The sequence below is a fragment of the Vulpes lagopus genome, chromosome 24 (assembly GCF_018345385.1).
Source record: "Vulpes lagopus strain Blue_001 chromosome 24, ASM1834538v1, whole genome shotgun sequence".
NCBI classification, from domain to species: Eukaryota; Metazoa; Chordata; class Mammalia; order Carnivora; family Canidae; genus Vulpes; species Vulpes lagopus.
Window position 1 is genome coordinate 53923724 of NC_054847.1, and position 72089 is coordinate 53995812.

The 72089-nt window shown below is 43.6% G+C and overlaps 2 protein-coding genes across 6 annotated transcripts; one reads left to right on the forward strand and one right to left on the reverse strand.

Moving 5' to 3' along the window:
• Nucleotides 1-1607: 1607 nt before the first annotated feature.
• On the reverse strand, nucleotides 1608-49356 carry FBXO15 (F-box protein 15). Of its 5 annotated transcripts, none has more exons than XM_041739870.1 (10): nucleotides 48747-49356; nucleotides 42053-42160; nucleotides 39569-39673; nucleotides 35632-35874; nucleotides 34870-35079; nucleotides 31337-31463; nucleotides 29832-29914; nucleotides 28740-28882; nucleotides 9053-9177; nucleotides 1608-1974 (listed from the first exon to the last, which is right to left on the reverse strand). In XM_041739870.1, the coding sequence occupies exons 1-10, from the start codon at nucleotides 48872-48874 to the stop codon at nucleotides 1708-1710; spliced, it is 1539 nt and encodes a 512-aa protein (XP_041595804.1). In that variant the 5' UTR covers nucleotides 48875-49356; the 3' UTR covers nucleotides 1608-1707. The 5 variants fall into 5 exon arrangements, with proteins under 5 accessions (XP_041595804.1, XP_041595803.1, XP_041595802.1 ...); XM_041739869.1 differs by having other exon boundaries at nucleotides 34870-35094; XM_041739868.1 differs by having other exon boundaries at nucleotides 34870-35112.
• Nucleotides 49357-49540: 184 nt separating this feature from the next.
• Nucleotides 49541-55378, forward strand: TIMM21 (translocase of inner mitochondrial membrane 21). Its single transcript, XM_041739873.1, has 6 exons — nucleotides 49541-50094; nucleotides 52612-52674; nucleotides 52774-52871; nucleotides 54486-54559; nucleotides 54644-54749; nucleotides 54894-55378. The coding sequence occupies exons 1-6, from the start codon at nucleotides 49797-49799 to the stop codon at nucleotides 54987-54989; spliced, it is 735 nt and encodes a 244-aa protein (XP_041595807.1). The 5' UTR covers nucleotides 49541-49796; the 3' UTR covers nucleotides 54990-55378.
• Nucleotides 55379-72089: the final 16711 nt, after the last annotated feature.

The window sequence follows — 72089 nt, forward strand, 5'->3', positions numbered from 1 at the left end:
GATGCTTCCTTCATGCTCCCAAAGCTCCTGGTATATTCCTTATAATAATTGGTTGATTCAACAAATACTATTATGAGACTGACATCCTGTTAGATGCTAGAGACAGAGGAAACAGGACAGCAGATACACACGTATTCAATTCAATGTGGACAAGAGTTATAACGAGATGCCCCGGCCTGAGTTTCCCCACTGTACTGTCATCACAGGACTACTTTGCTTCTCATTCCATCCAGGTATTGCTCACCTGGGAGTAAAGAGAAGAGTGCTCTGCTCTGTCTCAGGCTCTGCTGCACCTCCGACATTTCCAGAACACCTATACCCTCTACCGTTTAACTCAATGAGTTCCAGGTGTCACCACACACTTTCCAATTCTATCCTGCAAGTGACATGTGGCTTCTCCCGACACCTGGTCCTCTTCATGACTCAAGCCACTGCCTCCACATTCCCCCAGATGGGGCAGGTGCTGTACACCCTCCTGGTGGTGCCACAAAATAACATCGTCCTTGCTCTTCACTCTGACCCAGATTTCAGATTTCTCCCTTCCCAGGGCTCTGGCCCAAGGCCCCAGAGGTCAGGATGGCAGGGACAGCTTCAGGGCAGGAGTCCTTTGTATGGTCACATTTTTTTGGCTAAGAACCTAATATCTGTCCCAGATCTTTTATTGCTGTCTTCAAGCAGCTCACACAGACACTTCCCTCAAGAGAGACAGCTGACCAGATAGCTCAGGATGAGAACAGAAAAGAGAGAGGAGGGGACCACTCTCCATGCCCCACCCCCCATGGCAGGAGGAGCAACATGGCATTTCAGAAATCACTTCTGAGAGTAACCTTAAGTGGGAGATAAAAACATGATCAAAAAATAATCTATACAACATAAAACTAATTTAGAACCAAATCTCTAAAAGAACCACATATGCTTCGATACATGTTATCCCTATTTGAAGCCCAAGTATCTGTCAGTTCTCTTAAAACACTTGTGCAGAGGATGTGCTCACCACTAACTCATCCATCTTGGTCTCCACTTTTGTCAAGCTGGGAGTCTTCACTGCATTCGTATCACACTTTGCTCTTTTAAGCAGTAACAGTTGCTTCTGATGATTTCAGATACATCTTACCTTGTGAGGTAGGCACCTGTCTCCTTTAGTTTCATTAAATAATGCAGCTGCTGAATGCCATGAATACAGCACTTTCTCATTTTAACAGATACCATGAAGTTCATATTTAAATACACTTTTGCATTTTGGGTTCTAGCCAATAAAGAAAAAAAAACCCTCTACCCATACAACACACGCACACACACACACACACACACACACACAGTGATCGCACACATGTGCACCTACATACACACGTGGGCACACACATACACATGCATGGAGTGATCACATACACATACACACATACACACAGTGATCCCATGATCACATGCTTAAGCAGAATTCCTTGTCTTTTAAATTCTAAGGGCAGAAGTATCTTTTTTCTTATTTTATATGAATTTTCATTGGGATTTGCTATTTCATGTTTTTAAAATTTAACTTAAATTCTCTGAACATAAACTTTAAAATGGCCCAGGGATCATAATTTCTAATGTGAAAGAAGAAAGCATCAAACAGATAACTGCTTTATTTCAATTTCCAACACCAAGAACAAAACCAGTTAGTTCAAAATAAACAAACAGCAGCAATATTTTGCCACCCCCAGGCAATACTTAGTATGCTGTCCCAAACCAGTGGTTTATTTTTGCTATCTTCAGGTAAAGGACCAGGCTCACGATGAAGTATTCTTCTGTCTCTTTGATCCACACCAGCTCCACGTGCACTTTGCCTTCCGAGTCCACATAGTCAACACAGTAAGTCTGTCCCAAGAAGTTAGGGCCATCAGAGGGCACAGAAGATCTCATGCAAACAGGGGAACTGAGACACCAAAAGGGTTTCCCATATTCGTCCAAAAGAGTTATGTCCATTATAGAACAACTCTACAAAATAAACATAAATATTCATAAGTGAAAGGACAAAAGGGCCAACTGGACCTGATTTACAAGTTTAAGTAATAGATGTATAAATGTATAAATTAAGCCTCGTCATGAAGGTTGAAGTGAAAGAGGAGGGAGGAGAGAAGAAAGAGCAGAATTACACAAGAAGGCAGGGTCCACACCAAGACTGTGAGAGCAAGAAGTTCTGAAAGTCTCAGGAATTGGGTGCTGGGGGGCAACGGGGTCATGAGGGTGGCAGGTTGGCTGCCCCTCCTCACCTCCACCTGTGCCAATAAATGCACGTCCGATACACAAAAGAGCAATAAAACGGGGTGGGGGGGCAGCGAGAACAGCATGGGAATGATGGTGATTGTTACATGCCAGTGAAGAGGTGCTAAGAGCCCTCAACTGTCGGTTGTAGTAACTCATAGGGCAGAGAGGGAAGAAGTACTGACACTGAGCAGAATCTGGTATCTGGAGGTGAGGGTGAGGGAGAAGGGGGTGCTAACCTCCTATTCCCTCCCCCACTGCTGCAGAAGAGCAGGCTCTGGGGAGAAGTACCAGCTGCATCTCAAGTGCCACGGGGACCTGAATCAGAGGGAGATGCTGATAGTGATTATTGTTAATGAGCTATAGCTTTAAATTTATTTTCTAATTGTGGGAAGACACATGCAACAAAACTTTGCCATTGTAACCATCTTTAAGCGTTACAGCTTAGGGCATTACGCACATTTACACTGCTGTGTGGCCATCAGCATCACCTACCCCCAGAGCTCTTTTCATCTTTCAAGACCAACACTCTGGAACCTATGAAACGATAACTGCCCCTCCTTGCATCTCCCCAGCCCCTGAGAACAACCATTCTCCTCAATGCCTCTGTAAACTGGTACCTTGTATGGTACCTCATACAAGTGGAATCCTACAGTATTTGACCTTTTGTGTCTGGCTTATTTCACTTAACATAATGCCCTCAAGGTTCACCCATGCTGTAGCATGTGCTAGAATCTCCTTCCAGGAGACAACATTCCATGGTATTTGGACACCAAGTTGTGGCTACCCATGCACCTGCCGGGGACACCTGGGTTTCTTCCATCTTTGGGCTACTGTGAATGCTGCTGCTATGAAATGAACATGAGTGTATCACATTAGCTATATTTTTTTAACATGTTCTATTTGTCAGATGCTAATCCAAGCATTTACATCTCCTACTTTATTTAATACTCAAGAATTAACTATATATCTCAAGAAATTATGAAGTAGTATCAAGGCTAAAATCTTGGCTCATTTTTTGCCATGACTTGTGCCCTGTGTTAGTGTTTTATTAATTGGAATTTAAAGCTTACTCTTAGATATCAGCATAAAATGAACCTATCAATATCAACCTAATTATAGATACAGGTATTATAGATACCTACATAGAGAAATATATAAAATATTATAGGTGTCAGCATAAACATTGCTTTCAGAGATCTATACACAATCAAATATGGCCAAGAGCACTAACCATTTGGACTAAATGAGTCCTGACTCCAAAAAATGTTTCTCATAGTGAAATTTAAGAAATACAAACATTCCAAAAGTCAAAAACAAACAAATAACCTGAGATGGTCTAGTAAATGAGTGATGTGAAGTGGTTCCCACCTCTGGAGGAGACCTGAGTGAAGACACGGCGAACACGAAACATCCTCAGCCCTGACAGTGGAAAGAGCAGACCACATGAGGTGGGGGCCACCCAGCAGGGCAGCCTGAGGAGCCCAACACTAGACCTTGCTTCCAATGCCTCTCCAGGTCCTGGAACAGTACACATCAGCCCAATGAGAGCCCATTCCACCACACCCTCTGTTTCTAGCAGAGCAGGGACCACAGTTCACAGACCACGGAGGAGGGCTCATGGGGGCTGAGAACAGAGGGACCAAAGCCATTCCCGGGGGTTCAAATGTGTCTCTGTGCTCAGGCAGCAGGAGTCCTTTGGGAATAAATAGCTACCTTTATGGCCATTTGATGAAGGAAGCTCCGTGGCTTCCATGTCATGCCCAAGATAATACATCCAGTCAGCAGTCCTGTGGACCCACGCCTTTCTTTACCCCAGGGCTCTTCATTATCTTAACTACTGGTTTAGCAGTCTCTTGGTTTTGTTACTTTAAACCTCATCAAAATCCAGCAGCACAGACACAGTGGCTAGAACCATGAGCAAGGAGGAGACCATGGAGGAGAAGGTGACACCCTGGGCTGCCCCAACATTCCAGAGGGAGGTGGAGAAGGAAATTCAGGAGGAGCAGTCAAGAGGTTTAAGAACTCTTCCACAAGGATGCCACTCACAAGCCCTGCGCTCCTCAGCAAATGGCTTACTCTGGCTGCATTCAGCCCCTCAGCTGCCAGACAGAGTTGTGTCTGCACAAGGCAGCTCCTTCTCCATTTGGTCCCTTCTCCATAAGAAATCACTTCCATCCTGGGGGCCGGGGCAAGGAGAGAGGAGAGGTATTTTAGACACCCCCCAACCTTCCCCCACTCACCTTCTGCCTTTTTCCTCAAGAGAAATATGTTTCCAACTACCCTTCCCTAAATCAATCTCTTTCAGCACAAAGTTCTAGAAACATGCACACCTATGCAGTAGGCAGAACTCACCTTCCCTAAGGGAGTAAGTCTGTTCTTCTTACCTACCCCTCACTGACCAATGAACTCTGCAGAGTCCAAGGGCAAGGAGTGGGGCGTTGGGCTCCTCCCAAGGTGCTTACTCCTGGAATCACCCAGGTCACTGCAGCACCACCAGCAAACCTGCTAGGGCATCTTTCCTGGGGGGAGGGAGGGCACAGCCACCACTGCACACTGAACTGTGACACACCCATCAGCAGACTTCACTTGCATAAAGCACAACCACAGTTTTACTAAAATATCTAGCTTGGATTACAACCGATACCAAGCTCCACATAGATTTAGAAGTAATGTTAAAATAACACAAAAAAATGCCAAAGAAGGCATGAAAGGACCAAGCACTAGGAACAGGTATAAGAAAAGCCTTACCAAAGGAAACTCCACCAACCAGCACTTCTGATAGGAATGGAGAGAAGGCAGAGCAGGAGAGTGTTTCATTTTGAATTACACTGAATTCTACTGAAGACTGCAGCAGGGCGACTACCCTGGCTACTCAAAACGAGTTTATAAAACAGCATGGCAACCAGTTATAGAGCAGCTGGCCTGCGTGGACTCATAGCCAACAGCAGCCACTGCAGGCATCTCTAAAATGTATTCGAGATCATAATCTGACTTTTAAAAAGTAAAAAAAAATACTGATCAGTTTTTAACGTGATTTTTTAAAAATGCTTAAGGTTGAGTAATCCCCCGTATAAAACGATGAGTTGCTGACGCTGGACTCTAGGCATCAGGCTACAGATAGATACATATGATTTGAATGGCCTCAGTGGCAGCAAGCGTTAGCTTGACAGCCCTCACACTCCTCTGATGGAAAGAAATCCTCTGGCGACAATACACCAGGAGGACCTCAGCTCCCGACCGGTGAGACCACACACCACATCAAATACCACAGTGCAACAGCAGCTCCTCCATCTGTCATTATCATGATCATTCATAGCGCTTCTTTGCTTTCTGGCCTGGACCCAGAATCACTGATGTGGGTGACACTTTCAAACCGACCTGTCCCTGATGGTGTGAACAACAGTGTCAGGAGGCTCCATCCGGGACACTACTTATACAATCTCCACAACAAACAGGAGATTTAGCTTTTTGGCTTTTAATAGTTATGTATATATAAGAAACTTTTTCTTACCATTTACCCTCATTTATGAAATATTGTTAACTCTAGAGCAATTTCTTAACAAATGTTTTAGAGTTTCACTATAGTTACACTGATCAGATGCTTGAGGGAAATTCCTGATCTGTGCAGCAAACAGAAGGGACAGGACATCACTTACCTCCACTTTTTTTCTTGAAAAACTCTGAGGACATCTCAGTCTTAACTACCAAACCCCAAATCATGAACCGCAGGCCCACAGGGGAGGGTCAGCTGTGCAGCCCCGCTCCACCTCCTCCCAAAGCCCAGCTGGGAGAGGGAACTGCAGGGAAAAAGTGTGTGGGGACAGGCAGTTCATGCCTGACTTCAAGGACCCACAGCCCCATTTGCAGATCAAGCTACTCTGTAGGAAACCTGCACACGAGTCACGTTGGTCAAGCGACCTATAGAATCACTGCCTGGAGCTCATTCTGAAGCTGCACCTTCAGCTTCTGGTTGCTGTAAAAAATCTGTCCCTGTATTTGCAGCAAAAATGCTATTTAGGATGGTCTGTTACACAGCTTAGTCTATCTGACATAAAGTCCCACCAGAGGCTGTGTGTGAGAGCTGGGATAAAGCTTTGTTTCTTTGTAGAATTACTACACTTCCCTCCCCCTGCTCTCATCCTGCTCCAAATAACAAAAAAACACAGAACAAATGACATCATTTTTATAATCACATGGACACATTAAGTCTTTCATATCTGTATTCTACCTTTCTTGGACCTCAAGGTCTACTCTGGCTTTAACATTTTATTTTAGTGCATATTTTTATAAGACCCATTGAAAAACACAAGTCTGTGCTCTTAAAGATGTGAAACAATATTCTTATGTATATGATAAAAATAATCTGTACCAAAATTATTTGTTTACAAATAAATAGAATCAATAAAGCAGTTCATTGTATCAAATAGCAAATGGCTCAAGAGATAATACTTAATGATAATTAACTGATTTTAACAGTCAATGATAACACTGCTCTCAGTCTCAATCATCATTGGTAACTATTCTCACAAGGTGTCTATACTTGTATGGCGGAATAAAGTTACTCAAGATAGATCCCACGGGCTCACCAGGAATATGTAAATCCTGATGGAGAACAAAATAAAGATGGAGAACAAGAACCCCAGCATCCATGGGCACAAGATCCCAGAAGAAAACAGAACTGTTTCAAGGACTCTCACCCTCCTCCACCTCTTCTTCCCTCTGTCCATGCCAACTCCCAAACACTAAATAAACCCTCCCATCCATAATTTTTGGTGAGGTACAAACTGATATAACTGTTCAAGGAAGGGTTTCAAGGAAATATCTGTATCCTGGTATAAGAGCAATTAAGATGTTGAGTAACTGCTACTTGTTTGATCCAACCTAGAGCTCTACTTCTTCTCCACAACACAGACAGAGGGGCTTCATGGGAGGGCAGAGGCGCAGAAATGCTGCTGCATGCTACCCACTGCTCCTGCTCCCCCACACTCAACAAAAAACACGAGGTACTCAACAAGTACCTGTTGAATGAATCAATCAGCTGTCAACAGCTAAGAGAATATGCACATATCTTTAGACATGAGAACAGTAAAACTAGGACTCTAAAAGCAGTGTCAGAAATATACACTGACAACCCAGGGCAATTTACACATTTAATGCAATCCCTATCAAAATACCATGGACTTTCTTCAGAGAGTTAGAACAAACTATTTTAAGATTTGTGTGGAATCAGAAAAGACCCCGAATAGCCAGGGGAATTTTAAAAAAGAAAACCATAGCTGGGGGCATCACAATGCCAGATTTCAGGTTGTACTACACAGCTGTGGTCATCAACACAGTGTGGTACTGGCACAAAAACAGACACATAGATCAATGGAACAGAATAGAGAATCCAGAAGTGGACCCTCAACTTTATGGTCAACTAATATTCTATAAAGGAGGAAAGACTATCCACTGGAAGAAAGACAGTCTCTTCAATAAATGGTGTTGGGAAAATTGGACATCCACATGCAGAAGAATGAAACTGGACCACTCTCTTTCACCATACACAAAGATAAACTCAAAACGGATGAAAGATCTAAATGTGAGACAAGATTCCATCAAAATCCTAGAGGAGAACACAGGCAACACCCTTTTTGAACTCAGCCACAGTAACTTCTTGCAAGATACATCCACGAAGGCAAAAGAAACAAAAGCAAAAATGAACTATTGGGACTTCATCAAGATAAGAAGCTTTTGCACAGCAAAGAATACAGTCAACAAAACTAAAAGGCAACCTACAGAATGGGAGAAGATATTTGCAAATGACGTATCAGATAAAGGGCTAGTTTCCAAGATCTATAAAGAACTTATTAAACTCAACACCAAAGAAACAGACAATCAAATCATGAAATGGGCAAAAGAAAAGAACAGAAATTTCACAGAGGAAGACATAGACATGGCCAACACACACATGAGAAAATGCTCTGCATCACTTGCCATCAGGGAAATACAAATCAAAACCACAATGAGATCCCACCTCACACCAGTGAGAATGGGGAAAATTAACAAGGCAGGAAACCACAAATGTTGGAGAGGATGTGGAGAAAAGGGAACCCTCTTACACTGTTGGTGGGAATGTGAAATGGTGCAGCCACTCTGGAAAACTGTGTGGAGGTTCCCCAAAGAGTTAAAAATAGACCTGCCCTACGACCCAGCAATTGCACTGCTGGGGATTTACCCCAAAGATTCAGATGCAATGAAACACCGGGACACCTGCACCCCAATGTTTCTAGCAGCAATGTCCACAATAGCCAAACTGTGGAAGGAGCCTCGGTGTCCATCGAAAGATGAATGGATAAAGAGATGTGGCCTATGTATACAACGGAATATTACTCAGCCATTAGAAATGACAAATACCCACCATTTGCTTCAACATGGATGGAACTGGAGGGTATTATGCTGAATGAAATAAGTCAATCGGAGAAGGACAGACATTGTATGGTCTCATTCATTTGGGGAATATAGATAATAGTGAAAGGGAATAGAAGGGAAGGGAGAAGAAATGGGTAGGAAATATCAGAAAGGGAGACAGAACATGAAGACTCCTAACTCTGGGAAACGAACTAGGGGTGGTGAAGGGGAGGAGGGTAGGGGGTGGGGGTGAATGGGTGATGGGCACTGAGGGGGGCACTTGACAGGATGAGCACTGGGTGTTATTCTGTATGTTGGCAAATTGAACACCAATAAAAAATAAATTTATTATTAAAGAAAAAAGAAATATACATTGACATAAATCAGGTTCCATTAAGAAAATAAAACAACAAATTACCTTTATGCAGCCACTGAAAAGATCAGTTCTCCAAGAAAGGCCAACTTTTCCAATAAGAGGTAGGTGTTCTGTGTTATTTTTAAAACGTACAACAACAAGCTTCACATATCCATTTTCAATGGATCCTGAAAAGATTTAAGATTTTTAAAATTATGATCCTGAAAAGATTTTAAGATTTTTAAAATTACGATATGCGAATGCAGGACAAGTCAAGAGTCCTTAGGCTTGCTGCTTCCTAGAGAATGCCTCATATGGCCAAGTCCTGGATGCCGGCATCTGGCTTGAGGCTGGTAGCATAGCTGTTCTCCAGAGACAGAGAAACAAATGCATATGCTGGAAACATGATCTCAAAAGTGAGTGGGGGGAGATGCCTGGGGTGAACCTGGAGGTTACATGTCACTGATGGAGGCCAATGTTGCTAAGGAGGCTGAAGTTCTTCTGATTTGATTAAGCTAACAGCAATCATGGTACGGAGCCTCTAAGAGAGCAGATGCCAGAGTGGCCCAGACATTAAACAGAAGGGAACAAGGAGGGCAATGTTCATAGGAATGAGGAGTTTGAGAGCAGGGGAGTATGGAAGAGACAAGAAGCCCTGCACACACATCTTTCACATGCTTACTAGTAGGCAGAAATCCATGCCCAACAGCATGAGACCAGAGGCCTCGCCCCTCCTCTGATTAGCTAACCGTGGACTAAGGGCAACATAGCCATTGGCAAGGGCTCATCCCAACCCAGGCACACAAATCCACTTTCCAAGGCCCTTATGCATGGAGAGCCTATGCATGCACTGCCGAGCTTCCTGTGATGATGAGCTTCACACATTTACCCTGAAACATGACCACCATGCAGGACAACATAAGAGCTCCTCCATTTGGATGTAAGCTCTCTTCAGAGAGAGACACCTCAACAAAGGTAAGAGGTGAGTCACGCAGGGGAAAGAAGAAGGGGACAGAAAAAGGTTCCTTGACCTTAGGTGAGTTATTTCAAGGGACAAAGTAGAGCCAAAGCCCTACCCTAAGAATTCTACACAGTGTCATCTGAAGCACAGTCTCAGGCCACTTTGCCAGCAGCCTCTTCGGGGACACAGTAATGAGCCCCTTGGAGCTTTCCAGCCCCACAGGAGGGCACTGTGAGGCCTTCAGTACCAAGGACAGGGACAGCCCACAGGTCCCCTCCCGCTGAGTAATTAGCAACAACAGTGCAGCTTCTCTCCTCCTCTCCCCTGCTGCAGGAATGAATGCCAAAAGACACTGACCCTTCCCAGGCAACAGCTCCACTGTCACCTCTGCAGGGCTCAATGGAAGCACGGAGGAAATGTGTGAAAAGCCAAGCCTCAGAGGAGACACAGTAATGACATTCTGAATGGACCAGATGTGGCTCTGCTCTGCTCTATATTACTGCACAGCCATGTGCAAAATCAAGAGAGACCTCCAACCGGCTGGCATGTGTGCTGGCAGCCAGACGATGCCATACAAAAACCACGAGTTCATTTTCCATGTGGCTTGTCCTCAGGACACCGCAGAAAATGGACCCCAAAGTACAACAGCCAATAACATCTCAATGGCAATTGTCTAAGCTAATAAACATGAAATCTCTGTGGAAGCAAAAAGACTATTGTTATTTTATTACCAAATGTTCTCCCACTTTAAGAACAACTTTAACATTTGCAGTATCTTGAAAGGTCCGAACTCCTTCTGCTTGTATCTCTAAAAGAAAAAGGCTATTTAAGCTTACCCTACATTTAAACAATCTGCACATATGTTCTATGTTAAATATATTAAATAGGCAATATTCTTGATTACTTACTGTACACCAACCATTGTGTTAAGCACTTTATAGTAGCTTAAAAGACTAGAATATCTTAAAATCCTACTATAAATTAGGTATTATAGTTTTCTGAATTCACAGATGAGAGAAATATACAGAGAGATTAAGAGTGCCTCGCCCAAGGTCATGCCACTGGTAAGTGACAGAGACATGATTTAAACAGTATGTGTCTATTATAATAGATTAACATAATATAGAATTATATAATAAATTAAAACATACACAAAAGGAGGAAACATAATTACTTATTTGCTTAAATACTAAAAATTTATAATACTTAATAAACATATATTATATAGTATGTAATATTTTAAATTCTCATAAAGTTCTGCTTTCATTATTACTGCCAATAGAGAAAAATCTATAAATCAGCAGACAATATATGCTGGAGAATCATTTATGGTTCCCCCAAATTTGTGTCAATTCCTCCATTGTGAGTCTCATGCTTACTCACCTCCCCTCCTCAACCTTCCTAGAACTAAGTCATAAGTGGCCTGGGTTCCTTCACTTGAGCTAATATACCCCTACTGAGTTCCTCCATTGCTTCAACCAGTCAGAATAAATTCTGGTAACTCCAGCTCTAACCTACAAAGCATAAGGCCATCCCCAAAATGCAGAGAAATTAAATTCAAGGCTCACTGCCCTTGGCTTCCAGTGACATTCACTTACAAGCATGGCTTTTAGTCATGATAGGCTTCATTCCAAACCCTGCCCAGCCATTTACTAGCTGTGTAACCACATTCAAGCTCTAAGCTAAGTGAAATAAGGACACGAATAGAAAGTATTTTATAAGGCTTTGTGAAGATTAATGGAACTAATAATATATATTAACATTACAGTATAGATTAATATATCTCCCAGGCTAAATATGCTAAGCACCTTACATGCATTACGTCAACATTATTCCTCTATCTAAAGAGCCAAGCCTACTGCCAAGCAGAAGGTGGATATGTACCATGTACATGGATTACAAGACTCAATAATTATAAATGCATCTATTTACCCAAATGATCTACAGATTTAATGTAATCGTAATCATAAACCCAGCAGGAATTTAATAATTTATAAAGAATCAATATAGAAAAATAAGTAAATAATAAAATTTGACAATCTGATTCTAAAATTCAAATGGAAAAAAAAAATAAATAAAAAATAAAATAAAATTCAAATGGAAATAGGACCTAAAAGAGTCATACAATCCTAAGAAGAAGAAAAAAAGTTGACTTCAAGACTTACCGTAGAGGTACAGCAATCAAGACAGCGTGTTATCACTCTAAGACATACAGATAGATCAACAGAACAGAATAGATGGATCTAAATACCTACCAACACTTTTACAAACAATTGACTTTTGACAACGACATCAAAATAATTCAATGAGAAACAATGTCTTTTCACAAAAAAAAAACCTTACTATCCATATGGAAAAACAGAATGAACCTCAGCCCTTACCTTACACTTAACACAAAAATTAATTAGGGATGGATCATAGACCTAAATGTAAGGGTTAAAACCATAATACAATCAGAAGAAAGAACATCTCTATAACTTGGAATAGGAAAAGTTTTTAAACCCCCCAAAAAAAGTACGAAATAAAAAAAAACTAATAAATTAGATTTGATCAAAATGAGCAACTCCTAATCATGAAAAGATACTATTAAGCGGCAAGAATATACAATGGGGAAAGGATGATCTCTTCAATGAATAGTGTTGGGAACATGGGACAAGCCACACAGAAAGAAAAAAAAAAGAAATTGGCCCACTATCTTACACCATACACAAAAATTAACTCGAAATGGATTAAGACTTGAATGTAAGACCAGAAGCCATAAAAATCCTAAGGGAAAAAAAAAAAAAAACATAAACTCCTTGACTTAGGTCTTGGCGATACCTTTTTGGACCCGTCTCCAAAAGCAAAGTCAACAAAAGCAAAAGTAAATAAATGGGACTATGTCAAACTAAAAAGTTTCTGCACAGCAAAGGAAACCATCAACAAAGTGAAAAGATAACCTACTGAATGCGAGAAAATATCTGCAAATAATATAGTCAATAAGGGATTGATATATAAAATATATAAAGAATCCATAAAACTCAATATCAAAAGAAAATCCAATTAAAAAGGGACAGAGAATCTAAATAGACCTCTTCCCAAAGAAGGCATAGAGATGGCCAACAGACACATGAAAAGATGCTTAACATAAATCATCATAAGAGAATGTAAATCAAAACCAACTGAGATATCTCCTCACTCCTGTCAGAATGGCTATTATTGAAAAGCAAAATAGGAAATAACAAGTATTAGTGAGGATGTGGAGAAAAGGGAGCCCTCACTGTCGGTGGTAATTAACTGCACTAATTTATACTTTCCACTATGGAAAATAGTATAGATGTTCCTCAAAAATCCTTTTTAAAAACTACTACATGATCCAGCAATTCCACTTCTGGGTATTTGTCCAAAGGAAATATAATCACTATGTCAAAAAAAAAACCTCTGCATCTTCATGTTCACTGCCGTACTATTTACAATAGGGCATGGAAACAACCCAAGTGTCCATCAATGGATGAATGGAAAAATATGTAATACACATGTAAAAAATCATATCAAAAAATATGTAACACACATACAAACACACTAAAGGAATATTATTCAGCTACAAAAAAGGAAATCCTTCATTTGCAACAACATGGATAGACCTAAAGGACATTATGTTAAGTGAGCTAATCCAGACACAGAAAGTAATATAATGTTATACATCAATTATACTTCAATAAAAAAATGTTTTAAAAATACCATTAAGGAAATTAATAAGCCAGCCACAGATTGGGATGAGATATTTTGTAGAACATTTATCTATCAAAGGACTAGTATTCAGAATACATAAAGAATTCCTATAATTCAGGAACAGATAAGTCATTATTTTTAAAAGTTGAAAAGATTAGTAGACACTTCAAAAAGAAGATTTGAAAATGGCCAAGAGGCACATGAAAAGGCGCTCACCACTACTGGCCATTAGGGAGATGCAAATCAAAGCCTTGATGATCGATCCTACTCCCACACGACAGAACAACTAAAATTTAAAAGACTAATAACATCAAACGTCGACTGGGATATAAAGCAACCAGAACACTCATACAACACTGGTGGGAGTAGAAAATGTACAAACAATCTAAAAAAATATTTTGGCCATTTCTTATACATAGAATTTTCTTATACATAAAAAATGATAATTTTTAATACATAAACCTCCTACAAAACCAACAATTCCAGTACTAGGTATTTTGGCAAGAGAAATAAAAAAACTTATGTCCACAAAAAAAAGATTTTCACAAGAGTTCTGTAATAGCCTTATTCATAAGTGCCCCAAACAGGAAACAACACAAATTCCCTGTCCATCAATAGGAAAACAGGTAAGCAAATTGTGGCATATTCATTCAGTGAAATAGTACTCATCAATAAATAGGAATGACTAGCAATACTTGCAACAGTATAAATGAAACTCAAGGCATTTCGCTGAAAGAATCTGGACACAAAAGAGTACATCCTGTATGATCCCACTGATATAAAGTTGTAGAACAAGCAAAACTAATCTATGGTGAAAAAAATCAGAAAATTATATGTGGGAGTTCTTGTATTATTTTTGTAATTTCTCTACATTGGAAATTCCATCAAAATAAGATGTTACTAAAAAAGTAACATTCAATAGACGTTAGCTGTTAGCAGCTATATCAACCTTCCTCTGAAGACCCCCTTCTGCTTATTACAACTAGCTGCTCTTTTCCTATCCAACCCATAACCCTGGAAATGCGCAAATCTGTGTCCTCAGATCGTCTTCCTTTTCCCTGAGGGAATACAGTCCCTCAAATCTTCAACATTCACCTCTATGGCTAATAGCACCTTCCAGCCTACGCTAATCTCTTCCTTTTCTAACCCTTGCTAACATTCATGTTCTAACACCTGAACATTTAATTATACTGGATTGTTTCTGCATATTCAAGGTTTCCTAAAATAATCTACAGTCTTTAAGAAAAAAGGTCATGTCTTCTACGGCATGATTAATGGCACTACTAATAACATTCCTCATTTCTTAGCTATGATTAGAATTCATTTTTTTTTTGCCCCATAAATAGAACCCAGAAAAGGCAGGAAGTAAAAGAAGGTTCAGAGAGAGGACTACTGACTGGGTTGACTGAATGATTTTCCCAAGGCAGACAGGAAAGGGGCTTACATCACAGTAGTGCTGTCTGAGGCAGGAAAGGCAACAGGAGCCCACTGCACACATCACCCTGAGGAGCAGGCACTAAGTAAGGTGGGGCCCAAAAGCACCACCTGAGAGACTGCCGGAGGAACAAGAACACGTGAACACAGTGACACACCAGTGACACAGACATGTGGATGGGACATCAGTACACAATTCTCAGGTGAGAGTATTTAAGAAGAAAGAAGACCCTACAAACTCAAAAATATTTGCCGCCAAGTATTAACAGTTTAAAGTTGCAGAGACACCAACACTATAAAGGAATAACTGAGAACAAGACAGAAAAGTCATCAGACTCTAATGATCAAATTGAATAGGCTCTCAGACAAGAAAACCTGGAGTACTTCCCCCTCTTTCCTTGTTCAGCATCTTATATTAGATAAGGTAAACACAGAGCTTCTCTCTTTTTCTCAGTTGATTATTTTCAGATACTTCCATTGCTTTCCAAACCCCTGATACACATGAAATTTAAGTAGCTAAGAATAGACACAGATCATGGACTATGAAAAGAGAGGTCATCTCTGAATGTGAGGAGGATCAGAACTTTCTCCCTGGTTTCACTCGTTGTACTGGCAGCATGAGTGAAATGAACTGGAGCTGTGTTGGAAGGATACTGGAAAAGGAGAACTTTCAAATCTGTAGGACAACATCTCTCCCAAATCCTGAATTGATGAGTGTGGCAACATCAGTAAAATCCCCTAAGTCTTTGAGCCACAGACCCTCCACTTCTCTCAACCAGCAAGAACCCTAACAGGCTACATTTGCTGCTGGTACTGTTCCTGGTACTGCTGACAATAAACTTGATTTTCAACAGGATAAAGTATGTACCTAGACTCTTAAAAAGCTCAGTGCTCATTAATTCAATAGTGTTTCAAAATGCTTTTCCTATGATGTAAAAATTCAGATGTATTTTTCACAAGACCCGATTTTATCTTCCATGCCACGGGGGCAATTTCCTAACAGTCCAGTCAATCTGAGTATGCATCATTTTTTCCAGACTAGTCTTTCCAGAGATGTTTATGGGGAAGGTATATGGATATTTGTTTTGGACTCTTCAACACCTGTTCTGTTTCTCTCACAAAGCATGTTCTGATATTCCTCTGAGACACATACCCACGTCAGTCCCCATACTTTAGATGATAGCAGCCAGGCTCAGATATGGAGCATCCCATCCTCCTGACACATGACTAAGGCAGGATGAGTTCTGAGCCAACAAGAGCCAAGGAGATGCAATGAGACTTGGGGAGGGGGTGTTTAAGGGAGGATCTTAGACTTGGACATGAGATCTAGGGCTAGCCAGAGCTGCCTTCAAAGGAGGAAGTATAACTCAGAATACAGTGAAGCAGTTAGAATCAGAATGGGAGAGACGAAGAGGGACAGGGTGTCCAGACATATCCAGCCCCACTGACAGGCAACAAGCCCTTGCGTCAAACTGTTTGAAATAAAACCTCCCCCTGGATTTTTCTACACGAATCCTTTTTGCTAAGCCAGTTTTAGGTTAGGTTTTCCGTAGCTTTCAACCAATATTTTCTGATCTGTATGGAAGTGTTTTTTCCTTTTAAAATAATTTTTGAATCAAAAAAACACGAATTGAAAAAAAGATGATGGGAAAACAGATTTGAGATGATGCTAAGAGACAAATGGCTAAATACAGGTTCCAGAGGAGGTAGGAGCAGATATATTAAGGAATAGAAATTAGGATATACTCTTTGGAAAGAAGTGGGACATTTTTTTCCCTAAAGAAAAAAAACAAAACAAGAATACAAAGAGACTGTAATATAGTGACAATGTGATGGCAGATGAGAGAGGATGATCAGGAAGCAGAGGGGTGACAGTTTTTCTTAGCACAGCAGGTAGTGAGCCCAAGCACAATGAACAGAGCAGGAAGATGACTGTGATCATATCCAAACAGCCCTCACATGAAATACAAAGGGAACGTAAAGAGGGCTAATTAAAAGACTTCTGAGTAGCAACCAGGGGTGAGTCAACACTGGACAGCACCAACAGACACATACTTGTGATTTTCCCCCAAGGACCCAAGGGAGCATTCGAGTCAGGGAAGCAACATCAAGGTTAGTGGTGTTTTAGTTACCGACGCAGGGAAACCACAGGGCCACAAGGAAAGGTAGCCCAGGCCCCGAAAATGATGCCAGAAAGGTAACAAAGAAGAAGAAATAAGAAGAAACCCAAAGAGGTGTGTTGAAGGCACAGGAACCACAGATGGTAACATGCTGGTGACCCCAGAGGCGGCCCTAAGTTCAATATCCTGACAAGCTCAGGTTCTAACCACTAACTCCACCCTGGGGGAAAAAAATGAGAAAACCCATTTCTTACATTTCTTATTAGATGTAACTGCCTCCAGCTGCTTGTTTTAAGATTCTATTTTCACAATTGCCTTAATAAAAATCTATGAAAAAAGCTAAATGTATTATTTAAACAATATCCTTGAAAGTGAAAATATAAACAAAGACTTCATACCCTTCCTTTTAAATGATATTTAAAATGCAAATCACCAGAAAGACAAAAATAAATCTCTGAGGTCAAAAGTCACACAGAAGCCAGAGTCCAGACCAGCAGATGAAGAGAAGCTGCAGGGAGGCCTCGGGAGCCTGAGGCAGCTCCTCACACAAGCTGTGTCTCTGCAGGGCCCACTTCAGGGGCGCAGCCTGGGCTCTGTTGTTGCCATTTTGAAATCCTTGCATTTTTAACAAGGAACCCTACAGTTTCATTTTGCACATCTGTACCACGTCCCACAATCACGTGGCCTTGTTTCCAGGTGGAGTACTGTTGAAGTACACTCTTGAAGAGCTCTGGCATTAAAAGGTATGGAGATCTGGGTTCTCCTGCTCTGCGAACAGTAATCTATAATGCTGATTTTTCATAATGGGTCACCAGACGGACAGAATAGGAAAAACGTACTAACAACCACTGGAAGATGCTGTGAGGAGTTATCTGTTCTAATTTTCATAGGTAATCACCACTCAGGACTGTACTATTTCTAATGTCTTCCTGTTATGATAAATGCTGAGAGAGAATAATCGACCTAGAAACACAGAAAGCAATTAGTATCAACAGAGGAAACAAGTCATTTATTTTTGGAATCACAACTATAAAAATGAGATAACATGCTACCTATGAAAAATATTCGAAACAAACTATTAAAACTTTAAAAGTAGAATTTCTTTAAACAGAGGTCATCTGGGCTTATCAGGTTCTACTGCTGAATAGCTGAAACCCCACTTTTCTGGAGGGAAAAGAAGTTTCTGAAACCCATACCTTCTTCTTCTCCCCTCAACACTTCCTATTGTGTCTTACAGAGTTAAGTACAGCACATGTATTATTTAATCAGTATTTTAATGAAGAGCATACTGCAGAAACTCTGTAGGATATAGCCTGAATCTAACAGATCACAGAAACATAATCTCAAGGAATTCACTCACAACGGCACCACAAAAATGGAGTATCAGTGACTGGCAGGTCCACACAGAGAACACTACTCCCGAGAGCAGTGACAGAGACTTAAAGGAGAGAGAGCATCTGAAACTCTAAATAGAAAAGAGATCAATGCCTTCCAAATTAACATACACATTTAATGCAAATCTGATCAAAATCCAAATGAGAGGGACACCTGGGTGGTTCAGCAGCACAGCATCTGCCTTCGGCTTGGTGTGATTCCAGGGCCCGGGATCAAGTCCCACATCAGGCTCCCCACAGAAAGCCTACTTCTCCCTCTGCCTATGTCTCTGCCTCTCTGTCTCTCTCCTGAATAAATAAATAAAATCTTTAAAAAAATCCAAACGAGGTATTTTAAAATCTGGCTGAGTGATTATTAAATACACCTAAAAGAATAACTAGATTAAAATAACAGAGAAAACTTAGGGAAAAATTCATTAGTAAGAAATTTTATATTGGGGGAGGGACACATAATTTGATAACAAAATAAGAGAGCACTGAGCTGGCTCAGTCAGAGGAGCATGTGACTCTTCATCTTGGGGTTGTGAGTTCAAGCCCCACACTGGTATACAGATAAATAAACAAAGTTAAAAATATATACAAGTAAAGCTTGAAATATCTTCTCGCCTGGTACGGAAACAAAAGGGGCATCGATTCTCAACAGAAAGAGTCCTAAGAGGGAAGGGTTTGGGAATCCATAGGCTTTGTACGTTTTATGTTTACATATAACTGAAAACCTCAAAGCAATTCAGAAACAATATACACTAAATTAAACAGCAAAATACAAAATGGAGAAAATATTTTCAATGAATACAACTCCTAGAAGTTGTAGAAACAACAGGACCAACAAAACAAGCACATGGAAATTCAATTAAAGGAGAAATATAAAAACAAGCCTCACGGGCAGCAGTACAGGCCAAGCCTCCTGGAGGTGCCTCTATTACCACCCTGGCCCTCAGACACCTTGGAAGGCAGGCTTTGACGTGGCCACACTTTGCAAGCAAGGACATTGACAGTGTCCACAGCCACGTGCCGGTGAGGGACGGCAGCGAGGTGGGTCCTGTGACAATGCCCCCACACACAGACTACCCACCACCCACCTCTGCTGTATTCAAATTAATATTCAAAGACATGCAGATGTGAAACAATCATATGTCACTTTCACCTTTCAAATCATCAAACATTTTACAAAATAACACTCATCACAATAGCACTGCAATCATGAAAAACTGAGACCGATGCCTATTAGGATGAGTGGGTCAATAGATCATGATAAAAACCAAACAATGGGAGGCCATATAACTTTTTTTTTCAAGATCAAATTTGCTAAAACAATTCAGTGACATGGGAAATGCCCACCATGTAATAGTAAAGGGAAAAACCAGAGTGTGGCACTGTTCACAAAATGTGGTCCACGGATAGAAATATAGCTGTATATCTGAAAATGGATCAAAATATAAACAAAGGTTGTCCTTGGTAGTTTTTATTTGCTTCTTTATAAACTTCTATATATTCAGAATTTTCAAATTCTATAATAAAAAGACATTAGGTTTTAAATGCATTTTTATAACAACTCAAAAAGTCAAAGGACAGAAGAGCACATGTTAAAAATCCTTTCCCTTTGCTTCTATCACTTTCCCTTCCAATCCTGCTAAAAAGGTTACAGTCTGCTGTCCTAGGCAAAACCCCCTTCATTCAGCTTCTGAAAGTTGGTAATAATTAGCTTGATACAAAGATCAAAAAATACATGTTGCCTCATACTTTGCATTGCTGATCATGCCTTTTTTCAAGCTCTATTTACACTTCAAAACTGCAGCTGCACTATCTCCTGCATGCTCCTTCCAGGTTGTGCCACACTCTCACAGAAGCGCTCACAGACCATGGAATGGAGCAGTCAGCACCGCAGCCCCAGAACAGTCTACTCTCAGGGAGGCCTACTGGTCTAGCTAGCCTGGCACCTGGATTCCAGATGTGTTCCCACCTCATGTTTCCTAACCCACACAAGTGGCTCACTGCATCAAACAGCTTGTATCAACCACGTGATTTATGCTCAACATCCTTCCCTCTGGGGGTCTGGGAGGCTGGCAGTGCCAAACAGAGGGTGCCTACGTGACAAGTCACCACTAAGAAATCTGGGCATTGAGTCTTTACACGAACTTAGGCAGACAGACTTTCACGTGTTTTCACAATTCATTCTGGGAGAAAATATGCTCATCCCAGGTGACTGCCCTGCAGAAGGCTTTCCTCTGTCCCTCCCCACATACCTTTTCCCTTTTACCGATTTCATTCTGCAGTCTTTCACTGTAATAAGTCGTAGCCACTAATACTATTATATCCTAAGTCCTGCGAGCTCCTCCCAGTGAGTCACAGAACCTGGGGTTGGTTCCGGGACCCAATGCCAGCAGCGCATCCACATTTCCCAAAGAACAGGACACAGATAAACACACAGCAGGCACTTCTACAAGCTTAACTCACAGTTTCATTCACAAACCCCTCTTTTGGTATTTGCCTCATTGTTTATCTTTCCCACCCCTTGCCTCTCATAAATCCATGTCAGGTGACAAAAATACTTCTTCTCCTAAACCGCCTTTTAGCTGGATGTTAATAACAATACACAAAGAAGCAGGTAGCAAGTATGTGCAAGTACAGGGATCATAAATTTTTCTTTGAAGAGAGATAATATGGATCCTTTTTAGAAAACTCTGAATCTAGTCATGACTTGTCAAAGTGGCAGAGCACATAAAAATACAAAGAGAAAACTTTCCAGGTTTCTTGGGGGAGGAATATGACAGAGTTCCAAGGGGAAGGAATCAAACCTTTAGGGAAAGAAGAAAGGACACAGATCTTTTATTCACTAGGAGGTAGGGGAGGCAGAAAGTCCTACCCCTCAATACAGTGTCTGGCTGGGAGAGAATAATGTCTGGAAGCTTGAGCAATATCTTATAAAATGAGGCCCCAGTCTACTCCTGAGCACACTGGAATAATGCCTGCTCTGATGTGAAAGGGTGAAGGCAGGTGAAGAATACAGCAGGGCTGGGCAGTCACTAGCCTAAGAACTCAGCTCACCAGACCAGTGTTGGGATCCAAAGTCAAGGAGCATGAGGTATGGCCTCGAGTGGATGAGGAGGACAGCCCTGCCAAATGCAGGGGCCTTGCTTGTGGGCTGCCGACATACTGCTCATCCTGGGTATCTCCCACTGAGAGAGCTTTGGCCCGATCCCTTCTGAGTATCAGGAATCTCACTCAAGGCACAAGAACTAACCAGGGTCTTCTGCTTTTTTTTTTCAGTAAGTTGTAATAATAATAATAATAAAATCCAAAGGACCGTGTAGCAAAGTCCATGAGACAGAGTCAAGAAAACAGAACAAAGGGCTATCTTGTTCAGAGAAAATACTGTGACAGAGAGGTAGAGCATCTCAATTGGCCGGTGCTCACTCTGATATCTCACTGGGTTTGTGCTGAGTCTAAACATGGCATGAATCCTCTGATTATGCATATTTCCTGTAGAGCCAATTCTAAAGATCCTCTCAGCCACTCTGAGACAAATGATTCTATACAACATATTCTACACCAATGCTCTAAAGAAACATACACATCCTCCAAAGGATGAAGATAACTCAGATACACAGGTATATCATGGTATAACTCATTAAAACAGCTGGTAATTGCTGTGCTGTGAGCCTCACATTTCTGAGAATAATCTGTTAAAAGACTCTGGAGCTGCGAGAGAAGTGCATAGCTATTCTGCTTCATTTTAGGGGCACCATACACCATCGGTCAGTGTGTTTAAATGAGCAAAGGCCAGTCCCCTTTAACTATCCATCTTCAAAATTTAACCAAGATCTGGATGGTGATCACACAAGTGTCTGCTTTATGATAACCTGTCTTATGCATTTCTCAGTGTCAGTGCACAATACAAAGAAGATTAATTACAAAAAAATAAGAGAAAAGCAAGGGAACAGTTAATACACACAACAGTGGTTAACACAATATACAGAACCAGAAGGAGAGACACAGGGCACTTCAAAGTCCCTGGCAACGGTCCATTTCTTAAACCGTGTAATGGCTACATGGGTTTTACTGTTTTTTGCATGGTCTGTACACACATCATACATAGAAAAGAACTTATCTCACAATTAAAATTTTAAAACAAAAATTTTGTCAGCCATTCCATATGCACATGAGTATGTCTATGCAAGATATATCATAAATTCCCACTGGGATTTTTTAATAAAACTACAATGAATTTGTGGACTAAATTGGTACATCCTCAGAATTCTTATTTTAAGATGGAATGCTGGAAATTACTCTATACAATCACCAAACTCAGGCTCTGTTTGTAAGTTACGTCACATTTAAAGCTGTACCCTTTCCATGCCCCATGACTCCTACTAACCGGTCTGGACCCCTTTCCAGTGACCTCTATGAACATTGCTCTGGTCACTCTACCCCACTCCCAACTGCTCTTGGTCTGCCCTTCCTGAGGATGCCCAGAATCCCTAGAGCCCCACATGTGCCTGTCACCTGGCTCAGCACCAACCTGAGGAGGAAAGGCACCATGCCTGACACATCTATGCCCTGTGTCCAGCACACATGTTCAATAATCATTTGTTGATGAATGAATCAGATAAATAAATCCTCCCTTGTCCCAGTTACTTCCTGCCACTCCCTGCAGATGGCCTCGTTAGAATCAGGCAGGTTTCTCGGGTCTCACTAATGACAAACAGTGGATAGAGCCACCTCAACACCAGGGACATGATGATAAAGCATTTTATCCTTGACAGAGAGAGAAAGTGTTCTTAAAACACAGGGCAAAGAGCTGTCGTTCCCAACTGCAATGACGTAGCCAGAATTTACTAAATATACCACATGGTACCACAGGAGAGTTTCTCAAAAACTGCAAAGGACATTCTGGTTTGTACTTTTCTAAAATGTGAGAGGAAGCTGATGGCGGCGGCGCCCTCTGCTGCTTCCTCATCACAGAACCACATGCAGAGGAAACGTGTCTCAGTTGCGCTGTCTTCTCACCGTGGAAATGTGTTTTCTAATTGTGAAAACAGATGAAAAGTGAGCTATCCCCATCTCAGCTTCCCATCCTCCTTCATGTTCCTCAGTCTCTCAGTCATGGATAATCATCTGGCCTTCCCTGTGAGCCATCAGCACTAACAGAACAGTGGCTACGGGCCGCCCCACGAGCTGGCAGAGAAAGGCCCTTCCTAATCGCTCTATGATGCAAACGCTTTGAAAAGACAGACCGAGTCATACACACAAGACACATATTCTAGAAGCATGCCCCTGAAAGTACAGATATACAGAAGACAGTGCAGCCCAGTGTTTCAGACCCGCACTCGGGAGACTGGTCTGTGCAGGTGCAGATGGGGCTCTGCCATGCGTGGGCTGCATGTAATTAGAGAACTGACCTACAAGACCAGTTCCAGCCACTTCACCAGTAACACGCGAGAGAAAATATTACCCAACTCACAGGCTTGCTGTGAAGATTAAGTTGAATAATTAATATAAATATAAAACATTCAGTAAGAACCTATAATGAGCGCCCACAAGTCTGCTGTGTACTATCGTCTTCCTTATTAAGGGCACTGCTTGTATAAGGAATGCACACGAAGCTTCATCAAGGTTACGCTGTATTTGTTTAAAACTAGGAGAGGGTAAGTCCTCTCCTCTGAAGTTCTACATACCCATCTAAGATCCCACCTAAAAGATCTAATCCTTGGAGGACCCAGCACAGGCTCTTGAGAGCACAGATCATGTTCATGAGAAAAACTGAAAGCTAGGACGTCCTCAATTAACACTAGCCAGAGGGCACACGCATTTGTACCCTAGGTATAGACCGCTGCACATTAGTAGCACCCTCAATAGGATATACCAGAAAAAGGGATGAGATTTTATTCTCTATTTCAAATAACATAATAAAGTTAAAAGGGTTGAAGTACCGAGAAGAAAGGCAGAACTTTCATGCCTTCATAAAACTGAGAGAACTGTTCCCAGGACAGTATCTCTACCCTTGAGCAGAGTGCAGTCCAGCCCAGGAGGGCTCACTCTCTAGATCACCTTCCAGTTCTTTCCTGATTCAGACTCCAAGATCTGCAGAAAGAGCACTGAAGAAAAATAAGAAACCCTGAAAATTAAACAATCTAAGCAGCCAACTCAAAAAGCTAAAAAAAAAGATCAAAATAAACCTAAAGAAAACAGATGACTTTCTAGGAAATCATATAAATACTAAAAAATGATTCAATGAAAAGTAGAAAACCTGATTATAACCAGATCAGAAACAGATTTTTAAAAACAAAACTATAAATAATCTGTGAGTATAAATGGAAAAACACTAAATACCAAATAACTGAAACCAGTAGCTTAGAAATAAGCATACATAATGAGAAGCTTCTGTCAGAGGTTCCAGGATGCTTACTATTAGAATATACACTGAAGCATTTTATACATTAATAGCATAAAGGAGACAGAATCATATGATTATCAATAGTTGCCCAAAGATGTATCTGACATTTAAGAACCATTCCCAATTTTTTAAAAAAATCCGACTAATTTAGGAATAGAAAGTTTATTAACTAAACTGCCTTGTATGACCATATAATACAAACCTAGAACATCCCCAGTAATAAAATGCTTTAACTTCCTATTAAGTTAGAAATACCCCCTCATAAACAAGAATTGGACAGTGTCTTTCAAAATTATTGTGCATTTTCCTTAGACCTAGCGACCCTACCCCTAAAAAAGTATTCCAAAGACAAGCTGGCAAAATATAAAAGGATGTATGAAGAAGGCTATTTATTTACTGTGACAGCAAAGACTGGAACCCACAGAAGGAAACCATTAACAAACTGCCCACCTACAGATGGTTTAAAAAAGAGAGAATGAGAAAAATCTCTACGTCATTCTAAAGAGTAATCTCCAGAATATATTACTAACAGGGGAAAAGCAAGGAAATTAAAAAGGATTATAGTATGTCTCTTTAAAAAACACTGGGAGAAATAGACATACATTGATGTATAGCATATATTCAGAAAACAGCATTTAAAGAATAAACCAAAGGCCAATATCCAGAATCATCTTTGGAGGATCAGAGAGAACAGGGATGAAGGACAAGGATAGAAGTAAACCTCTCTGAACTTCCTTGTTTTATAGTTTCAACTATAAACCATGTAAATGTGGGATGTAATTTTTTTAATGTAAAAATAAAAGGAAAGCAATCCTGAAAAATAAAAAGATCAACTGAAACAAATCACTCTGATTCTATGTCTAAGTGGTAGCATAATCACACAGAGAAGAACTATTTCAGGTGACTTAACTCTCTGGCATGATGTATCTTAAGCCCATAGTGAGCTATAGGAAAATCCTAATTAAAAGGATGTTCAATGGGTTATTTGTAACAATATTGCTGTTTTTAAATTATTATAGATTTTGATGTTTGGAACAAAGATTTCCAGTATGAGAAAACATATTCAAGTATTTACTCAAAGTAGTTAATTAAAAACCTTAAAATCTTTCCTTTAATGAAGCATGATTGATTTCTTCCCATTATAAAACCTACAAACTTGTTAGATACAAGAAAACCACCGAAAACCCTAAAAGAAATGAAAACCCAAGGGCAAGGTGCATCTCCAGGGTCCAGATTATGGTTTCTAAATACCATAGTGTAGTGGGAACTAAAGGAAGCACAGCTCCTCAGAAAAATGACAGTTCCACCTCTGTGCAAGAAACAGACAAGATGAGCTTAGGTATCTGGTCATGTAAGAGCACAAGCAAGCTACCAAGGATGACTAGAGTCATGTCAAAGGAACACAGGAGAAGATGACAATTTGAGCATCACAATAACAATAAAAGAAATAATGACTGAAAATAGACCAAAATACATAAAATACATTTTCTAATCTAGGAGTTCATAATAATATCCCTTCCCCCCCAAAAAAACCCTCTAAGTCATCTTTGAAGACTGTTAGAGCATTAATCACTATAAATAGAAAGACTCAAGCATGTACCTTGCCCTTCCTGTATTAATTATATTTAAGTTAACTAAACAGTTGATAAGAGAAAACTCTTATTTACAGAAGGATCCTACATAATAGGCATACAAGGAATGAAGTAACTAGGGAAACATCATTTTTGCAATCTCAACAAAATAATGCATATAGATGCCCATCATTTGGTAAACATTCATGGAGAAATCTATAATAGAATGAGCAGGCCAAAAATCTCAACCACGGATCAATCTCAATATAATTAATATTTAGACAAATGTCTTAAAAGACACAAATACCAAAGCTTACTCAAGAATAAATAGATAATCTAAGTAGTCCTATATCTATAAAAGAAATTGAAGCTGTAGTTAAAAACCTTCCCACAAAGAAACCTTCAGGCCTTGATGGCTTCCTGAGGGAATTCCACCAACCATTTTAAGGAGGAATTACCACCAATTCTAAGTAAAATCTAAAAAATCCAAAAGGTATGAATACTTCGCAACCTACTCTATGAAATCAGGAGTGGCCTGAGACCAAAGCTGCATTAAACATTACAACAACTGGGAGATACAAAGGGAGAGAAATAACAAAGATGAAATACTAAAGATCTTACCAATAAATGTGCAAAACTAGTATGAAGAAAATTCTGAAACACTCTAAAAGACACGTAAGTATTTTTGAACTAAATGAGACATACCACATTATTGGGTAGGACAAGTCAACAACAAAGATGTCAATTCACTTCAGATGAATGTCAAATATACATTTGAAATGATTCTAATAAAAAAGTCGACAAGCATAGAAAAACCTAGAAATCTTGAGTCAAAAAGCAAAGACTCAAAGACCAATGGGGGTATATCAAACAAGCACAGAAGCCAGCTTGAAGTAGAGCCCACTGATCAAACTAAGGACAATTTTAGCTTCAAAAAGAATAATGTTTGTAATTGTCTATAAATTATTAAATAAATTAAAAACGCAGAGTCCACAATGACCTAAACAACAAGAAGAGTGTGCACTCAAAATAATTTCCACCATAGGAAGTGATGATAACATCAATTCCTTAATCTGAGCATTGGTGGTCAGAAAAGAAAGGATTAGAGCATTTATCCTGCCACTACAGAAGTTCACCAGTTGATGTGTGGAAATTCTTTATAAAATTTCAGTTAATAAATGTATAAATATTGACATAATTAGAAAATCACCATTTTCTAAACTCTGAAAGAAATTGATTCAGGTAGAGATTAGTAATGGATGTCAAAACTATTAGAAGAAAGAATGTTGGAGAATTCACAAATAAAGTATTAAATTTCCCCTATAAAACACTACTACCAAAAATGTTAAACTTGAGGGCCACCCGGGTGGCTCAGTCTGTTAAGCATCTGTCTTTGGCTCAAGTCATGATCCTGAGGTCCTGGGATTGAGCCCTGAATCAGGCTCCGTATTCAGCAGGGACTCTCCTTAAGATTCTCTCTTTCATTCTGCCCCTCCACATCCTTGTGCTATCTCTCACTATCTCAAATAAATAAATAAAATCTTTTTTTTAAAATGTTAAACTTGTATCTATATGATTCTGTACATCAAACCTCCATGTTTACAGGACACAGACAAATGAAACCGAGAGGAAACAAGAAGACAAAGCAGAACAGGGGGCATTCTATATTCCTTCTTCCCTTTCATTCAACTGAGCCTCCTCCCTCTCAGCCTACTCCAGTCTCCGTCTCAGTTTTAGTGAGCATGGTAAACATGGATGCAGGATATACAGAAGGGTGGTTTCCCTTCATTCTTATCCTGGACAGGTGCTACACTGGCCCTGTGGGCAAGCTTACCAAATTCCTTTGAGAAAGAAGGGAAGAAGTTTGGGGTAAGAGGAAGAGGCACAGCAGGGCAAAATAGTAAGGAAAGTATCATCAGAAAACATGAGTAGAGAATATTCCAGAAGGTAGAGAGGTGGTAATGAAAGAGATGGAGCCCGAAGCTAAAGAGACTAGATCTGGCCATGGTATTTCACAAGTCCTAGAATGAGGTGTGGGTATGAGAAGACAGAGTGCCAACAGATGATCAGTGAAGAGACAATTCTTAACTCAAATATAAAAATAGGTCCCTTATTGTCTCTAACCTTTTAATTTCATACTGAAACAAAAAGTCAATTAGTTTCACCTTTCTTGGTAAAGAGATTGCGAAATGTACCACACAGGTAGAAAACTCCACCGCTGTGCATATCAACATGCAGCTGGTAGCCATGTAGTCCATACTCCGGGTTGTCATCCAAAAGAGGAGTATGAGGAGGTAGCTCGTAGGGGCTAAAGAAAGCAAAACAAAACATACACACATTTGTCAACCAGAGATAAAATGTTTAAACTGAAAATACTCCTTAATAAAAATTAACATCTGTCCAAACACCAGCTTCTATCAATCCTCTACAGAGTTCCCAATAGCCTTCCACACTAGGAACTCAAAAGAATTGCTTTGTGTTCCTTTCACCAACTTATATAAAAACAGGCAAAGGAGTGAGTTCTGTAAGTATCCACAAGATGATCACGGATGAATACGTTCCTGGGATCTGCCTAGGATAGCAGCTCGGCAAAGACAACTCTGCCCCTCAGAGGTCTCAGTAACCAGAGAATGGAGCTGCTCAACAGGAAAATGCACCAAACAACAGACCTATAGATCAGGAACCAGGCAGAGACCCAAAGCTATGATGAACAAAGTTTTATTCAGTAAGAAAAACCTTACTACGTAAAGTAACAAACTCAAAAGCATTCAGGAGCTTTTCAAATAATAATTTTAAAAATGAATGTAAAAGCAGAAGTGAAATGAAAAGCATATTGCCCACCTCAAGACCTTCAAAGTCATTAAAAGACACGTACTATGTTGACCAAGCAAAACACATCTGCAGACCCAATTCGGCCATGGGTCTGTGTGCCTTGCAAGATATAAAAACTCACATTAATGCAAAGAACAGGAAACATCTTGATGCACTGGCATCTTGCAGTAATGAAGCTATCCTGCCCCCATAAATAACATTCTACTAGGGACATAATCCTTAACCCAGAACAAATAAAGCAAATATGTACTCATGAATAATCCAATTATTTTAGCAACAGCTAAGTAATTATGCCTATTGGCTTGTGTCTACTGATTAAAAACAGAATATCTTTGTAGCTACTCTCAGGATATTAAGATGGTATCAACTTCTAATCCTTTATATTTACTGTCAAAAATTTAATACACCCACACATAAATACATACACAGTGGCTGAGCCTAATGTGCTCTTCTCCACAAGGTGATGGAAATGAAGATTTGCCATAACAAAAGCCAGTTCTTCCTCCCTCTGAAAAGTCAATTAGAAAGAATACATTTTTCAACTGAAATATTAATTTTTCACAAGGTCGTTGTGAAGATCACAGCACATTCACGTTACAGATAGATGCCGTTTCTTACAACTGTAAGATCACCACAGTACGAATGCATTATTACTGCTAATACATTATTACTACCCAATAAGACTTATGTGTCATACTGAGAGCAGGACAATTCACCCAAATATGCAGAGCATGCAATACCAAAAGGATTAACGTCCTAGCACTTGTGAAATGTCAAATCACTCTATTACACACAATTGTGAAAATATATGTTAGCTCCAGGTCCTTTCAAACTCTTTACCAAGATAAAGATGATATTGGTAAGACCTTCACATATACAAGATTAATTCCACAAATACTTAGCATTAGTGGCATACATTCATCTCTTGAGTACCCACTTGACTTGGCAAAGCCAATGGGGATGAAGAGTTTCACCCACCAGGTTAAGTAGTATAAAATATGACTGTAGAGGAACAGATATCCATTTCTCCCCAAACTCACAGCAGACACTGTCTGGTGTGGGTAACCCACAATGGTCAATCCAAGGCACCTCTCTCCAGTAGCCTGCCAGAGGAGGGTCCTCGTAACTATGTGGGCCAACAGACTGATGAATTCAAGTCCAGGAAATGTTTAGCAGGCCAAGTGCTGCCTGGGCCAAAAGTCACCCTCACACAGTGAGGGAGGGATGGAAAAACTGGCTGCTTGCAAAGGATGATGAGAGGATGATGCTGTATATCTTGGTTCTGTCTGGTCATAATTTAGAATCACATTTGTAAACTTCTATCTTAAAACACCCACAGACCACAGCCACAGATGCCCACACAACTGGTGTACAGAGAAACATCACACTGTTACGCTCTTCACTAAAGTGCCTGCCTAGAAAGTAACCCCAGAGGAGGGAACTGGCCAACAGCCTCACCCCATGAGAAAGGAAACCTCATCAAGTGGGAAAGGAGAAGTTTTCAGACACTGTATCCTGAAGGGCAGATTACATTCAACATCACATGCTTGGGATCAGACACACATGTGCCGCCTGGGTTAAACACAGAGTAAGAGACACTCTGGCCAACACAGGATATGAGAGGAGGAGAACAGAGCATGTATTGACTGGAAGAGAAAGGGGGCGATTCCCATGACGTGGAAGAGAGAATGCGAACAAAAACATGCAGGCAGGAACAGGTGGCCTGTAATCCTGGACAGCAAAACAGCAGAGTAGCCTCCACAGAGCAGAGGGTCATTTTGCTGGAAAAATGAAGTCGGTAAGAGCGTAAAACAGGTTTCCAGGTTAGTGGACACTCACAGGGACCTCACATTTGGCATCCTGCACAATGATGAGTAAATGTGGAGTTGGGAGGGAGATGGCACCATGCAGGCAGGGACTCCAACCTTACCTTCCACAGCCCCACCAGGAGGCCTGGGTGTAGACAGAAGATCCGAATGAGTTTGTCCCAGCCAATCATGGTGGATTCAGTTAAGTTACTCAGATTGTACTTTGTAATTAAAGAAAGCCACCGAGGTCTTTAAACATCCATGCCAAAGAAAGGAAAGAGAGAAATGAGCTTTCACACCTGGAATGTTATCAATTTTCTGTCTAGGGTATCTAAAAATACTTTTGAAGAGCATGCTAATAATGTGCACCTTGCTAAGAAATAGTGCATGGAGGGCCAGGGGACACAAACAACTCCTATAACTAAAAAGAAAATGGATACACCCAAATTTCTTGCCCCATTATGTTTTCCTCCTCCTTGCTGTTACTGTCAACAGCCCAGTCAGAAGTGGAAGAATCATGAGGATGAGAAAGAACCATGTTCTTTCCTCTTCCCCTCAGAAACCAGCACAATGCTAGAGTCAAAAGCAGATTCTCCTATGTATTCATAACCAAGGGAAATAACACCTAAGCAAAGACAAAATATTCTAAATGACAAAAAAGCACGTGGTATCAGTAGGCTGTCTGAAAGCAGATAACATGCCTTTTAAAATTATTATCAAAAATAATTTAGAGAGTGTGAAAATTTTAATACTAGGAAATGAATTTAAACCAAAACCCTGAGTATTGTCATGAAGGAGATCCACTGTGAACTCTATATTAGAATCAGTGTCTAAGAGTAAGTAATAACTCAGATGTGTAAACACAACACTGCTGTTCACCATAAGACTTAAAAACTGGAATGAAACATTTCTAGGGACCTAGAGATAGTTCAGGAAATTATAAGGGAGATGAGATCACAGTGGTCAATTAACGCAGCTCAGTATTAGAAGAGGGTCCCTAAAGAGCTGGGGCCACATGGCATTCAAGCATTCTCCTCCAGCACCTAAGGCACCAGCTAGCAGGAGATGTATTCAAATATTCACTAAAAGAATCAGAAAACTAAGGAGTTCAGCTGTGGCACTGTTTCCAAGTGGGGGCATGGGACCAGGAGGCTTTAAGCATCAAAACCAGATCTGCAGTTTCTAGACTACCCTGGTCCCTCCCTCAATTTTCAAAGGACGTTTTATGCTGAAAACCATACTTGTTAGGGAGTGGTGGGGAGCAAGCATGTGTGTGATGTATGACCTAAAAATATACTCCACATAGGTAGAATACATGGAGCAGAAGCAAAACACAGGGTTAGGAACCTAAGTATAGCATCAAGCAAACCTTAAATCCAACCCTAAGGTGCTCAGAAATGGTGTTGTCACTGCCTCTATGATCATTAGTGTGGACAGATGAGGTCAGGCAGGGTGTGAAAACCTTCCTCTCACACTCTTCAATGGGCCCAAAAGGAGAATACTCATCACCATGGCTCCAGAGCAGTTTAAACAGACTCCACAAAGAACAGGCTAAGTCCTCATGTGCCTTGGCCTCACAGGCCACAGAGAGAGAAATGAAGGCTAATAACTACCCAACATTCCTCCCAAGTTTGGAGAAGAATAGAATAAGCCACAGAATGGAGAACACTTGCAGAGGAGAAAACTTAATGAGTCTGACTAGAATGGTATAAACTACAGGAAAATTCAAATAAGGCTTTCACTGTTCTTGAAAAAACTGTCATGGAGGAACAAAAAAGACCCAAATAACAATCCCCAAGTTTCTCCTTTGCTGTCACAGATGCAGATAAGGATTTGTACTTCTGCATGATAAACACATTCACTCTCAAACTTGCAATAAAAGAGCCCATCAAAACACGTTCCTAAAAAACACTTCCAGTGTCTGTTCTGCACAGTTTATCAAATGCTGGCTGAAGTCCAGCATTACAATAAAACTGAGTTTTATTGGAGATAAATTCCGTAAATCAATTTTCCCAATGAATTCTAGCACTTCTCTCACTATACAGTATCTCGTATTCCTGACCCAGATGGCAGTTTTCAGGAGCACAGGATCTTTAACTGAGCTTTACAATTCAACTCTATCCACTTCGTCTTCAGTGACTATCTTAATGTGATGTTGATAATGTCCTAATGCCTATAAATAATATTTCATGATATGACAAGTAACATATTGTTCAGTCAAATCAGTACAGAGATTGTGGATTGATTCTCCAAACACAACTGCACAGCACATAATATTACATGAGAAAAATCTTGTGTCCATCATGATACCATATGAAATTTTAGAGATTTATCCAAATAAATGTACCAATTAAAAAAGTAAACATGCTTTCAAATTATCTACAGTAATATCATCAGGGAAAATCATTCACATATCATTCTTCATAGCATTAAGGTTATTTTCAGAATATGCTAAAGCCTGGCTTTATCATCACCAAGAAGCCCAATGCTCTCACATTCTCAGCATGATAAGTGTAATCACTGAAAATATCCTCAAAGAATCAGCACCAGAGAGTGGAAACTAAAACAAGGTCCCAGGTTACAAAGTTGTAAAAATGTGTGTGTCCAGGAAAGCCATGAAAGAATGCTGACCCACCATGACAACACTTTCCATCCCAAGGACACATGTGACCTGAGAGAAACCAAGGGTGAAATCACAGCACACAGGCTGGTAGGAACAATGAGGTGGTAAATGCCATGGCAACATCAAAGGATGCTGGGCAGGGAAGGAGGCATTCCAGCGCAGGACACTGGCCCTGGAGAAGGCAGCCATGACCTCTCTTTACCTCTGTGTTTGCTGTGCATTTTATGTAGGTGCACTTGCTTGCTCAGGAGATCAGGACGCTACAACCAGCGCAGCTGGCTTTGAGAAGGAAGTAATTAATGACCAGAAGAGTGAGGAGAGACTTCTAATGCATGTGGATGCAGCACAGAACCCCTGAGGACAGAGCCCCTAAGTAAGGACTCTATGCACATCAGCAACGTGATACACATCTATCTATCTGACTGATGCCTCTTGACACTGAAACCTTCTGATCTTCTTCAGAGCAGTCGTGTATGCTAAATACTCCTCACCACCAGCATCACCCCATTCCACACACAGGAAGGCTGAGCAGAGACTAAGAGACTAAGTCTCTAAGAGTCTTAGAGAGACTAAGCCCCTTGCACAAGGTCCCACATCCAGTCAGTTCAACAGAAAGGCATATAAATAAGAATTATTACCTTATGACCTAATGTTTAACCAATGGTTACTGTATCATTAACTAATGAAGGAAGATATAGCAATTTTATATATCTTTGTGTTAAAATGATTAAAACTAAAAGGCTCAAAAGGTTAGCCCATAAATCACCTAGGAATTTTGTGAACTAGAATACTATTCTCTGTTATAGATAACCCAAGGTGTGAAGAACCTAAATTTAGATCTAATCATAAATGTTATAAATCCATTCTTTTTCTATTCTATAGTGATCCACATTGCAAAAGAAGCCTTTAAGATGCACTGGTGGTATTTTTAAAGTACAAGACTAATAGTATTCTTAAATTACAAGATTAATGGCAACTAGTATTTACATATAAGATGTTCTCATCCAAAGGTTCTGTTGAGTTAGTACTTACCCATTTTTGGAGGGGGGTTTAGACCGGTCCATAAAAACTGGCGTCACACCACACAAATCTAAGGTTGACAATGTGGCTAGCTGTGGCCAGTTTCTGCCATACCATATAATTGTCACTGATGAATCATTTATCAAAAGGTCAATGTGCTGCATGATGTATTCTTTTCCATTTTTTTCTTTCAATATAATTACCCAACCTAAACCAGATAGTCTGGAGAAAGAAAAACTAAAAATGTTTGTCTTGCTGCAGGAAAAAAAAAAAGTGCTAAGGTCAATTTCACACATCATCTCTAAAGTATCTAGTTCCTGAAAAGCCAAAGTTGAAGTTCTTAGAAAGTACCTGGCACAAATTTTCAGTTCATCAATGATCCTCTCTTTAGACTTTTTCTCCTCATCTAAAAATCACTGAACATCTACCATGTTCTCAGAAGTGGCAAAACACAGACAAGGCAAAGTTCTGCCCAGAAGCAAGGATGCTTTGGATGCTGTCGCTTTATGACAGCAGATTACTAGTTATTTCTGCTTTTCATAAAACTTCAGACCATTTCTATGGTATATGGAAATACTATATAGCTAATAAGATGCACAGAAACACACGAATATCTCAAGAGACAGTCCCTCACAGGACAAATTGTACCTATGTCCTTATACACACAATACCCTGAGTTTACACCATCATTCTTTTTAAAGTGACATGCGTATAAATGTTAAATAGTACCCGCAAGTAACCACGATACCCACTGATCAAGAGGATGCTGTGTACCTGAGGGCCTCTTTGGTTTTAACTGGAAGGCCTGTGTAAGGGTTGACAGGTTTGAGAACCCGTGCTAGCGCTGCTTTTACAGATGCTCTTTGCTTTGTAATATATTCTTTCTTCCAATATCCAGCTTCTTTATCCTCAACCGACAGTAAGTTCATAGATACAGCGGTCTTCTCTGCTGAATTAACTTGCCAATTAGATCTTTTAGGTGAAAAGGCAGTTGAATAGATTCTGATCCAAATAAAACTGGGGGAGAAGAGGAACTATGTTAACTATGAGACACTGTCATATACCTGCAGTAGCAATATATTACCGTAGAGATGCACAATCGTTTGTAAATAGTCCTAGTCCATGAATAAATCAAACGTTTACAGTTGCTCATGTGTTAAAGTGAACTGCAGTTTGAGGTTAAGTGTTTCAGATTCACCAACCCCAGAAACACATACTAAAAGGAAAAGCTTGTTTCCCAGGGTCAAGTTAAAATGAGTGATCTCACGATATTTGGCATCATCCAAACCACTGCTGTCCTAAAGCAATAATGGAATGAGAGATTACAGAAAAATAATAAGAAATATACAAGGTGACTCCTACTGTGTTATCTTAGGTAGATATATTTTTTAAAGGTTGGAAAGGGGGCAGCCCAGGTGGCTCAGCGGTTTGGCGCCTGCCTTTGGCCCAGGGTGTGATCCTGGAGACCCAGGATCGAGTCCCATGTCAGGCTTCTTGCGTGGAGCCTGCTTCTCCCTCTGCCTGTGTCTCTGCCTCTCTCTCTGTGTGTGTCTCTCTCATGAACAAATAAAGAAAATCTTAAAAAAAATAAAAATAAAAAAAATAAAGGTCGGAAAGGAACCATATGTACATACACACAGACAGAAATGTCAGCAGAATGGAATTGAATGTTTTTTATTTCTATGTTTTAATTTTTCCACAAGGACATATAATGCTTGCACAAAGAGAAGAAAATACACAATGAATGAAAAAAATAACAACAATGTTTTCTGAGCACTGTGGTAAGCATTATTTGAGCATTTGGTAAACAGCAACTACTTTAATCATCAACAAATCCATGAAGTAGCCACTATCATTGTCCCCACTGGACAATGTAATGAGGCCCCAATGTGAAGATGTGGCCCAGACGGGTCTGTGGATGCTGAGGAAACAGAAGACCCAGGATTGGACCCTCACAGCCTCAACCAGAACTCACACATCCATCCCCTGTGCTTCTCAGCCTCTTCAGGGACAAAGAGATGAACTTGAAGAAACCAAGTAATTCGCCTAAATTCAGAGAGCCCATCAGCCGCAAGGTTGAATTTAAATTCAGCCCCAACGCAGAGCCTGTGCTCCTCCCACCTGTCACACTGAGAGGCCCAGGAGAAGCCATGGGAGCAGCAGCAGCTGGCAGGGACCCAAGGGAGCCCAAGACACCTCTCTCTGAGCCAATGCTCTCCTCCAGGGAAAGAAGCAAACTTCTTCTTTGGGGGAACTGAGCCATGGCTAAAGTCCATTTCCAACAGCAAAAAGTGAGCTTTACAGAAATAAATGTAATAATCTGCTCATTTGTGTCTCTACCTTTCTGTTTAGTTCAGCATGGGATGAAGTGGCCAGTGGCCAAAAGGCAGCAAGGTGAAGGCAATGCCCGCAGAAGAGGATGGCCCCGCACTGCCTGAGATCCACTGGAGATGCCACGCACTCTGGGGGCCAGCCAGTCACCACCACGACAGCAAGGTGCACTCGGCGGACACTCGACCTGCAGACGTGTCTCCCTGATCCAGGCAGTGCACGCACTTCCCAACACACACGGAATCAGACCCCCGCTGACATCCTTAAGTAGCATGCATTTTCAAATCATATCTCACCCCACAGAATCATTTCACACCAAACTTTCTGCCCTAAGGTGTTTATTTTCTCAGTTCAGAAATTTCTGGACTTTCAGATGTGAGCTAAGAGTGTAAAATGATGATTACTTGAGTACATCTAGGTAAATCTGAAACTGTTTCACCAAAATCTCTTGAGTAGGCATTTTTAAAAACTCCCTTTACATAAAAGCTTGTTCACATCTCCTTCAAATTTATTCTACTCATTTTACTCCACATAAGTGTTCCCAAATTTCTCACATTGGCGCCACATGACCTAAAGCTGACTCGATTCTTGTCCATGCGCCAGCACTCCTGAATTACAAAAGAGGAAATGGGATGGAAGGAGCAGAGCCCGAACCCCACACACCTTCAGTTACAACTACACCCAACACCTGTATGAAGAACCACTTTCAACTCATTAGATTACTGTATTTACTGTAAGTGAAGTCTAAACAGAACATTTTACAGAATAGACTGTGCAGATTGTTCCACCTGATACTTGATAAAATACAAATGTCAAGTATAAGATGCATTTAACAAGTACTCAAAACCCAAACACATTCATTTCTGATCACCCAATGCCTCATCCCGTTAAAAAACAAAGGTGATTTTGAGGACAAGAACGTATTTAGCTACTCTACCAGTCAGGCACAGAAAAACTTCAATCAAACAAGCTGTTGACAAAATGGGGCCAATTTAATATTCTGATAAACAGTGTTTCCCAGGGTGCTGGAAAATAAACACCCCACATGATGATCCAGATCCAGCCTGACCCACGCTTCCCCGTTACCTCCACGCAGGTGGAGCCTGGTGCTCTTGCTGTGGGATGCGACGTGTGCAGCAAGGAGGCAGCCCCCGCTGATGTAAGGAGGGCTTCAGGGAGACCCCTACCCTCCATACAGGCCTCCCTATTAGTCATCAGTATGACTGGCTACAATAGGTACTCCTGCCCTCTCCAGAAGTAATGCTTAAAACACTCCCCCAAAACATTTATTGTTTACCCATCCAATCATTAAATATGCCCTTTTTGAAGTCTAACTATAAAATCAGACTATGACTCTTACAAATAAAATTCAGCATATGCAAGGGTGCATGGATGGCTCAGTCAGCTGAGTGCCAGACTCTTGATTTTGGCTCAGGTCACAGTCTTGGGGGAGTGAGATTTAACCCCTTGTCAAGCTCCATGCTTAAGGTAGAGCCTGCTTGAAATTCTTGCCTTCTCCCCCCGCCCCCTGGCTCAGGCTTGTGCATGCATTCGCTCTCTAAATAAAATATTTTTAAAAATAAAAAATAAAATAAAATTCAACAGATGCAATTAAGATATTTCCTATAACAAGAAAATAAACATAAGGGTAATTTCATCAGAAGCTCAGATTTTTAAGGGACAACTCCCAAGAAATGTGGGATAGGCACATAATTCATAATTAAAGTACAAAACGAAGATTACTAGAGGTATAGCCCCAAATGAATGAGGGCTCAGTGCCTATACCACATGAGCCTGTGAAAGTCAGTCGGGAAAGGTGATATTAAGAGAAACTAAGCAATTTATAAGTTATTGGCTTATGGAGTAATTGGAGTTCTATCCTTAAAGTAAGAACCCTCCAAAAAGCTATATTTTGGAGTATTTAAATGACCTCTTTCGTGAACAATGCCTTGCTACACTTTGCTTTAGTGAATGTCTTCATCTCTTATTAAGAGTCATTAAGAAAGAGACACCAAAACTGCTCTGCGTCCATTCTAGAATGACTGTCAAGGGCATACTTCTTTCCTTTGAACCCACACTTGTGTGCCTACTGACACAGAGATGTATTCTTCCGTACATGAGACAACAGCTACATCAATAACAAGTTCGATCTTTTTCAGTTCATGCAAAGGTATTCCTTTTTTTTTAAGCATATAAATACAAATCCCTGAAAATGTCAATTGATCACTTAAAGCATTAGACATATTACATCTGTGACTAAAAACACTTTCAAAATTAATTCTCCTAAATATTAAAAATGGTTAAAATGGTCTTACTAGTTTTCATGACTTCCATCAAAATGCTATCAAAAGACGACAGAGAGATCTGGTTTTCTCCTTACTTGTCATTGGCCAGATGGTAAAAGCGCCTATTCACACATCCAGTACACAGCAGGGTCACAGCATCCAGGTAGGAAAAGATCTTCAGCAAGATTTCTGAAGGCATACTGAGAGAGGGGAAGAATCAAGCATTTGAGCTACAAGTTAACCAGAAAACCACCGGCTGTTCATCTCCAGACAGAAGGTGAGCAGCACCCTTCCTGTACGAGAGGCAAACTGACCCTTATCTTACACTGGTTTCTCAACTGAAATGTCCTGGCTACCACAATCCTCATGACCTGAACAAATCCAGAGACTCAAGGGTACAGGGAGCTAACTTCCTTGGCATGTTACTTATATGCACACACAATGGATCAAGAGACAGGATTTCCTTACTCCCTCATGAAAGTATGCATTATTCTTTGGTGAGATAAAAGGAAATAAGAGAAAAAGAATGCATTCTTAGCTATTAATAAAAAATAATAATAATAAACCACAGAATCCTCGTCCTCCTCAAAAAAACAAAGGAACTGGAATAGAAAATACCCACTTATTTTCCACCTACCCCATACCACCCTCACATACTCTCTTCTTCCTCACACTTAAGACCTTCCTCTAGGTTTTAAGAGACTCCAAGCCCTGTAAGATTTTCTGAACTCCCTTTTGCCTTTTCATTTATAACCTAAATGAATGACATTGAGCTGCATTCTCTGAGGCTGAAGGAAAGCAAGCCATAGAAGACTGTCACGGGGAGAGGGCAGGGGCCAGGGGATGAGGAACCAAAGGAATTGACCCTTTGGCCAATTTAAAATGGCTTGCCCCTAATCTCTCCACTTGTGATTTCAACTATTTTAAATTTTCTAATTATGATGAAAATAAAATGTGTCATAGGGAAATAATCAGTCCTAAGATTCTGATAATACTGAGAAAGAATGATGTGGACTCCCTCAGAGAAAAGATGAAGAATACAAGACAGACCAGACCCATGTCACTAGTCAGAGCTACCCCAACTCAAAAGCTTCAGAGATATTCGACCAGAGACTCTCTGATGGTTTAAACAAGCAGTTTTGCCTGGGGTTAATTAAATCCCTCCCACCAAATGAAATTCCTTACACTCAGAGTCAATAAATCAGATGCTTTTAGTGACAAAAGGTTGCTAATGCATAGATGGCAAAGTTGCAAGAAAACACATTTTGTGACCATTGGGATGACCTGCTGCACATAGTTTTCATATTTTGATTTAACTATTTCACAAAAACTCATAGTTATTATTTTTTAAATAATTATAATCCAAAAAAAATGTAAGAAAACATTCCAGAGTGGTATCTGGCAAATCCTATCCGGGGAGAATTATTGAGTTGGACTAAAATCCTACTCAAAGGCCCTTAGAGACTAACCCCCACCCCCTACCCAGCAGACTAACATAATGGGGTGGGGGCTCTCCCTGTACTTCTAAGCAAAAGCAGAAAACCCCCCACTCCATAGTTAGAATAGTAGAGAGCAAAGACAGTCTTCATTATGGTTCATAAGGTTTCCACTGGGTTACCTTGTGCTGGATTCTAATCATTTTATACCACAGCAGGTAGAGGGGGGGTTGGGGGGAGGAAGAAAGTGAGAGAGAGGCAGGACAATCCAAGAAGCTCCAAGTGTCAGAGCACAGTATCTAGTACAGAGAAGATCCTCAAATGTTTAATGGATGGATGAACCAATCGAGTATTTGTTCTAGTTCCTACATCACATTATTGGATGACAGATCATATTCACAGAGTATAGGGTTTAAAGCTTAAATTGCTGTCCTTAATTAACTTTTTTTTTTTTTGGTTTTCATTTCTTTTAAAGAATACACTGAAAATATGTACTCTGTGAGCTGAGTTATAGTGTCAAAGCCCAAAACTTGAAAACAAGGAACTTATGTTTGAATCTGAATTTTGCAATGTGCAGACTCTGTGAGCCCTACTCTCCCCACCGTACATGTCTACCGGAACGCCATGCTTTTAGGGCTTCACACAATGCTCAGCACAGGGTTGGGTCCCACGAGTGTCAGTGCACTACAAATCCATGGGCATCTCAGCACCGATTTCAAATAATTAGTTCAAAGAAAGGATTCTACAGATCCTGTTGCCGAGGTCACAGTGCAGAACCTTGCCATGGCACAAGGGGCTCCCAAAGCATTGAACACTAAAAAAATCCAGAGACCTCTGGAGCTTTTTCATCTTCTTTCCACTGTTTCAAGGGTCTTTATCAACTAGAAAGTGAATAATTTTGAAGAATTTTTTTTTAAGGAGGAAAATTGACTTGTCACTTTTAGAAGTTCACTTCATAAACCTAGTCTAATAATGACAGTGGTGACAGGCTGATGACTCACAGCAAACTCTCCATGTTGTACTTTCTTCCTACGCAATTCTATTCTCGGCTAAGAACAGCAGCTTGCTATGTACAGCACTGAAACTTTCTCTACAAGCTCCACCCCTGGGGCCTCCAGGAGAGCACCAACTACTGTGACTCACCTTTCCAGAGATGCAGGATGGTCAGCAGAGGGCTGCTTGTAGTGCCTTCCTCGCCTAGCACACTGCTTCAGGGCGGCAGTGCCTGCGTATCTGGTGCCCGGTCTCTTCCTGAAAGTAAGCACAGAAAAGTGAAATCATGACAGGCGAACTGTCCAGTTCCCTCTACAAAACTGTAGAGGATTCATAAACTCCAAGAATGACTCCTTGTAAAATTGCATCATGTGAAGGAAGGAAGGAAGGAAAGAAGGAAGGAAGGAAGGGCGGGCGCAGGCAAGAGACTGTGAAATATTCCATGTCCTGAGTCCGTAAAACCTGGTAACTGGACTTACTCTGATATGTTTTAAACATAAGATTCATCACTTCTGGCCTGTTGACTAAGATCAAGTAAACAACAAGATTAAATATTTGCTTTTGTAGGCTTTCAACATATCAAAGATATTAAATAAGACTTATTTAATGGAATAAAAGGATAAACATAAAATGTATCACCTGGCCAGCTTCAACAATACCATAGCAGAAACCTAATGAAAACAGCATCAATCAGGTAAGAAAACCTTTAGATTTGCAAACCAGAACTGCCCACACAATCTACAACTTTGCTGGTCTTAAGGGATGATGAATCCAACCCTAGCTCTGGCAATCACAGCTGCAGAAATACCAAATACTCATCCTCAATTTTTTTTTCACATTTTAAATATCTCAGATTCAATGGAATATATTTTAACTGGCCATCTTTTTTTTTTTTTTTTCATTTTAGCAGTACAAAAAAATTGTAACTCTTACAATCAATGGCTTTTAAGGTTCAATATAATAAGGTGTATTTTATGCAGTTTTCAGAAGTTCCTAATTTTTTATTAAAATCACCCTCAAAACCAGCACTGCTCGACAGAAGTTTGATAGGGATCTGAAACCCCAGTAAGGCATGGAGCCCAAAACCCTCATTTTCTAGGCAGCAGCCCACAGACAGAGCTACTGGTGGATATGCTACTTCTCTTGGGAAGGTCCTGAAGCTTCTTCTTTACCATGTACACACACACACACACACACACACAAACCAAACTACTGACCCACCTCCCACCCAGCATGTGACTAAAATCTAGAGTGGATATCCATTCCATACATCCAGTTCACCAGTATGTCATTGCTCTGAGAATGTACTTTGTTCACCAAGAGTTTAGCACCCAAGCACGGCCTGCCCCTAGGAGGCATGGGACTGAATCACCCACAACCCAGCACAGCTTGAAACCTACGGTGGAACCATGTGCCCCATGAAGTGCACATCCACAAGCACTCAAATTGCCTGATGACTCCCCAGGGGCTTCTGAGCATCCAGAGAATGTCTGTCCCCGCTTTATAGGTTTTTCTCTTCAGAAACATCATAATGAAGGGCCCATGATAAGCCCTCAATAAACACTGGCTAGAATCTGCATGCTGGCACTGTTGTCAACACAGGAGAGGGGGAACACAGGAAACCTTTCTAGATCCTGGAGGGTAACAAATTCGCCAAGGTAAAATGCTGGCTGCCCATGCTTCTCCATTCCAGCTTCAGCAGAAGACAGTCAATGTGCCTTTTGTCTTACCTGACTCCTAGCCAGGGAGTCCCTGGGAACGCAAAGAAGCTGGACACAACCAGCGGTTTGCAATCTGTGTGTTCCAGAACAGGAAGTGGAGGGAGAGGGGCAGAAGAGGCCCTACTCTGGAAAGTTCTGTAACACTCCCACCCCTTATTTCAGAGCATTCCACCTATGCAGTAGATCTTTGTATTTCTGTTGAAAGTATTATTTAAGCAAAGATTTCCACAAGAGAAAATCTTCAACTCCACTGACCTGGCTCTAACACAGTAATAAGAAGTAAAATACAATTTCCTAATTGTATTAGTGTCCTAGGAATCTCTTAACAAACTGACTTAAACTAGGTAGCTAAGAACAACAGAAGTGTATTGTCTCAGAGTCCTAGAGGCCACAAGTCCAAAGTCAAGGTGTTGGGACAGTCATGCTCCCTCCACAAAGTCTCTACAGAAGAACCCTTCCTTGCCTCTTCCAGTTTCTGGTGGTTGCTGACAATCCTTGCTTTTCCTTAGCTTGCGGCAACTAAGATGACTAACTCTTATCTCTGCCCCATCTTTGCCCAGCCATCTTCCCGGTGTGTGTCTTCATCTCTTCTTCTAAGGACATCAGTCACATTTGATTTAGGATCCACCCTAACCAAGTGTGACTTCATTGTAACTACATCTACAAACACCCTATTTTCAAATAAAATCATACCCTAAGCTTCTGAGTAGACGTGAATGGGGGGGAGGGCACCATTTAACACAACTGTTAAACAATATACATTTTTAAATGATTTAAGAGCACTCCTTATTTTAACTGGTTTACTTGTTGTAAATTCTATACCAACCTATATTACATAATCAAAGATCAAATATCTTTAGTTCATAGAGGTTTCTAACATATAAGTTTTAAGTAAAAGGCATTCCTATAACTCCTCCATCAAATCCACTGTCTGCCTGGATTTTCCATACAGTGACCCTTAGACCCCTGCCAGTATGAATGGTCATGCTAAGAACTCCCAGAGTCTGTATTACACATTGTATGAAGACTGAGGAAGGCTTCTTTAACTTAAATGAATACTGCTGGGATCGCTCAAATATAAATTTGTTTAAAAGCATTAGTAAATTGACAACAGCTTTTTGCCATACATGTTTCCGCAATCAAAAATTGTCAAAAGAAATAAAATCTATTACCCTAAGTCCTTTCCACAGGAGTCGAAGAAAAGTAAATTAATACACTGTATCGATCAGTTTCAATCTAGCAAACTGGCAAAGACCACATAAAGAACATCTCATTCACTGCTGGGAGCATAAATTGGTATAAACAGTAAGGAAAGCCAAATCTGGTAGTGTTTATCAAGATCCTTAAAAGGCACTTGTATTTTTTTTTAAGCCAGGAATCTCACTTGTACAAATATATCCCAAAGCAAGAAAATGAGCCCAAAAATGTTGCTGGAGAAAGTCCATCTCAGACTTGCCTACACTGACAAACTTCCAGAGTCGGTATAGGGATTGGTTCAACAGTGTGGCTACATACAGTGAACAATGCTCAGCCAATTAAAATGTACATTTTCAGCACAGAAAAAAGTGTCTGAGATAGAAACAAGCTCATTACGTCTTTGTGTCTGCATGGCTCATGCCTCCATCTCCTTCAGGTATTCATGCAAATGTCACCAACTCACTGACAATTCCTTTGGCCATGTTCTCTAAAACTCCAATCCATACTACCCACACACACTCTAGGCCCTCTCCTTATTTCTCTCCTCAGCACATATCACCATCCTTCACTACATACACATCTTATCTCCTCTGCCTGCTATCACTGGAATTATAAGCTCCACACTGGCAGGTCTTTTGCATGAGTTTTGTTCACCCACAACATGCCTGGCATAGAGAGGCAATTGATAAATACCTGCTAAATTAATAACCTATGAATTGAAAAAAATCAGGTTATATCAAGATATATCACATAATATTTTTTAATTTGTCCCTTACGAGAAGAAGTAAACACACACACAAAGAAAGAAGGTATGGAAAAAAGACCATATACATTTTTGTATGTATGCAAAAAGCTATGAGGTTTTTGGGTGGTGGCTGCAAAAAGCTATGAGGTTTTTGGGTGGCGGTTTTTAAATGGGGGCTAGAAAGCTGAAAGGACAGAACTCCATGTGTTTTCTATTATTTCTTAATATATTGAATATGGAATAAACTGTGGGATTTTTGTTGTTTTAATTTCAAAACTGAAAATCCCATACACAAGGTTTGGATTCACAGTTTGATAGCACAATCCTTTCTTTAGGCAGGTGCAGTGGAGTGCCAGCTGCTCTGAAATCTGGGGGCACAGCCTGCAGAGAGCTCAAAAGTTCTTTGAAGTCTCTTACTTTATCTTAAAAATTAATACAGGGATCTCTGGGTGGCGCAGTGGTTTGGCGCCTGCCTTTGGCCCAGGGTGCAATCCTGGAGACCCAGGATCGAATCCCACGTCGGGCTCCCGGTGCATGGAGCCTGTTTCTCCCTCTACCTTTGTCTCTGTCTCTGTCTCTCTCTCTGTGACTATCATAAATAAATAAAAATTTTTAAAAATTAATACAAATGATGCACTTTACTGGATAATTTGTTGGTGGCTGTGCTAATATAACAAATGGATTATATTACCTACAGTTGAACTACTTAACATTTTTCCCCAAAGCCACTGCATTAATTTTACATCGCAGGAGAATGCCCCATGCATTACCTGCCCACTGGCACCTGTTTGAGAAATACAGCCTATCTGTTGCTGTTTTGCTTTTCCATAAATAAAATAGATTTCATATGTCCATATTTGACAAATCAAAGATTACCGAAGTTCTAACAAGGCAATCACAGGGATTCATTTGAGGTCCCAAGACAGAGGCCCAGAGCCCAAGAGACTCATCTCCTGACTGTCCTTCCAGAGCTCTTCTCACCGTATTATATTCTATATCCTATTAGTATGGTTTTCAGTATATTGAAAGTACATTTCCATTTCTCCATAAAATAAACCAACTGCATATTTTCAAGGGCCACACAATTAACAAATCAGTAAGTTGCATGCATGTCCTCATGTAGATTTATGGGTCTACAAAATTAAGCGCATACTTAGCTGACATAATTAGTAAGATGACATTTTGTTTGAAAACAATGTTTTCGAGTAATACATTTTGCCTGATAGCCTTGAATATATTCAATATTTTTTAAGTTTACCTTAAAAAATTATCTTCTGAGCCTGATTTTTGATATATGATAAACCAAAGAAATTAAATCAAGTCGAAATTAAGCCAACCTAATATGCTGCCATTTTTCTCAGTTCATGATATTTACACATATTCACATCTTTCATTAAAAAGGGAACCATGGATTCCTTATTAAAATCTAATTTTTCTGTAGTGAAACAATAAAAATCACCACCCACTTAGACCATCTGCAATCATTTTTAGCGGCTTATTTTCCTTCCCATAAAGAATGCAGACCTCACCAAATCACAGGATGACAAGCAGGCTCCCTTGCCAGGCACTCTAAGTACGTCATCACCAGGATGTTCACTCAACTTACAAAGTAATAGAAGATTCATCACATAAAAATCATTCTGCTCCCCACTGACAGAGCTCTATATATAAAGACTAATTTTAGTGTTAGTGGCAAATTTATCTAAAGTTCAGACCTCAAATTTAAATGCTCCTACAGAAGTTTTGAAGGCATTGTCACCATTTTAGTTGTCACAAGTCCTGCAGTATATCCAGCACTGCAGCTACACTCAAGAACCAACTACTGCCATAATACAAAGGTGCAGAGCACCACTTCCAAAACCAACATGACGGGGTTATGGACCCTTGGATGAACATGGGACGTAGTCCTGGAGATTCGGGAAAACAAAATTCAAGTTGTCGATTGTTAAATAACAATTGTTTTTTCTACATAAACACAGACATTTGGTTTATTAGAAAGCATGATACACATGAGTTCTTTGTATCTTACAAATCACAAGGACGTGCAAGCAAAGAGAATCATCAAGGTTGCAAACTGCTCTTCATACTGTCGCTCCACTTGGCACACTAACCGAGATGATGGCTGTAAAGTTAGGGACCACTCACCATAAGGGACCATGACAGCACCTCTGACAAACTGGATCATTCACTCTGAAACCAACCAACCTTTGGAGTTAAGCTAAAGAGCCTTCTGGATTATAGCTGCAGCATCCTGCTTCTTGCCCCTTCCCCATCTCCTCCAAGTTGCCTTCTCTCACTTAACAAGAGGACCACCCTTCAGCCGCAAGGTGCCCAAGGAAGAGAGGCAGAAGGGGATCAGGGGCCTGAACACCAAGGAGTGGCTATCAATAAGCATCCCTTCAGGGTTTGCCTAGCAGACCTATGGGGCTTCTGGGTGGCTCAGTTACTAAGCAGTGGACTCCTGATTTCAGCTTCCACCATGATCTCAGGGTTGTGAGATGAAGTCTCACAGTGGAGCCTACATAAGATTCTCTCTCTCCCTATTCCTCTGCCCTACCCATCTCTCCCTCACTCTCCCCCCTCCCCAACTCCATGGAAGGAAGAAAAGAAAGAGTAAAAAGAAACCAAACGAAAGGCACTGGAGGCCTCGAAATCCGAAATTCAGAAAGCTCTGCCCCAGGAAAACAAACTCCCAGACCAACCCGCCCACCAGAATTATCTGCTTACAGGTTCAGGAACCATGGGCGGGAGAGAAAATCGGTAACCTTTTGATGAGTAGATTCCAGAGCCTAATAAAAAGAATGAAAGGTGATTTCCGGCCCCAGAAGAGACAAGCTACTTTAGGGATGAGCTCTGAACGCGTGCCCCTGTGGCGACCCGCAGGTGCAGACCAGGGATGTGCACCTGCCCTCGCAGGTGGAGCGCATCCCGCAGGAGGCGCTGCTCCAGGGCTCCCAGCTCCCCACGGCGCCTACAACTGAATGAAGGGAAGGAGGAAGCCTGTTCCCTGGGGGGAGCTAGGCTACTTGTATCAGGACTTGGGGTCTCCGCACGTTTCCAAGTTGAGGGGACGTCCTCCCGCGGTTCTCTGGACCTCTCCTGCACTAAGAACAGCCGAGAGTGAAATTAGAGGGGGAAAGGTGCCGGGTACCGCCCTGCCCCGCGGCCCCCCGACAGTCACCTGAACCCCGCGGGCCCGGGGGCCTCCCCGGCCAGCCCCGGGGCCGCGCCGACGCCGCCCGGCGGCCAATGCAGCGCCTGGAGGCCGCGCCAGTGCTGCAGCAGGAGTCGGCCGCGTCCCGTCGCCATGGAGACCCGGCGGGAGCGCCCAAGGCGGAGCGACGACGGAGGCAGGAGCGCACCGCCCCGCACCACGCCCACTCGACGCCGGCGCGCGTGCGCAGAGGCGGGGCGGAGGCCGACCCGCCCTTCCGCCGGCTCGAGGAGCGGTTCTGGAAACTTCCGGGCCCTGCTTCTTCCCACGCCCCGCGGCCTGATGCCGAGGTCGCCGCGTGCCAAGCGGGCCGCTGAGTTTCGGTCCCTGGTGGGGGCACTGCAGCAACCTCGTCTCTCCCCAGCTGCTGGCTTTGGGGAAGTTTGTGCTGCCTCCCGTCTGGTGGCCTTGGGAGGAAACTGAAACGCACAGGCTACATCATTTCCCCACAAGCAACAGCAGAGCCATAGTCACACTGGGAATTTCGCAGTTTACAGCCCTCTCAAAGGGCTGCAAGAACACCCAGTTCGTAATCGCTGATTGCCGCCCTTTGAGCGATCGCCTCGCCCACCCTGGCGCCAAATAGGTGGAGCGCATGCGCAAGGAACTCTGGAAGGTGGCGGAAAGGCCACGCGCTGTCTGGCCGCCTTGCACTGTGGGAGATGTAGTCCTGGTGCCTTTCCCGCTGCGGTAACTCTGCGAGGAGTGAGGGCCTCGGACTACTGTTCCCAGGACTCCCCGAGGTTTCCCAGGTTACTTTGCAGAGGCATGGCGGGTAGTGTGTGAATGTCAATACGGCAGGTAATTAAATCACTTTAATTCTAGTAGAAAGAGCACAGAAGGGAAGAAGAGGTGGACACGGCTTCTTTCGGGAGCTAACTTTTTTGCCGAACAAGCCGTGCAGAATCACCGATGTGACTGTAGCGCTGAGTACACTCTGGCTGGGTGTGTACTGGGTAGTGAAGCTTTGCGGTTCCCCGCTGGCACCTTTGTAAAGCGGAGCGGTTTTCTGTGATCATGATTTGTACTTTGTTACGAGCTGCGCGGTGTGCGGAGAAGCTGTGCAGGTCGTCAGGGAAGCCGTTGTTTCCGCCACACTTAGTGCTTAACAGAGCTTGCTGGAAGACCGCGTCGGGCTTGAGCTGGGGTCTGCGAGAGCCAAAGAAAGCGGTACGACCTCAGAGTATCCTTGGAGTCACCCGGAAAACCATCTGGACGCAGAGGCAGAGCCCCCAGAGGGCAGGAGACGACGGCAGCAAACAAGTGTCCGTGCACAGCCAGAGAGGGGAAACCGTCGTCTCAACGTCACAGAAAGGTACCGGGAGTGATCAGTCTATCGGCAAACGTGGCGAGAGCCAGCAGGGTCCCTTCGCACAAGTTCAGGGCTAAAGGTAGAAAAACGGCTCACACAAATTAAAAGGTAGGACCGTTCAACACAGTTCAGAGTTTGAGACTGTAGACCCACAGTTTTCTTCACAGACTTGAACTCGGATTTCAGAGTTGCTTTTTGGGTGACTTTGTTGAGTTGTGGCGAGAAGATGTTTCCCAGCTTTTATTACAACTTAACCGTTGTTGAGTACTTGATAGTAAGTTAGTAGACTTCACAGATGTGGTTTACCACAGTTGAGTTTCCTGTTCCCTCCCTCAAACATTAAAATTCTGTGTGTGAGGCACACTTCCCCAGTTTCACACAACGGAAAATTAAAGCCACATCTTCTAATCTTAATTTCTTAGTACCCAGGTCAGTGCTCTTTAGAACAGCCGTTCACCAGTAGTTCTTGAGCTTCCATTTCCTCTGCGTACACTTGAGCAGATGCTAACGGGTGTGCCAGAGAGTTCCTGTATACAAACAGATGCACTTAATGAGGAGGAGGTAGGTACAGTGTGAAACAATGAAAACATGGTAGTTTGCTGCAAAGAGTAACAGAGAACACAAAATAGATACAGAGTAATTGGGTGGAATAAATAGAAGAAATACTATTGAGGCATTGAGGCATAATCCTTGGGGACCTACTCAACGTAGGTCAGCCCAACACTGCTCTTGAATGACTGCTGCGCCCAGATGTTGAGTTAGACTCTTCACGCTACAGAATTAAAGGTGTTCAAAACCATTTACCTCCAAGTGACACGGGAAGTGATAGAACATATGTAATACGGAAGGCACAATGTCTTTCTGTCAGGGAAAGTCAGGTTTTCACAGATGAGATGATGAATTTAATATTTATTGTTTATTTCTTCATTTCACAGTAATTTGTGGAAAAATAAGTAAAAAGGAAGCAAAGAGTTCAGACACCTTGATTTTACCATGCAGAGATGACTTTTGTTAATATTTTGCTCTATGTCATTTCAGTGCATATACTTTTTTTTTAGTGCATATATACTTTTTAACATTAACAAAAAAAACTGTATCCTAGCAATTGTTTTGTAATCTGTTGAATATGTAAAATACATGATCATTCATTCACAATAGCCTGAACAGGGCTGTGAGGGATGATTAAAAGTTCAGCATGAATGAACAACCTGTATGCAGATGGCAGAGGCAGAGACTGTCAAACAGCATGTGTCAGGTCGTCGCTCCAGCAATAGGGCTGCTTACGCTGCAGACGGGTCCTGCTGCAGAGTCCTGTCTGATCTGGACCCCATTCAAAGGCGACGGCCTTCCTGGTGACTCAGCGAATGAGTGGGAGCAGTATTCTCAAATGTGGAATATGCTGCCCACAGCGTCCAAAGGAACCTATCACACACCACACTAGGGTATACAGGATGCAGTAGTTTCTTTTATTTGAGATGGATCGCCTTAGCATGCCCCATGCAGTATACCCCTAAGGGTTTTGCTCATGTGGTTGGTGAGCTCTGGATCTGTTTTTTGGCCTCATCCCCCATATTTGGAGTACCTGTGTTTACCAAGCTTCTTGACACACATGCCACTTGTTACTTTGGGCTCTGACAAATATGATGGCATAAATAGAATGGACAAATGTGACATCTTGCAAAATGTCCACAACAGCATTGTCCAAATAAAACTTTTCGCAGAGACAGAGATGTTCTATACATATGAGGTCTCTACATGTGGCTGTTCAGCACTTGAAATGTTGCTAGTGTGATTGAGGGACTGAGTATTTAAGTTAGCGTAACTTTAAAATAACACTCACATAGCCGTGTATGGTGTGTGGTTACTCTACAGGACAGCCAAAGTCCAGAAGGCTCAGGTCCCTAACAATCACATTGTAACACATACCTAACAAATCCTAAGTGAGACTACATAGATGTTGTTGTCATTTTGTGTTCCAACAAGCGCTACCTGTTGGTAGCAGGTGCTTCGTATTCTAAGTTCATCCGATTATCAGCTCTGTCTGGCCAAGCAGATTCCTGTTCTGAATTCCATTCTGCCAGTGGAGGCAGCCTGGTGGGAAGGTGACTGGAAGAGTTGAGGCCTATGCTGATCCCTTGGACTACAGTTAACAAAGCAAACACTTCATCTGTGAACAGAATGTGACCGGCACTGCCAAATCTGTAACATGTTTTCACGCCGAGGGCCTGGGGCACTTGTTTCAAGTGTTTTGTCATCTTAGAAAGTAAAGAAGTATTAAAGTTATACTACTAAATAAAATTAAAATACAAATTCCTTGGCCCAGAATTCTGCTGAGATTCTTTTGAAAACTTTCTTCAGGTGGTTCTGATTTGTGGGGAGGCTTGAGAGCAGCTGTTCCAGCATGCATGCAGACCCCCTCATAGGGTCCTGGGTCCACATCTCACCTCCAGAAGTGCTGAAGCCATGAGCATTCCTGCCCATCTGGCACACCTCTAACTCAGCGGTGTTTTCTTTTTACAGTGAAAGAAGCTGGAAGAGATTTTACCTACTTGATAGTGGTGCTTATTGGAATCACAGTCACAGGTTGATCACAGCAAGTATAATGTCTGTCCCTAAAATCTGTTTATCTAAACATTTGTCTTGCTCTTGATTTGCTTGATCTTCTTTTTCTATAATTCGCAGGTGGCTTGTTTTACACAATTTTCAAAGAACTTTTTTCTTCATCCAGTCCTAATAAGATCTATGGGAAAGCCTTAGAAAAATGCAGATCACACCCCGAGGTGAGTCTTCCAGATGCAGTCACACACACTGTGAAGATCCAGAGAAGATGCCAGGGTCGGGGGACAGAACTCACATATTGGTTCTGAGACTAGTGACGTTTATAGAATAATAAAGTCATAACGGTTGGATTGTGATTATGTTATTAGCTCTTTGTTCTGTACTTGAAATGCCTTAAGACCACCTAAAGGTCTGTGTAGCGATGTTTCCATCCTAATCATACAAGAGAGTCACTTATCGTCATAGATGTTAAATGCTTAGATCTTCCCAGAGTTTTAAACTCGTGCGGTAAATTTCTAGTCTTATAAAAAAGTTTAGTGACCCCATGATCATAATGGTAGTTCTTGACACTAAAGGCACATTATGCACCAGGCACTGCACTCAGCACATCCTCTTTCTTGGATCTCATGAAAGCCATTTGTGTTAAATACTACTGACTGTGCCATTTGCAGAAGGGGAGACTGACATTTTAGAGATTGGGTAACAACTGAGATTGCTGAGCTGTGAATGGTACAGCCAGGACCTGAGGCCAAGTTTGTGTGACTCCAAAGCTTATGCTCTGAAGCACGGCCTGCCCAGAGCATCCCCTGGGAGGAGGCTGACATATGGGAAAGCTGCCCATGTTCTGTTACGAGTCCTGTCCAGAAGGGGGGCTTTCCGTGATGCTTTCCAGTCACAGGTAGAAAGCCAGCGCAGCCATTGTAGTGCCAGAGTGGAAACTCTGAAATCTCAATCCCTGTGTCTTGAAGGAAAACAGCAGACAACACCAAAAACCAGGCGGGTGGCTTCTCACCCAGACCCAGGAGTGCTACAGCACCCTATGAGGGGGAGGCGTGAGGCTGCAGGTGCCCTCAGTAGGCGCAGGTCCCTGACCGCTTTCCCTGGGCTCCATGGTATTTGCATTTTAAATTCAGGAAGAACTGCATGTCCATGTCATTGTGAGTTTTCCCTTAGGAATCGTGGGTTCATACCTCTAGATCTGGCTTATTCTAAGCAGTTGATTGTTGCAGGTTCCACTGCCGTCTGGAAGTGGTGCGCTCCCACGAAAGTTCTCATAAGTCAGAAGCGTAAAGCGAGGGCGCAGCCACCATTTCATGGAAGCAAGAAGCATTTGGATTTTGTTCAGTTAGCAGAAACAGGTATTAGCGTAGGTGCTTCTTAAAAGCAACGTGGTCAAGCCAACTTTTGGATAGCTGGAGAAACCTGTACTTGTTCTTCTATTTCACGGTCTCTACTGACTCAGAAAGTTGTCTTATTATTGTAGCTTTGAGTATTAGACCCCATTAGATACATTTCACTAAAAACATTCAAATTTATATTTAAGCATTTGCCCCCATTGTTGTGCCCGGTCTTTGTGAGGGAAGTGGAGTCACCTGTCCTGAAGCTGTAGCTCACACCGCAGAATCACCTACCCTATTGTCTGCAGGAAATATATCCTTGTCCGAGGGTTTTCGCCTAGTTCTTTTTTTGGTCCGTTTTCTCATCAGTGGAGTTGTCATTTTGAAAGGGTCCCAGGCTTAATGATTTGTTTTCTTTAAAAAAATCACTTGATTTGTCAGAACATATTTCCCTGGGAAGCTTGAAGGGTGGAGGCCTCACCGAGTCTGTCCCACCAGGTCATCAGCATCTTTGGGGAGCCCGTGAAGGGCTACGGGGAGGCGACGCGCCGTGGACGGAGACAGCACGTCAGGTACCCATTCACATGTGTTTAGGAAGCTCGGGCGCTTGTTTAAGTGACAGAAGTTTAAGCCGTGCTCTTCCATTTTCTTGGCAGTTTTATTGAATATGTAAAGGATGGGCTGAAACACATGCGTGTGAAGTTCTACATCGAGGGCTCCGAGCCTGGGAAGCAAGGAACAGTGCATCTTGAAGTGAAGGAGGTATGGGGACCTTGTGGGACCTTGTGGATTTTGTGGGGACCTTGTGGGAACTTTAGGGGGCCTTAGGAGGATCAAGGGCTCTGATGCAGCAGGTCATAAGCTCTGGGGACAGAAGTTACACCAAGAAATATGTTTATTTTTCAGAACCCAGAAAGTGGCGAATATGAATTTCGATACATATTTGTTGAACTTGAGCCCCACCCTAGAAGAACTATCATCATCGAAGACAATCGATCCTGAGCTGACTGCAGGACCCCAGCAAGCACGGATTCCAAGCACACGTGGAGTGGTGCGGGCACACAGCTCTGCCCTTCCCCACTCTCCTCCCAAGGCTGTAGAATAAGATAGGAAAGAGTGTGTAGCACATAAAAGTGAATGTAACTGGGTAGTAGTTACATTTAGATACACGTACATGGAGAATTTCTTACAGAGGGCAAATCATGAAAACATACTTTATGGTATCTCTGAATCGATCATGGGCAGTATTTCTGTTCTAGTTAGTATCATCTTTCATGATAAGAAATCTGTGTTATTAAAAACTACACCATGTAAATAAGCAAAAAGTTCAATATTTTATGTTTCATGCTGTATAACTGTAAAATCTGTGAAATAAAGTCAGAAGTAACAGAGATGTCAGAAGCTGCTTGCTTCCACACACTTGGGAATCTGACTTGAACATGTGAGAACATTTGAGAACTGTAGGAAGTTCAAGTGACAAATGCAAATGTTAAACGTATGCTTCAGCACACCTGTAGAAAGGCTGTATACACCACAGTTTGTAGCACTGTAGTGTGTCTCGTACTTCCAGCTCTGCAAGTGGGAACACTGGCTGCAGTGGGAGAAGCCCATGCCCACTCATCGGGGGCCATTGGATCTTCAACCAGGGCAGAGGCCTGTATAGATGCCACACCTCACATGTCTGACCTCACTGTCCAGCTGAACAAGTGGTAAGGTGCAAGCACCAACCACAAATTGGCATCACCAAGTGTCCCCACCCCCTGGAGAACACAAGTCCCTCCTCACTGCTGAAGGAACGTGGAGACAGCCTGGTGCCAGTATTTGTGGGACAGGACCACCATCTGGAGAAAACTGACCCTAACTTCCAAGAGTGCAGTCATGTGACTGTAAAGTGCCTGTGCACTAGAAATGTCCTTTTCTGTGGGGCCTGGGAGTGCTGCGGCCTGGTGGGGTGGGGGAGGGGGGCACTATATCACATGACAAGAGAGTTAAGGTTCTCCAGTAGCAACGGAGAACATGAGAAACTGAGCAGGAGCAGAAGCTACTGTGTCTATGGTAACAGAAAAGGACTGGTGGGCAGCCCCAGTGGCTCAGTGGTTTAGCGCCGCCTTCAGCCCAGGGCCTGATTCTGGAGACCCTGGATTGAGTCACTCATCAGTCTCCCTGCATGGAGCCTGCTTCTCCCTCTGCCTGTGTCTCTGCCTCTCTCTCTCTCTCTCTCTCTCTCTCTGTCTCTCTCATGAGTAAATAAATAAAACCTTAAAAAAAAAAAAAAAAGGACTGGTAGCTGCAGGAGGGATGAGAGCCAAGGAGGAGGCCAGCATGAAGGCCATTAGGACAGTTCAGACACTGATGAAGCGAGAGAAGGTGTACCGTGGAAGCATGTTTAGGAGGTAGAGGCCAAGTGGGTGCAGAGGGAATAGCCCAGGATAGCCCTCAGGTCCACCTGGAGTGAGCATAGTAAGAACTAGGAGAGGGAGTGGAGATGCTAAGTTGAGCATCTAGGTAAACTAGCCCCCGAGTCAGCCACGTGGTGGGTCTAGGAGCAACCGGACAGTGGAGTCTGGTGCTCAGGACACTACGTGGCCTAGAGAAGGAGCTCAGAAAGCCCCACACGGAGGAAGCAGCTGAGGCTGACAGAGGTGAGCTATCCAGTGGAGCACGCACGGGCGACGCGGGGAGGGCACGTCACCTGCTCCCCCCCCCAATTCCCTATAGTGGTTCACAGACACTAAGTAAAGTATCAGTGTGTTTGCACTTTGAACTGGTTGTGTCTTTTTTCTAGGATTCCTAAATATGAAAGAAATCTGGGGACATGCAAAAGAAAAGGAGGCAAGAGAGGAAATGCTGAAATGCAGGGAAGAAAAGGAACAAGGACAGAGCGAGGTCCCAGGGGACTGGATTCAGGGCAGAACCCAGGGAGGCAGGGGGGAGGGGCACAAGGGCAGAGAAGTCTGCAGGGGGAGGGGGAGGGGACAAGTTCAGAATCGTCCCCAGCTGCTTCGCCTGAGTGTGTCATGAGCCAAGAAGACGCTCCGAGTGGGGTTGGGCCTCGGAGAGTGGGACGAGGTGTGGGATAGTCTCCGAAGGGCAAGAGGGGAGTGGTGGCCAGGGTGATAGCAGGCCCAGAAAGTGGCACGGCTGTGTGACCGCTGTCACAGGGACAGAACAGATGAGGCAGGTGGTTGGGTTCAGGTGAGTGAGGCCCCTGTGCCACAGGAAGAGGGGGCTTGTGTCCCCTGGAGACCACGCGCCCTCACAGAGGGCCCTGCCGCCCAGATGGCCGCGCTCACTGGAGGGGAGGGGACGGCAGACAGTCGCAGACCGGGACACACCTACCCATGCGGAGGCCGGTCACAGGCTCCAACAATGGCGCTGGGCGTCAGGTACCAGGTGGGGAGGAAGGGAGTGGAATCTGCCCCACAACACACAAGTGTCTGTCCCACATAGATTAACACCTTACAACTTCGGTCATCCTTGTGACCTTTGTGGGAAGGATCTTGTAAGACACAGAATGAGAAATCATGAAGAAAAAGATTGGTCTTAAGATTAGGAACTTCAGGGGACGCCTGAGTGGCTCAGCGACTGAGTATCTGCCTTTGGTTCAGGGAGTGATCCTGGGGTCTGGGATCGAGTCCCACATTGGGCTCCCTGCATGGAGCCTGCTTCTCCCTCTGCCTGTGTCTCTGCCTCTCTCTCTCTATGTCTCTCATGGATAAATAAATAAAATTTTTTTAAAAAGATTACAGAGGAGCACCTGGGGGGCTCAGTCGATTGAGCGTCTGACTCGATTTTGGCTCAGGTCATGATCTCAGGGTCCCAGGATTGAGCCACAGGCAGGGTTCTGCACTGGGCGTGGAGTCTGCTTGTTCCTCTCCCTCTGTTCCTCCCCCCACTCAAACTCTCTCCACCTCTAAAATAAGTATATAATATCTTGAAAAAAAAACTTAGAAAAAAATTAAGCCACTAATGAGAACGCTTTACAGCACCTATAGCAAAGGAAGGATTACTTGCAAAGAGCTTGGAGACAACCAGTGAACTAGAAGCAGCAACCCAGGGCGAAAGTGGGCATGTTAACATCCCAGAACAGTTAACAGTAAAGGGAGGGCACATGGAGCTGAGGAGCTTCTGAGAAAACCTTCAGCCTCACTGAAATCAGGAACGTGCAGTGTGGGCTCCTCGTTTCCATCTGCCAGATGGGTGAACACTTTGAAATCAGTAAAGAAGTGAATGGTCTTGGAACATAAACACAGGTTTTTGTCCCCAGCTGACTTAAAGTCAATAAAACATTCTGTTTAAATGTTAAGAAAGAAAAAAACGAAGAAAAGAGAATGGACAGGGAGCCCTTACCCACTGCTTGGAGGGGCGGGGGGTGGGGGGAGAGGCAGTGGCACTTGCTGGACAGCGCACTGGATACTGCTCAAAAAAGTTGAAAATAAATGCACAACGTTCCCAACCAGGATTTCCTCCCATCAGGTGCCTAGGACTCCTCACGTGCACAGGCCCTGAACCCAGAGCAAGACATGCGAGAGCCAAACACTGTCAAGTTTGGACCAGAGCCTGGAGGAGGACACTGTGATCCACAACTTCAGTCACCATGTGTTATGTCCAAATGTTTGTACCCCGCCCCCAAATTCATATGCTGAAGCCCTAACCCCCAAAGGTGATGATGTTGGGCCCTGGGGCCTTTGGGAGGCCACTGGGCTGTAAGGGTGTGGGCCCCACGCATGGGGTTAGTGTTCTTGTTTTAAGATTTTGAGACAGAGACAGAGAAAGTGCAGAAGCAGCGGGGAGGGGCAGTGGGAGAGGGAGACAGACTCCCCGCTGAGCAGGGGCTCAACCCAGGACCCGGGGACCATGAGCTGAGCCACAGGCAGACGCTTCACCACCGACAGGGCCTCTGGCCCTGAGGACACCACGAGGAGGACGCATCTCAGGCCCGGTGCCGACGGGGCTGATCACCTGCCACCACGCTCCACAAATTTACACGGATGAAGCCTAATTAAGCACAGGGTGCCCCGGTGTCACAGACCCCCCAGCCCAGCACTGCCCTGGGGATTATTCCCCGTCTTCGAGGACTTGATTCAGGGTGGACACCGAGCGCCCCACCCACCGCACGGGTCCTGCGGCCTGGTCTCGGCCTGGTCTCGGCCATGGACCGGCTCACCCCGTCAGTGTCTCCGGGCTGCAGGCACGAAACCCCACTTTCCCGTTCTTCACCGCTCTCACACCTCTGCTTGTGTCTCTCGTCCTCTCTGTAGCCTGAACTGTAGCCCTGTTACGAGTTTGGCTACTTACCTGTTCTTCCTCATTTTTTTTTTTAAGACTGGTGTGTATTTGTGCGAGGGTGTGCGAGCAGACACCGCGCTGAGCCCCACGCGGAGCTCGAGCCCACGACCTGAGCCCCAACCAAGACTCAGCTGCTTAACCTGCTGAGCCCCCCAGGTGCCGGGTCTCTGTAGGATTTATCCACGTCCTACCCTGTCCCCACAGCCCCCTCGCCTGGCAGATGCTCAGAGCTGCTGTAGCTGGGAGGTCGGAATCCTCCCCTCAACCTCGGTTTGTGCTCCTAGTACCGCCTCCCTTGAAACCAGCCCCCCGAGTCTCCCCTTGACCTCCATCTGTGCCCCTAGGTCCCCCTCCCTCTAAACCAGCCCCGAGTCTCCCCTCAACTTCTGTCTGCGCCCCTAGGTCCCCCTCCCTCTAAACCAGCCCCCCGAGTCTCCCCTCGACCTCTGTCTGCACCCCTAGGTCCCCCTCCCTCTAAACCAGCCCCAAGTCTCCCCTCGACCTCCGTCTGTACCCCTACATCCCCCTTCCTCTAAACCAGCCCCCCGAATCACCCCTCAACCTCCGTCTGTGCCCCTAGGTACTCCTCCCTCTAAACCAATCCCGCCCCCCACGATCTCCGCAGCTCCCCACAGAGGTCCTTCCCCAGGTCGCCCCCGCCCTGCTCCAGCCCCCCTCCAGGGGCTCACCTCCTCATACCCTGACATCCAAAAGCTTTGCTAACAGGTGGTTTAGGACCTGCGTTATGTCTTCCTAGTAAATATTCTCAGCTACTTCGAATTTTCATAATGCTTCCCAGTGGGCCCTGGGCTCATTCCTTTCTCACCCAAGCAGCCCCAGAAGCTATGCTTTTATGGGCAAGAGGTCTCCTTCCCCCGGTGACATTTCCAAAACCATCTCCTGACCGTAAGGTTCCACCCAAGAAGCAGGTCACGGGCCTATCCTATGGCCCTGGCCCTTATGGGGCAGAAAAGCCAAGTCCCCCCCAGCCCAGGCCACAAGGTCGTGTGGCCGAGAGCTCCTCCTGGGGCACTGCCTGCTGTGAGCCTCTCGCCACAGGGGCTGAGCAGGCCCCCCACCACCACCAACGGGGAGAATGGGGCCTTGTTAGTCCCGGGAGTGGAAACAGGGTGCCTCACTCACCCCGCCCGCGCTCCTGGGTCCCCCTGTGCCGAGCAAGGAGAGGGGCTGCTACCACCAGCGGCTTGGAACCACCCGCGGTGAGTCCCAGACCCCAGTTTACCTCCTGCTGCCCCCCACCGGCCCTCGTCCTGTGCAGACGCCACATGCAGACGGAACCCCCCGGAAACGGGTGGGTGACACGCAGAGGGAGATCTGCCTAGGATATAACGGTTTCCTTCCTGCTCCATGGGCTGGCATGAAGCTGGTCAATGGTGGGCTCCCTGCCTGCAAGACATCGTGATGAAACGTCCAGAGCAGGGCCACCTGGGGGCTCAGTGGTTGAGCGTCTGCCTTCGACTCAGGTCATGATCCCAGGGTCCTGGGATCGAGTCCTGCATGGGGTTCCCCGCGGGGAGCCTGTTTCTCCCTCTGCTTGTGTCTCTGCCTCTCTCTGTGTCTCTCATGAATAAATAAAATCTTTAAAAAAGAAAAAAAAAAAAGTCCAGAGCAGGTGCATGAAGCCCAGGGCCGCAGTGCTCCCTCCCATGGAGACCCTGGCTGAACTCAATAACCCACAGCCTCAAGAGCTTCATCTTAATCACATCTTTTGCCCTATAGGGTGACATTCACGGGTTCTGGGGATTAGAACATGGACCTATCTTTTGGGACCCACTCACCATTCTGGAGGCCACCAAATGCATGGGCTGGAGCCACCTGCTTTGTGTGACCTTGGAACCAGCAGTCTGAAGCCTGGATGTTTCAACATTGTTTCATGCCAAGGTTCATGCCCCTTGGTCTCTCCACAGCTCAGCCTCCTCATCTCTCCAGTGAGGACAATACAACTGCCTCTGGTTGTTGTAAGGATTCTGTGAGGCCGTGAGGAAGGTGCTCCCACCCAGGGCAGCTACCAGTGTGTGTCTCGTCTTCCCTTCAGACTGCAGTTAGAGAAGGCATCGCTTCCGTTTTTGGACCTCCAGTTTGAGGGTTATTTGACAATAGTAGGTCCTCCCAAAATGTTTGTGAAAACCAAGCCTTAAAAACATCCATCATTCTAATGCAGCACATGACTTGGAAGGCAACTGAAAAGCTGCAAAATTCCTGGTAAGCCAAATCTAAGGAACAGAAAGCCACGAAATCTGTGGATGCGGTCCCCAAATGTTCACGAGCCACCCTGCATCAGTAAAATACAATAACAACCAAAATAACATCAAATTGATGCCTCTAGAAGGTGGATATACCCCCAGGAGTGGGGTTGGCAGAAGGAAAACACACTGCTCATTGGGGTAGATATATATTTAAGGCAGCAAAAAATGGTTTATGGAAAAACCAACTTGTGAGACCACTTGCTTCACAATATGACAGAACGAAAATGCAAAGAAAAGTAATGTTCTGATCAAATAGTTACGAGAATCACAGTAAGTGGCTGCATTCACATCTGTTGATTTGACCAAAGAGAGTTCCATTCTTTTATAAAAGACTATTTTCGTGGTAAAACATTTCTTTGACTGCAGTGCCAATGCTGTGACCATTTACTTAAAAATTCCTGCAGAAGCAGCTCAAAAGAACCACTTGTGTTCATCAGATGTGGTGGATGTGCTGCAATTAATCTGTTGACTGTCCAGAGCGGCAGCCTGACCCCACCCGGCCTTTCACTGCGTGGCCCTGGTGCCACAGTTGCTTCTGTGTAGCTCGCAGGGAAGGTTCTCTCTCCCCGAATTTCCCTGACACCCAGATGCCTTGCTGGGGGCACCGTGTCCCCTTTTCCACCAAATATCCTATTTCCAGATCCCCCACCCAACCTAGAAAACTATTAGTCCGCTCTTCTCTGGTTTATAATCATAATACTAAGATCTCTGATAAATTATAAAACGCCTCCCCTTCTTCTTCTTTTTCCATCCTCTCCCCTTATTCCCAGAATCTGTGATGAGCTTTTATTAAAAACAGTTAACGGAAATGTGAATGAATGAAACAATGTTTAACATGGATCGTTTCTATTTATTGATATCTGAGGGATTAAAAAGGTAAAAAAAAAAAAAAAAAGTTAGGTTGCCTGGGTGGCCCAGTTGGTTAAACTTCTGACTCTTAGTTTCAGCTCAGGACATGGTGTCAGGGTCCTGGGATCAAACCCCATATCAGGCTCCAAGGTCAGTACGGAGTTGGCTTAAGACTCTCCTTCTCTCTCTGCCCCTCTCACTTGTGCTCTCTCTCTCCCAGATAAATAAATAAAATTTTTTTAAAAAATTTTTTAAAAAAACCATAAAGTTGACAAGGTCAAATTCATCAAATGGAGAACCCAGACTTCATCCCTGGCCCTGGGTATCCAGCCCTGTGCTGACTGCACCCTGACTGTTATTTGGCATGAGCTGTGCCATCAAGTCACAGGAGGGGGGCAGCATGATGAGCGAAGAGCAGGACCATAATGATGTTTGTCTGATGCTAATGATGCTCTAGCCCCAAGAGGGGTCTCCCTTATGGGAACTCATTGTTCATGTTCACTTACTGTTCCTGCCACACGGGAATGCAGCAGTGGGAACGTTCATTTATTTAGGCAAAATTGTCAGTATTGTTTTGGAGATAAGTAACTGCTATCAACAAGTAAATGCTGGGGGAGGCACAGGGCTTTCTGTCGGGAGAGGAGACTCTAAAGGAGTATATTGATTTCTCGATGAACCAAACAGGACCCCTTGTCTTTGGCACAGATGATGAAAGTCAACTGTTTTTCTTGGAAGCTGCCGGCTGCTGTTGTGACAGACCACCAGGAAATGCTGTTATTTTTCCTCAGCAACAGTTGGGATAAAAACGATAAGTGTAATTAAGCTAGATGTCACAGTCATTGATATAAGTTTGTGTTCAGCCTATAGATATATGAAATGGACATAAATATGTAAAAATGATGTATGCCATTTCAATAGTTTCAAATAATATACAGATTGTAACAGGCTCATTATTTTTCATTTCAAAGTATTGTTAATGTGTTCAGTTTTGTCCTTAGCAAATGCAACTGCATCATCATTTGTGTTATTAATACTGACTTACTTTATCGCAATTTACTTAATCCAGGAATGCCGGTGTGTTTGCTAAGGACTTGTGTTCGCTAAGGACTTGTGTTTGCTAAGGACTTGTTTCTCGTTAACTGGGCCACCTGGAGGCTGCGATTTTCAGCGCTCACGTCAGGGGATAACATGGGGGCATCTGACCAAGGGAGCAAGTGCAGCACCTGGCTCGATTGCAACCGTCTTTGAAGCATTCTTGATTTGGTTCCTGTGGTGGCAATCCTGGGGACGCTTCTGAAGTGGGCTGCAGGGTTCCTACCATACAAAGGGCACCTCCAGATTTATTGAGTCTCAGCTAGAGTCAGGATTCCAGTGTGCACGGAGCTCTGAAAAATAAACAGGAGCCAAATACCTCATTATCCATGTGACTTCAAACAGCAACTCAGGCCCCAAGGAAATAGCAGGACACGATTGCTCTCGTTTAAAATCCATCAAGCCGCAGGTCCCCCGGTTTCTCCTGCTGTATCCCCTTCTCTCCAACACCACCTCTGACTCTCCATCTCTTTCATCTCCTACCTCCTCCGCCTCCTCCTCGTCTTCTCCCTATTCTCTCCTTAACAGACTATACTAGAGACTTATGTCTAGCCACCTTCCCTCTTGACAAACATTTACGTCCCTTCTTGTTGATTTACATCAGGCAAGATCAATGTTGTGGGTCTCACTGGATCGGGAGAGGTAAAGATGTGTCTCACCAGTGGGAAGTAGCACAGAATTAGAAACAAGCCACTTCATGAAGTCGCCTAAGCGATCCGGAGCATCCCATGGATCCTCTGATGCCAACACCAAGACCCCATCTCATTCTCAGACCAGTTCCTTAAATGTTTATTGTCCATGTGCCGTGAATAGGACCAGGGACTTGATCCACTTTGCTTAAGAGAAGCAGTGCAGCTTTACCATCCAGCATCTCGGGGCTGGGATTGGGGAAGGCTTCACACTGCGTCCATCGGCCAGGGCCTGGGGAAGAAATGAAGTGACGGGGAGCCATGGGTGGGCCGGACCACAAGCTCAGTGGAGGGAAGCGCTGCAGGTGGGGGAGGAACGTCTGCCCAGACAGCACCCTGCTGCACCTGCTGAGATGGTCAGAGTCTGCACCAAGGAGCGCCTGGCGATGGTCTCAGTCACCGCCTTGTGTCAGCCCTTCTGGGGCCGCCTCTCCGCCCAGCTCCTCCCTCCTTCCTACCCTGCCTTCCACCCCCCATCCTCCTGTTCTCTCCACACCTGCTGCTGGTTCTAATCTCAGGCTGTCCTGTCCTTTCTCCGCTCGGCTTTGTCCCCGCAAGGCTGCTCTCCCAGGCACAACCGCCACCCCCATCATCCTGCCCAACTCACCCCTACCCGGAAACCTGCTGCCCCACTTGCATTCCCTCAGAAGCCCCCACCTTGACCCATAACAGCCTGGGGATGGAGCTTGGGTAAAAGCTGGGAGGGCTGCCCATGAGGAAAAGTATTTGCTCCTTGACTGAGGACCCTGGACCCTCTTCTCCAAGTAAAGGGTAGCCATTCAAAGCTTTTAAGAAAGAGATTGGTGTTGAAGAAGACTATTCTGGAAGCCAAGCAAAGAGTGGATTAAAGAGGCAAAACATTAAAAGGAGGGAGGCTCTTGCTCAGAGACTGTACAGTCATCATGAGAGGTGATGAAAGTGGGGATATTGAGGCAGAAAAAGACCGGGGATACCAGGAAGCAGAATTCGTGAGTCTGGAGCATTCATAGGACAAAGATTAACAAAAGATGGCCATGTGGTAATATTTCTCAAAATTCACTTCCATGGATTTTAGCAGATTTTCTATTTTATTTGAAAAGAGGAGTTTATGGTTAACTTATTTTGAAAAATGCTGAATGATAATTTAACTTTTAAGCAAAGTTAAATTATGGCTGCGGGACTTGTAAGGGCATTTATGTGGCAATTTATAATGGTAGCATCTAAGGGAAAGTTAGAATGAAGGCAAATGTATTCGACAACAGAACCTCCCCCAACAGACACACACACACACACACACCACATGGACACGTGGAATGTGCACATGTGTACAGCTCAAGGAACACAGTCTGGAAAATGCAACCTTGAAGTGTCTAACCTTACATCTGAGGAGGAGGATGGTATCAAAGTGGATGTAAATGTTGGAACACAGGGATAAAAGGTTGGGGAAGTAAAATTAGAAGTTCAGTTTTAGAATCTGAAATGCCACTGATACACAGTCGCCCAGCATTCAGCCACAAATTCAGACCTTGGGAGAAAGGTTGGGGATGCAGACACAGCTCTGGGACTTGTCCACATTGAGATGATTCTTTAAGGATGGAAGCTGAGAAACCCAGAGGGGGAGGTGAGACTGAACAGAGAAAAGAATAAAAATACCTGAAGACACAATGGCCAAAAACAATTCTGCATTTCATGAAAAGCAACAGCCCGCAAATCCAAGAAGCTCGAGGAGAGACAAAAGACCAAGAACACAACACATAGGGTGGAGGGCACCTGGGTGGCTCAGTAGGTTGAGTGTCTGACTCTTGGTTTCAGCTCAGGTCATGACCTGGGGTCCTAGGATCGAGCCCCGGTCTGGCTCCACTCTCAGTGGGGAGTCTGCTGGAGATTCTCTCTCTCTTTTTCCTCCTGCCCCTCCCCTGCTCTCTCTCTCTCTCTCCTCTTTCCTCTCTCTCTTTAAAATAAATAAGTAAAATCTTGGGGGGAGAAAAACTACACGTAGGTATGTCGGGCTCGAATTAATGGAAACCAAGTAAAGGGAACCATTTAGAAGAGTCAGGGGAACGAAGACAGGTTACATGAAGGGAACAGAGACACAATCTCACTGCTAGAGGTGATAGCGTGGGGGTAACTCTAGGGGCTGAGAGAACTGGCCCCAAGGGGATTCAGAACATTCTGGGGTAACCATTGTACAGATATAGGCAACTGCAAATCTCAGGCGTTCTTACCAATTGCACACTCTGTATGTCAATAATACCTCTGTTTAAAGGGGTAAGCAGGGGGAGAAAGGGCAGGAAGGAGCAGGTAAGCAGTGTGGCCAGAGCCGGGAGGACCCAGCACTGGGCCGTTTCCAAGGCCAGCTGCTGGAGGGCTCTGGTGAACGTCCAACAGGAACCTGCGTCTCCACCTACAGCGGCCCGGCAGCCAGAGGCTGGCACCTTACTGCACATCACAGTCACGGGAGGGCACGCCCGGGTCCATGCCAGGCCACCTGACTCAGCATCTGCATCTGCAGTGTGGCCTGGGCATCCCCGACGTTAGGTGCTCCGAGGGCTTAGTGTGCAATAGGGCTCGAGCACCTCAGAGCCAGACCAATGACTCCTATGGTTTTTCCACAAATCACCTACTCATCAGAATAGCTTTAGAGCTTTTTGAAACTGGATGGCTTTCAGGGGGCCTAGGGTGGGCCCTACCTGACTCCTGTGGCCGCTGAAACAAATGATCACAACTTGGCTTGCGGCTATGGACACCGAGACCTGCAACATGACATCCAGGCTGGGCAGGGCCATGCCTCTTGGAGGCTCCAGCGGGAAAATCCTACCTTGTCTCTTTCTACCTGTGACGGTGGTGCTCGTCCTCAGTGGTGCAAGTCCCTGGTGGTGCACGTCCTTGGCTTCTGCATGCAGCAGTCCTGTCTCTGCCTCCCTTGTCATGCGGCCTCCTCCCTGGGTGCCTGTCCCCTTCTCTTCTCTTAGAAAAACACTGTCACTGGATTTAGAGCCCATCTGTATCATCTAGGAGGCCCCATCTCAAGATCCTTAACTTAATCACATTTGCAAGAGCCTTCCCAAATAAAGTCACAATCACATGGTCCATATATTAGAACACTGGCATCTTTTTTGAGGGGTCATAATTTAATCGCTAGGGGACCCAAGAATCTCATTTGTAATGGGTTCCCTAGGTAATATGGGTGAATTAGAAACAGTTGGCCAAGAGCACGCCACCCCTGGCTCTCAGAGCTTAGCCAGCTCTATGTTCTTTGGGTTTTTGTGTTGGTTTTGTCTCTCAAATTGGGCATCTTCCTACTGGGGTAGGACTCAAGCTGGGACTGCATAAACACCCATGGTGAGATGCACATCTCTGAGAGATGAGGACCAGGGTCACATTTAAGCAGCTCTTTCCCAAGAACTGGGACATGGGGGTCCTACTCCCTGCGGAGCATGCTGCACGGGTCTCTGCTCCCATCTGTTCACACGACATCTGTGGTAATTTAATAAAAACCAGCATGCAGAAGGTAACTCCGTTTAAGAAGGACATTTAACCTGCCACAGAGGTAAATTACTTCACCTGGTGAGAGCAATACAAGTTGCCATGAACGCAGCTTCCATGGGGCCCCTAGTGCCCCCAGGAAGAAGTAGCACACTGTGGGCCAGGAGAGGTTTCCAGAACCTCTTTTCTACCAGCTGAGCCTTGCTGTGCCCCAGGCGCTGAAAAAGCCACTCAGAGCCAAGTGTCAAAAAGTGATAGTGTGTAATGAACTATATAACTCACAAGTTAACCACCCCCCCAAAAGAAATTTTTACTTTAATAGAGGTGCATCTTTTCTCTCCCGAAAAACCACACTGATTCCACTCCACAGTGACAGTGCCCGTAGCATGACAAGGTGACAGAGGGAGCCTTGGTCAGAAACAACCAGAGGGATTCAACAGCAGATGACAGCCCCCATCACCCATCTGCTCAAGGTTAAAACCGCGGTGGAATTTTTGAGTTCAGAAAAAAAACAGTTCAGGCCTTTGTCCACCTTAATGCCTTTTACAGATGTAACCCTGAAGTCCTCGTGGCCTGGCTGCCGGAGGGAAGTCCCGGGTGTGATTTCTCTGCTTACCTGTAATGGACTTTAAAAACACCCTTGTCTCTTAATGGAAACTGCAACAGTATGAAGTTGCATAGAAACCAACAGCACATTACAATTCATAGGAGACCAGCCTTCGGATTTGAGCATATTTGCAGAATGAGGAGGAAGATTGACTAGTTTAATGTGCATAAAGGCTTTAGCTTAATTAGATTCTGTCTTTTGGTCAAAATAATTTACATAGCAGAAAGGAAATAAGTTCTTAGCTCTGAAGCATTTTTAATATGCCACTCAGAGTCCTTGTTTGAGATTATATTGAACGGAATAATTTGAAGAAGTGCTGAATCCATTTCGTATGCCTGCTTTAAAGCCTTGTCGTAGAGTTCAAGTATGTTCCAAAACTTACAGCCTGAATGGGAGGTATGGTTTTTTATGCCATGAAATCCTTCTGTACACACAGCACTCTGCATATAACATCCCTCCTGCCATCATTCTCTTCCATGACTCTTGTGCATGATGAATTAAGTCATAGCAGTCCTGTTTTCCTGCCCTATGATTGCATGTGTGCGCGAGGACAGGAGCTCCCATCCAGGAGCACAAGGCGTGCGGCACAGGGCCCCGGTCTCACACGCCCACTCAGGGTGTGGAATGAGGAGCACGGGGCCCTCCAGGTGACAGGACACAGAAAACCGCTCCTCTGTGTGGTTTTCCTTCTACACACAGCTGCAGGAACATTGTAGAAATCAAGTATCAGACAACCTACACTCCCACTTGTTAGGGAAAGAAGTCTTCTGAGAAATCCTGACAGCACTGTAAAAATCAAGATATTGTTAAACTATGATTTGGACACTAGTAAATTAATTACGGTCAAGTAGTTAGGGGTATGGGCTTTAGAGCTAGCCAGACACAGGAATGAAATCTTTGTCCCATCACTCACTTGGCTGAGTATCACGGGTGATGTCACTTAATCCCTCTGAGTCTCAATTTACCTCCAGATGATCCTGAGACCCAAAAGCATGAGGGTCAGAGGCAAAACACACATGTCCAGCTGACCATGGGGTCTGGAATATGGGAAGCTCACAGCTCAAACATAATCTGCTATTACCACTTCTAACAACTTGCCTTTGCCAAAAGATAACTATTCTCATTGACTAGGACTAGAAGGTTTTTTTTTTTTTAATTTATTTATGATAGTCACACAGAGAGAGAGAGAGAGAGGCAGAGACACAGGCAGAGGGAGAAGCAGGCTCCATGCACCGGGAGCCCAACGTGGGATTCGATCCTGGGTCTCCAGGATTGCGCCCTGGGCCAAAGGCAGGGGCTAAACCGCTGCCCACCCAGGGATCCCAGAAGGTTTTTTTTTTTTTTAAAGATTCTATTTATCCATTTATTTTGAGCAGGAGGAGGAGCAGAGAGAGGAACAAGCAGACTCGACACCGAGCGTGGAGCCCAATGGTGGGGGGGCTCAGTCTCACAACACTGACATCAAGAACTGAGCAGAAATCAAGAGTCGGATGCTCAACCGACTGAGCCACCAGGCACTCCTAAGGCTAGATGTTTTAAAACCAATGTCATATTTTTCTATCTAGTGGGAATGTGTGAGAACAAGAATTCAGTGTTATTTTCCAAGGACAGTTTAATGCATGTAATGCAGGAATGCAATGTCAAAATGCAAAAGAATCCTGCAGAAATGAGAACATGGGAGAGAAATCTCAACACCACCACAACAATACGTAACTATTTTTTTAAAGTGGGTCCTTTCTCCCCCTCCTACTTTATCAAACAGCATTTTAAAAAAGCTATCTTGTTTTCTTATTACTTGCCCTATATAAACGACCTTCCCTCTAGTTAGTGACAGCCATTCATCCTGGGTTTCAAATACTTGGAAAGTAGAAAATTTTTAATTTTTTCTAACTGCAGCTGTGAACAACATAATAATTTACAATAATACATTATTTAGCTCCTCTGAGCTTACTTCATAATTTACCCAAAAGTAATATACCGTAAAAGGAAAGTATCCCCTGTAGTTTCCTTCCTCGGTAAGCCTATAGTGAGCTATCTGGCTTCTCTTTCATTGCCATAAATTCTCAAATTGCTACACCATAGATGGGCCTAATAAGTTTAGCCTTGATAATTATAAGACTCAGATGCCTCTGACACACCAGAGGAGCTGGGAGGTGGACCTGAATGGCAGTGGCGGACAGAGGGATGGTGCAAGAATGAATCCTACTAGACATGCTGGATTAAGTGTCAGCTGTGCTGGGGTAGGGGCCCGGCAGCTGTGCCTACTGCTCTTCTGCAGGTTTCAGGCCTGGAGACTAGAACCACAGGCCATTCATATGCATACACCGAGTATTCTACGGGCCCTGATCTCAGGATGAACATGGCCATCTTTCTGAGGGGATGTCTGGGGGTGGAGAACTATGGTCTGACAGACACCATGATCAGGATGGACGTGGGAAGCAAAGACAAGCCCAGTTCAGCCCTTGTAGCGAGCTAGAATGTCCTTCAAAATTCATGCTCACATGGAATCTCAGAATGTGACCTTATGGAATTAGTGTCTTTGCAGATGTAATTAAGGTAAGGATGGAGATGATATCATACTGGACTAGGGTGGGCCCTAAATCCAATGACAGCCTCCTCATAAGAAACAGAAAAGGACACATGGGAGGACGGTCGTGTGAAGCAGAGGCAGAGATCGGAGAAATGATGCTGCAAGCCAAGGGCACCTAGAGCCCCCAGAACCTGCAAGGGGTGAAGAAGGACCCTCCCCTGGGCCCGTGGAGGGAGGACAACCCTGCCCACTCCTTGGTTTGGGACTTCTGGTCTCCAGAGCAGTGAGAGAAGACTCTTGATGCGTCAAGCCACCCAGTTTGTGGTGATTTGTGATGGTGGCCCCAGGAAACTATTCCAGAAGCCAAAACAGGGGTGCTCTCCAGGGAGCGGATGGGGAGCTGTGGCATATCCTTCAGGAGTGTCAAGGAGAGAAGGACCGAGAGGGATGTTACTGGACACTTTCAAGGAAGCACGTGGAAGGAGAGCATCCTAGAGGCATCCTAGAAGGGATGCTGGGTGGGAAGTTCAAATCAGCTGATGTAGGGCCTCAGGCCAGACACGTAAGGTGACAAGAGGAGGAGCTAGAGGGATAGAACACAGCTGCAGTGGAGACGGGGGCAGGAAGGGGCATTTGAGGGAGAGCAGACCTGCTCCGTGGGACAGCTGCAAAGGACATGCAGAGTCCTCGCTCTGAGCATTGTAGCCACCATGGAACTGGGCGCCAGGTGGCATGTCAGGGAAGCAATAATCCACTGGCACCTCATCCCTGTCACATCATGCCACATCGCACAAAACCAGGAATTCAGCCCCTCAGCTGGGCAAATGGGCTCACCTCCTGAGGAGCTGCCCATATGCTGCTCACATCTCATTAAGGCCAGGCCACCCAGGAAGTGGTAGTGGCTCTTTCCTTTCATCAGTGGCCCACAGAGGACAAGGACATTACAGGTGCTCGTCACCCCTGGGATGCGGCATTGCTCCAGCATGTTTTATGGATGTCTTATAACCCAGACCAGAGTCACAGGACTCTGGATGCCCTGGTTTTGAATGAGATGTGACAAGGGAAACTCCTTGAGCAAGCATCTAATTCTTCTTCACGGAAGAGAATGCAAGAAAAAGCCATGCGTTGTGACCAAACACGACAGGTGTCTCCATAGACCGGGGTACGGGGAGTAGAATGGGGAGCCCGGGGCAGGGTGAAGGTGAACAGGGTGCCCACAAGGGGCCTGGGGTTGGGGGCCAGACCCTGCATATGGTGAGCAGGGGTGAGGGATGAGGGGCCTGCAGGTGTCAGAGCTCCAGGCAGGAGGGGGCC

Coding starts and splice junctions, on each gene's coding strand:
- TIMM21 (XM_041739873.1), top strand. CDS start 49,797: ATGATTTGTACTTTGTTACGAGCTGCGCGGTGTGCGGAGAAGCTGTGC. Junction 50,095..52,611: donor CGTCTCAACGTCACAGAAAG/GTACCGGGAGTG, acceptor TTCTTTTTACAG/TGAAAGAAGCTGGAAGAGAT. Junction 52,675..52,773: donor TATTGGAATCACAGTCACAG/GTTGATCACAGC, acceptor TATAATTCGCAG/GTGGCTTGTTTTACACAATT.
- FBXO15 (XM_041739868.1), bottom strand. CDS start 48,874: ATGGCGACGGGACGCGGCCGACTCCTGCTGCAGCACTGGCGCGGCCTC. Junction 42,161..48,746: donor CCCGGGCCCGCGGGGTTCAG/GTGACTGTCGGG, acceptor GCTTACTTTCAG/GAAGAGACCGGGCACCAGAT. Junction 35,113..35,631: donor AAAACCAAAGAGGCCCTCAG/GTACACAGCATC, acceptor TTTTTCCTGCAG/CAAGACAAACATTTTTAGTT.